General features: G+C 44.6%; 14 protein-coding genes and 4 non-coding genes across 18 annotated transcripts; 9 read left to right on the forward strand and 9 right to left on the reverse strand.

Moving 5' to 3' along the window:
* Window positions 1–420: 420 nt before the first annotated feature.
* Pmar_PMAR009793 (mitogen-activated protein kinase 1, putative) lies at window positions 421–2,181 on the forward strand (the record flags this gene model as incomplete). The annotated part of the gene is made up of 14 exons (XM_002779745.1): window positions 421–471; window positions 527–607; window positions 650–721; window positions 775–836; window positions 878–947; window positions 996–1,067; window positions 1,111–1,181; window positions 1,226–1,285; window positions 1,334–1,449; window positions 1,492–1,578; window positions 1,624–1,698; window positions 1,746–1,851; window positions 1,894–2,006; window positions 2,054–2,181. 14 exons carry the CDS (start codon window positions 421–423, stop codon window positions 2,179–2,181), a joined length of 1,164 nt encoding a protein of 387 aa, XP_002779791.1.
* Window positions 2,182–4,909: 2,728 nt separating this feature from the next.
* On the reverse strand, window positions 4,910–6,757 carry Pmar_PMAR009794 (hypothetical protein; the record flags this gene model as incomplete). Its single annotated transcript, XM_002779746.1, has 1 exon — window positions 4,910–6,757. The coding sequence occupies one exon, from the start codon at window positions 6,755–6,757 to the stop codon at window positions 4,910–4,912; it is 1,848 nt and encodes a 615-aa protein (XP_002779792.1).
* A 389-nt stretch (window positions 6,758–7,146) lies between these two features.
* Window positions 7,147–7,356, reverse strand: Pmar_PMAR009795 (hypothetical protein; the record flags this gene model as incomplete). The annotated part of the gene is made up of 1 exon (XM_002779747.1): window positions 7,147–7,356. The coding sequence occupies one exon, from the start codon at window positions 7,354–7,356 to the stop codon at window positions 7,147–7,149; it is 210 nt and encodes a 69-aa protein (XP_002779793.1).
* Window positions 7,357–7,573: 217 nt separating this feature from the next.
* Pmar_PMAR009796 (hypothetical protein) lies at window positions 7,574–8,479 on the reverse strand (the record flags this gene model as incomplete). The annotated part of the gene is made up of 4 exons (XM_002779748.1): window positions 7,574–7,618; window positions 7,684–7,951; window positions 8,000–8,103; window positions 8,372–8,479. 4 exons carry the CDS (start codon window positions 8,477–8,479, stop codon window positions 7,574–7,576), a joined length of 525 nt encoding a protein of 174 aa, XP_002779794.1.
* A 100-nt stretch (window positions 8,480–8,579) lies between these two features.
* Pmar_PMAR009797 (preprocathepsin c precursor, putative) lies at window positions 8,580–9,794 on the reverse strand. The gene is made up of 2 exons (XM_002779749.1): window positions 9,248–9,794; window positions 8,580–9,200 (listed from the first exon to the last, which is right to left on the reverse strand). The coding sequence occupies exons 1-2, from the start codon at window positions 9,775–9,777 to the stop codon at window positions 8,753–8,755; spliced, it is 978 nt and encodes a 325-aa protein (XP_002779795.1). The 5' UTR covers window positions 9,778–9,794; the 3' UTR covers window positions 8,580–8,752.
* Window positions 9,795–10,881: 1,087 nt separating this feature from the next.
* Pmar_PMAR009798 (hypothetical protein) lies at window positions 10,882–11,815 on the reverse strand. Its single transcript, XM_002779750.1, has one exon. It carries the CDS (start codon window positions 11,798–11,800, stop codon window positions 11,051–11,053), a length of 750 nt encoding a protein of 249 aa, XP_002779796.1. The 5' UTR covers window positions 11,801–11,815; the 3' UTR covers window positions 10,882–11,050.
* Window positions 11,816–12,437: 622 nt separating this feature from the next.
* Pmar_PMAR009800 (bifunctional purine biosynthesis protein, putative) lies at window positions 12,438–15,889 on the reverse strand (the record flags this gene model as incomplete). The annotated part of the gene is made up of 18 exons (XM_002779751.1): window positions 12,438–12,486; window positions 12,529–12,624; window positions 12,670–12,761; window positions 12,807–12,971; window positions 13,020–13,125; window positions 13,170–13,259; window positions 13,307–13,418; window positions 13,912–14,022; window positions 14,082–14,210; window positions 14,275–14,345; window positions 14,393–14,478; window positions 14,754–14,829; window positions 15,018–15,077; window positions 15,129–15,223; window positions 15,267–15,351; window positions 15,396–15,493; window positions 15,569–15,691; window positions 15,743–15,889. 18 exons carry the CDS (start codon window positions 15,887–15,889, stop codon window positions 12,438–12,440), a joined length of 1,791 nt encoding a protein of 596 aa, XP_002779797.1.
* On the forward strand, window positions 14,925–14,997 carry Pmar_PMAR009799. The gene has a single exon. It is a non-coding gene; the product is annotated as a tRNA-Met (tRNA).
* Window positions 15,890–16,367: 478 nt separating the features above from the next.
* Window positions 16,368–17,895, reverse strand: Pmar_PMAR009801 (hypothetical protein; the record flags this gene model as incomplete). Its single annotated transcript, XM_002779752.1, has 3 exons — window positions 16,368–17,186; window positions 17,234–17,414; window positions 17,771–17,895. Coding segments are annotated over 3 exons (537 nt in total), but the record flags the coding sequence as incomplete, so codon positions are not given.
* Window positions 17,896–25,759: 7,864 nt separating this feature from the next.
* On the forward strand, window positions 25,760–28,471 carry Pmar_PMAR009802 (UDP-N-acetyl-D-galactosamine:polypeptide N-acetylgalactosaminyltransferase T2, putative; the record flags this gene model as incomplete). The annotated part of the gene is made up of 9 exons (XM_002779753.1): window positions 25,760–26,177; window positions 26,224–26,391; window positions 26,442–26,584; window positions 26,879–27,013; window positions 27,219–27,356; window positions 27,584–27,685; window positions 27,742–27,899; window positions 27,944–28,080; window positions 28,123–28,471. 9 exons carry the CDS (start codon window positions 25,760–25,762, stop codon window positions 28,236–28,238), a joined length of 1,515 nt encoding a protein of 504 aa, XP_002779799.1. The 3' UTR covers window positions 28,239–28,471.
* Window positions 28,472–29,250: 779 nt separating this feature from the next.
* Window positions 29,251–34,241, forward strand: Pmar_PMAR009803 (acylamino-acid-releasing enzyme, putative; the record flags this gene model as incomplete). The annotated part of the gene is made up of 17 exons (XM_002779754.1): window positions 29,251–29,300; window positions 29,357–29,548; window positions 29,839–29,952; window positions 29,992–30,134; window positions 30,390–30,494; window positions 30,824–30,899; window positions 30,946–30,999; window positions 31,422–31,548; window positions 31,590–31,696; window positions 32,261–32,395; window positions 32,449–32,712; window positions 32,762–32,865; window positions 33,019–33,124; window positions 33,326–33,426; window positions 33,473–33,613; window positions 33,960–34,147; window positions 34,198–34,241. 17 exons carry the CDS (start codon window positions 29,251–29,253, stop codon window positions 34,228–34,230), a joined length of 2,040 nt encoding a protein of 679 aa, XP_002779800.1. The 3' UTR covers window positions 34,231–34,241.
* Window positions 34,242–34,934: 693 nt separating this feature from the next.
* Pmar_PMAR009804 (hypothetical protein) lies at window positions 34,935–36,823 on the reverse strand (the record flags this gene model as incomplete). Its single annotated transcript, XM_002779755.1, has 2 exons — window positions 34,935–35,035; window positions 35,101–36,823. The coding sequence occupies 2 exons, from the start codon at window positions 36,821–36,823 to the stop codon at window positions 34,935–34,937; spliced, it is 1,824 nt and encodes a 607-aa protein (XP_002779801.1).
* Window positions 36,824–38,339: 1,516 nt separating this feature from the next.
* Window positions 38,340–39,452, forward strand: Pmar_PMAR009805 (vacuolar H-ATpase subunit D, putative; the record flags this gene model as incomplete). The annotated part of the gene is made up of 7 exons (XM_002779756.1): window positions 38,340–38,489; window positions 38,539–38,654; window positions 38,706–38,787; window positions 38,841–38,924; window positions 38,974–39,038; window positions 39,092–39,270; window positions 39,361–39,452. The coding sequence occupies 7 exons, from the start codon at window positions 38,340–38,342 to the stop codon at window positions 39,450–39,452; spliced, it is 768 nt and encodes a 255-aa protein (XP_002779802.1).
* Window positions 39,453–40,652: 1,200 nt separating this feature from the next.
* On the forward strand, window positions 40,653–43,243 carry Pmar_PMAR009806 (conserved hypothetical protein; the record flags this gene model as incomplete). The annotated part of the gene is made up of 9 exons (XM_002779757.1): window positions 40,653–40,849; window positions 40,940–41,123; window positions 41,340–41,460; window positions 41,551–41,703; window positions 41,953–42,153; window positions 42,487–42,632; window positions 42,677–42,801; window positions 42,854–43,015; window positions 43,069–43,243. The coding sequence occupies 9 exons, from the start codon at window positions 40,653–40,655 to the stop codon at window positions 43,241–43,243; spliced, it is 1,464 nt and encodes a 487-aa protein (XP_002779803.1).
* Window positions 43,244–43,742: 499 nt separating this feature from the next.
* On the reverse strand, window positions 43,743–46,475 carry Pmar_PMAR009807 (hypothetical protein; the record flags this gene model as incomplete). The annotated part of the gene is made up of 3 exons (XM_002779758.1): window positions 43,743–45,119; window positions 45,290–46,288; window positions 46,338–46,475. 3 exons carry the CDS (start codon window positions 46,473–46,475, stop codon window positions 43,743–43,745), a joined length of 2,514 nt encoding a protein of 837 aa, XP_002779804.1.
* Window positions 46,476–47,591: 1,116 nt separating this feature from the next.
* On the forward strand, window positions 47,592–47,661 carry Pmar_PMAR009808. The gene has a single exon. It is a non-coding gene; the product is annotated as a tRNA-Asn (tRNA).
* A 4,300-nt stretch (window positions 47,662–51,961) lies between these two features.
* On the forward strand, window positions 51,962–52,031 carry Pmar_PMAR009809. Its single transcript has one exon. It is a non-coding gene; the product is annotated as a tRNA-Asp (tRNA).
* A 2,019-nt stretch (window positions 52,032–54,050) lies between these two features.
* On the forward strand, window positions 54,051–54,122 carry Pmar_PMAR009810. Its single transcript has one exon. It is a non-coding gene; the product is annotated as a tRNA-Asp (tRNA).
* Window positions 54,123–68,751: the final 14,629 nt, after the last annotated feature.

Consider the following 68,751-nt stretch of genomic DNA (forward strand, 5'->3'; position numbering starts at 1 on the left):
CAGCTTAGTCCCCAAAACTCCCCCAGGGTGGAGAGGGTGGGTTTAAAAGAAACAGTGAATTCATCACCTCCATCGTGAAACTATCAACATAACTTCATATCAAAGTGAACACAAGGGTCCTTCAATGACACAAATCATATTCAAAGTAGCGGCTGTGTTGGGAATACGAATTGTACTTTCGTGCAATAAAGTGCACTACACTACATGACTTTCTCATATAAGGCAAGAGTAAGACGCATCAGAGGTTTGTAGCCCTTTCGAACCTCGGCAGTTTGTGATAGAAAAGTCGAATACCATATTCGATCTATCCTGGCCCCGGGTTCAAATCCACCCCACGACATTTCTCCCGCATTTTTTCTCGCTCGCCACAGATCTCTCCAGAATTGATATTTGAGCAGTGCTGGTGCCTCACTATGTTCTATGCATAAATACAAACTTGTTGCTAAGAAAGGTGAAGGCACGTTCAGCGAGGTAGCCTCAGAGGCCCACTGCCGAATCGAGTCTTTGTTGTTGTTGCCGTGATAAGGTACTCAAGGCCCAGTCGCTGAGGACTAATCGTCACTATGCTATTAAGTGCATGAAGAACACCTTCCAATCTATTGAGCAAGTGAGAGCTCCAAAAGCCTGGTGGAATCGACTGACGTTCTAGGTTAACAATCTACGTGAAATCCAAGCCCTTCGCCGCCTTGGTGGCCACCGGCATATAATAAAGTTGCATGAAGTGAATTCTCCTCCTCCTCCTCCACAGAGTACGAGATGAGTATTTATCTCGAGGTACTCTACGATGAACCCTCTGGTCGCCTTGCCTTAGTTATGGAGCTCATGGACATGAACCTGTGAGGCCTTGCAAGGGACCGTTGCTGTGACGGCGCTACAGATACGAGGCTATTAAGAACCGACGTCATCATTTTCCTGAAGTCAAAGTACGTGAGTGGATGTACCAGCTGGTAAGCTGAACTTGGTCGCTTGCTGAAGTGGTTGTTGTGTCACATTAGATGCTCGCGGTGGACCATATGCACAGAAACGGCATTTTTCACCGAGATATCAAACCTGAGAACCTCCTTATAGTGAGCTTATTTTCGAATTCCTTGGATGCATTAAAACGATCAGGTTGACGATATGTTGAAGTTAGCCGATCTTGGTAGTTGTCGAGGTATATATTCTCGGCAACCCTACACTGAGTAGGAGTACTCCCTTAATCCCTATAATGTATGTTTTTCATCAGTTACATCAGCACCCGTTGGTACCGGCCACCCGAGTGCCTATTGACCGACGGTTACTACACGTAGGGGAGAAGAGCTCTTCACTGGAGCAAGATTGTCGGATTTTTTAGATTCAAAATGGACATTTGGGGCGTTGGTTGTGTATTTTTTGAAGTTATGGCGCTTTTCCCGCTCTTCCCCGGTCGAGACGAGACCGATCAAATTACCAGAATTCACGCTATTCTGGGTAGGTCTGGGTGCATCACATCATCGCACGTCTTGGGTCCAGGCACTCCCCCAGCGAAGTTGTTGGAAAGATTCAAAAGGCACGGACCGGAATTTTTGAACTTCAGTTTTCCTGAGCAAAATGGCACTGGTATTAGGCGGATTTCTGATGAGAGTTTCTCAGTGTTGTCATCAGGAATAGCGAGGCTGTTGCCGCATGGGTCGTCAGAGCTCCTGGTCATCCTACAGGAGCTCTTATCGTACAATCCTGGTCGGTGGTCGATATTTGTTCTTCCAATAGAGTCACGGTTTTCGTAGATGATCGTATTACTGCTCATCAAGCCCTCAGCAGGCCATACTTTGCCAAGAATAGAAAGGAGGTTAGTGAACGTGCTTCCCCTCAATGGGGATATTTATCGAACTCGTAGGACCCCAACTGCCCCGATGGGCCAGCTGTACCCTCTAGGGTCACGAGTGGTCAATGGGTTGCTGGTACGAGGACGCACCCCGGCAACATTCTCTCTGATATTCAAGATGTGCCGACGCTTATTATGCCCACTCCAGCAGCCACTGTTTTGGGTGAAATTAGTCGAATTTTTGTTGACTTTTGGGAGATTTAGTGACAGATATGGAAGACTCCCATACGGATCCTGAGATGACCACTCGGGACCACAGGAGAGAGGAGGAGGACGAGGAGATGGAGAAGAAGTGGGTCGAGCTTTTGAAGTGGCTTCTGGGTGACATGCAGTGTTGATAGGAGCTTCGCTACTACTGATTCCTATCTAGAGACGACTGGTGGGGCACATAAGTAGGGTCAGCTCTCGAGAGTTTTTTTCGAGTTCACCGTTACAGGTCATATGAGAGTGCTTCGCTGGTCCACGACCCGGGTCGGTTTGTCGCGGATGTGGTTATGCTGAATCCTCGAGAGTCTCTGCATGCGATAGCGGAATCTCCCAATGGGGCTTTGCCCCCATTGCCGTTGGCGAGGATGAGGCATGGCGCTGAGCCGGGTGGGGCATCCTTAGTAGGAGTTTGTATTGACGTGTACAATTTCAGGTTGGCCAGGGGTCACGAGCATATCACAGGCGTACAGCACCCATCACAGCTCGTCAATGTTGGAATCAGGACGATCGACTAACTCTCATGGGCAGAAGGGGATGAATCCACTGGGAGCAACAAGTGGATCGGCAGTATTCAAAAGCACCAATAAAAGGGGTGGTAGAGGGGGAGCGAGGAATGGGAGCTTGCAAGGTAGGTTTGCCCCAGTTAGAGAGTAGCCAATATTTGTTACACCTCCGCCAGTATTTGTTTCTTCGCTTCCAGCAACCCGACGTAGTAATAATTCAAAATCGTCGATGGTAACATCTCGCGGAGGGAAAACTGTCTTCCGAAGACAGCCTCATAATCTGGCCTCATTGGCCGGGGGAGCGTCTGGCAGCAGCGTAGGAGGCTCAGGATCAAGTAGTGTGTCAGTAGACACTCGGGTAGTGAAGTTACTCGTTGCAGGCAGTACACGGAATCTGGTCGAAGTTGGTGAGAGTACACATGCTCGTCCAGATGTGTATAACACGTAAGAAGAGCGTCTCTAGAAAATCGTTCGATGCATTAACGGTATCCCTAGGTACATGAGCCGTACCTCGATGAGCTTCGCGGGAGGAGGAGGTGGCGGGGGTAGGCTGCTGAATAGGCAGCATAGCCATAGGAGATGAATCAGTTGAGCATGCTCGTTATAATGACATGAATATGTTGATCTGGTTGTTGGAAGTACATGTCTTGAGTTCCAGTTTACGGGTGTGCAGTGTACTCGATTGATAATCTGAAACTTGTTCGTGCAGAGCCAGCTCATGGTCGCTGCTTCAATGTTAACAGAATACTTTCTAGTGCCCTCAGGCAGAAGGGGTGCTTTATGCGTCCCAAATCATGCGCAACTTGATGGGGGATGAACTAGTGAGGCTTTACCTCAGGCTGAACGCTTGAGGATTATCGGGGATGTTTCGACTATCATAGATTTCATATTATAACAACGGGAAAGATGAAAGAAATATAACCTCAGTGGAAGGGAGCAATCTTTTTCCGGGGTATCACGTCGCCTTTGAATACCCGAAATATGCTGGGAACTATAGATTTTCATCCTCTTGTTATGTTGGCTCTCATGCAGATATTCGGGCTACTTTGGATAAGGAGTGCTTCGACGTATTTTCCACTTGCTTTCCCATATGTCATCCTCTGTACACGTCTGGGTGACAATGTACGAGTCCGAAAGGTAGATTTTATGAAATTGCGTTGCGAGGATATACTACGACTGCCGGAAACTCAATTGAGATAAGTCGTAGCTGCAAGCGCTTATTCTTCTCATTACCTTCAACTTAGACATCTCGTTGAGAATACTTAAACACAAATACTGTCGAAAAACGAGTATACATCAGCATGCATCAACGAATAATGTAAAACTTCCCTCCTGTTGCCAAATGATGACACAAAATGACAACATCCTCAGCTGCTGAAGTCCGCGATCTCGACACCGCGACATATGATAGCTCAACAGCTCTGTTCTGGTCATCGGTTAGTGACGCACTATTAAGATTTTGGCCAGATACGAGCGCCTGGAGTGGTATTTGGCAACAGCTGTTTTCGTCAGAGGAACTACTACTTGACCTTTGCGAATGACGTCTTCCCCTTCGTAAACTAATATCAGCTCTTTCACGGCCTTACCTTCGAACGACTCTGAGATGATTCCATCGGGGATAACAACAAATGTCAAGCCGCAGTTTCTCACTGAGATCCATTCTAGCTCCCGAATGTATTGTAGATCTCGTGCCCGGAGAGTCAGTGCTTAGAGCGTACTGCATCTTGTCGTCGTGGAAAAGAACACCACTGAAACGTAAAATGAGAACCTTCCAGGTCGCCTGCTCATGGAGCAGTGGAAGCTTTACCACTGAGCTGAGATGGATGTTGACAAACCAGAGAGAACGCACGATTCGCTACTGCCGTTCCGCGACTTACGTTGCGGCTAAAACTTCTCCGATTTGAGTGGACTCTGGCAACCCCATAAGGAGTGTCGTCATCTCGTTGAGATGGCCGGAGTAGCCTGTCTCGAGAAATCGATCGATGTCGAGCGGCTGGTAAGCGAACGCCGCACTCACCAATCGACGTGTTCTCTCCAATCACTGTCTGGCGTTCCCAAGTCGCGCTAGTGAGTTCCTACATAGAAATCACGAACATGAATCTTTATTCATGTTAACGCACTATGCATATTCTCGTGTGATGATCGGATACGATCGTGTTGACCTTGTGTGCAACTTCAACACTGCTCGGGCAAAGGATGGGATTAGCTATCGATGTACGACTCGTCTGAGTGGACGACCACTGATCGAACTCGACTGACTTGTTCACCATGGCACATGCAACACGCAATGAGGGTGCTGCGTACTTCTTCGACAACTTCACATCTGGCGGACCTACAATAGGGATACCCTAGAGACCTAGGAGGAACACCATGCAGTCGCACCTAGTAGAGTGGCAATCTCATACAGGAACAGTGAGGATGGGCTGTCCGATCCAGCTATACGCTCAATGTTGATCCAGATTCGATCGGTCTCCTCGCGGTGTACATCAAAACCATCCTGGCAGTCTTGGCCGATGATGATGTCCACTGCCTCATGCGCCTCATTCGCCGAGAGTACAACAACGTCCTTGATACCATAGCCACTTCTCCCCAGCTCTTCAATCACTTTCGTTACAGAAAGAGTATGCGGGATGATACCGAGCCATAGGTGTTCGAGTAGGCCGATATATCGTTCGAGTCCAACTGGACTAGTAGTGGCAAAAGCCAGAGGCTGTAGAGAGCAGCCTGGCATGATCGTGGTGATGATCTTGTTCGCGCCGTCTGCGTCTCCGGTGAACAATACATCTCCACGTACCAATGCTCGGTTACGCCATCTCGTCGTAATGAACTCCTTGATCGTCTCATGGCAACCCACCTTCCCTCGGAAGACACATGCGCACACAAAAGTCTTCGAAAAGCGTCTGTCGCCATTGAGCTTGTTAGCGCCGTAGGAGACGGACAGCGACTCCACAAGAGCTTCCTTCTGAGCCGTACTGAGCTTTACAGTAGCGCGCACCTCCAATCCAATGAGCTCAATGGTCGAGGCTGCCGGAGGTATTTCGTTCTCTCGTGCGATGATTGCTGGAGCATCAAAAAAGGTACACAGGTCCTCGACTGGTGTTGCCACATCTTCCGCATTGTCACCGAAAACCGCCATGACTATATTCTCAATCTCCACTGTTTTCCTCACAGCCGCTGAACTGAACGTATGGGCGGTAGACTCCTGGGCTTCGTACACCACAAACTTGGCGCTATCGAGTACGTCAACCTCTCTACTTGGAGTCGGCCAACCTTGCTGACGATCACGCTGAAATGATGCAGTCTTCACAGCCTCTACCAGCCATTGTGCTGATAGGTCAGGTTTCCGCTCACATGTACATTCAACGAGCACTCTGCTTCTCTCGGTACAGCGAATGCGGTGTACACTACCCAGTCGTCTTATGAGTACGCCAACTATAGTCCCGAAAATTTCCTGTTTCAGCACAGGAAGGGATATGTCAATGCAATAATCGGCCAGTTTGCTATAGTGTAGGAGAGAGCGTGCGAGCTCAGGAGGGAATGCGAAATCAAGGTTCGTTTTGAGACTTAACGTGCTGATCGACGGGAGTACTATGGCAGAGCCAAATTTCGCATTGACGCTGTCGGGATCAGTCCGCTTGGCCAGAGTAGGATCACCCGGACCCAGAATGCGACGCAGAGTTTCTCCACAGTTCGGTCCTCGCAAGCAAACCAGCAGCTTGGGATGGTCGTCGATCAGTTGCCGCCCTACGAATGGCAGGTGTGCGCTCACAGGAGCGCCCTTCAAAGCGGCAGTACGCAGACCGATCACTGTTATACCATTGGCACTTGCCATTTCAATCAAGTGCCTCAGAGCTTCCACGCATGAGATCGGTAGAGCAATCGTCACACTCTGCTCGAACCTCTCCGATGTGGGAGAGGACGGAGCGCAGGAGGCGGCGGCATGCGGAGGCGTGGCCAGGTCGCGAAGTGCATCAGACGTATTCACTATCTTGACACGTGAGTAGGAGCCCAACTCTCGTGCTACTGCAGTCCACTGTCGGCCTTCGATCGCCACAATGATCTTGTCCCCTTGCCATTCCAAAGCAGCAAGAGCCTCTGGATGGCCCATGACGTGACATGCTACCCCCACGATATCAGCAATGAGCTCCGAACCACAGTCTATTTCAAAGCACTCCAGTTGCGACTCGGGACAGGTCTTAAGCATTGACGTCACGATTGGACTCGACGGCTGCTCGCTTCGGTCGAGGTCGGAGTTTCCGCTGTGGGTAGGACTCGAGGTAGCGGAGCTGCATGGCGACCTCTGCCGGCGAGTCTCTTTGAGAGGGTCCGCTTTAGTTTTCAAATTGTTTGTGGCAGCGAAAGTGGTCAGGGACCGTCTGATAGCAGTCTCTACCACTCTACGTAGGAACGACAGCCTACCGATGCTTTCTATCGACTATGTTCTGATGCATATTGTATTTCTCTTGCAGTGCGTGGGCCAATCTGTCTACTTCTAGGCGTTTTGTTGATACCTCGCGACTCGGCTCGGGCATGAATCCACTCGTTCCTGGTCTGACACATGGAGATTCTTAGAGAGCGTGAGAACACCGCGAATTACCTATTCACTTCAGCCCGCTTGGACTCTGCGAAAGCAATGTATCGGGCGCGTTCTTGATCCGTCATTTTCTCAATCATGCGCAGGCAGTTGCCATATTTGAAAGGGTTCTCTTCCTCCACATGTTCTTCCTTGCGCTGTTTGACCTCTCTACCCTTCGCGGTCCCCTCCAGCATTCGTTCCCAACCAACGAAATCTTCGTCTCTCATGGTTGGCCTTCCCGGAGGCCGCGGTAGCTTCTGACTCTCTCGCCAACAGCGAGTCACCACATCATTGTCCACCCCTGCTTTCATACTTTTCCTCATCATGTGTGCGCTAGCGATCTCAACATCTTGTTCGCCGATAGGTGGTGTTCTTCTCCTGTGGTTCGACTCGTCATCACGCTCTCTATCCTCCCAGTTCGGTGCATTGGATGCCCCGACCTGATCAATCAGTTTCGGGTTCTGCAGGGACCTCGGATGCCGCGAGGAACTAGCCATAGTTCCACCATTTTTCACCACTGCATCGCTAACGGACCTCGATGCACTATTGCTTACTTTTGGCGACCGTTTCAGCGGCTCCACTGTACCGAAAGCGCGGTCTCTACTGAAGACTTCAGCGACCTCATCGCCACTTTCTTCAGAGTTAGGCTCGTCTGCCACCGTACTCGGTAGTTTGGCCTTAACGTGAGCATAAATAGCAGCAAACTCGTCACCCAAAGTGCGATCAAAAATAGAGTAGTTTGAAGGGGCTTCAAACTCGAACTTTTTGACCGTCGATTTGACGACTTTCAACTCTCTATACTCGTTGGAAGCTTCTGTTGCACTGAGAGCTCGACGTTACACGAGCGCGCACAGACCTTTCTCAGACTACGTCGTTATGAGGCGCCACTGTCGTTCAAGCGCTTCGGCAGAGAATAACTCCCCGACATCACCAACAGACAGGCCCGGGTCCTCATGGCAGAGCTGTTGCCGCACCTGTACGTGGAGGGTTTGCGAAAGCAATGTGAAAAAATATGCACATGCCCAACCACATGCGTTGGTGGCAATATAAAAATTTTCATATTGTCACCAACACATGTGTAATTTCATTGAAAATCCTAAAAAAAATTTCGGGAAATCCTTACCAAACTCTGAACACTTCTATCCTAATTCGTATATAGAATTCTATAGCTAGCGAGGAAACTCCTGAGCTCAACTGTGAACCACGAGAGGGACCATACCCAAAAAGAAAAGAGGTGCTTACTTCCTCAAATTCGCTTGCCACCTTATCGAAATCTTGATCATTGCGTTCCACACTAGCCAGAAGCTGCGCACGTAAGCCTTCAGGGAACGAACAAGGTTGGGTATACATAATTTCAGCAACTCTAAGGTGATTCATTTCGCCTTGATAGAAAGATTAACACAACTTCGGATCAACTTCACTAGATTGTGAGAAACCCTGAAATTCGAAGCTCGCAGTAATATTCGAGTTAAGAAAGGAAGTGCAATGGAACATGTGCAAGCTATGATCTAATCTAATGCGAATCGAGCTATGTTAATAGATGCTTACATGGTCAAGAAACAAACAACGATCTAGAAAAGAGTGAATACGATGAGAAAAAGTCTTCCCTATGTGAACAACTTCTCATACAGTGATCATCTCGCATTCGGGAACCTTAGGTTTCAATGCCGACCGGAATACTCTATCCCAGTCCTTGGGGCCGTAGTCTGCAACTCTCGGTTGAGCCTCAATAGTAGCCCATGCACACTCCGTTTCAATAGATAGAGCATTGACACCACTCTTGACATAGAAATAGCCCTTGTCACCCCAGAAGCTCCCCCACGAGTTCTTCACTACCCAGTATTCGCCCTTCTCGGGATCGACGGCCCAGCCAACAATTACAACGTCATGATCCGTCTCCAACTGCTCGTCCTTAACATTGACAATGTTTGTCCTTGGCGTACCGTCTCCCTCGACCAGACTTGCAGTGATGGCGCAAGAGATAGGGCCTCGAGTAAAGATCTCCGCTTTCATTTGGTGAACTGTGGGGTTCTCCATCTTACCATATTCGTCAACATAGTACTTACCGTACCTGCAATGATCGATTTAGACCGGCCATAGAAAACACTAGGCACTTACCTTTGCACTGGATAGCATGGCGCTCCCACACTAGGAGGATCACAGTTAATGCACTTGTGAATATCAGTACACTCCTGCTCCTCAGCAATATACCCTTGACACGAGTCATCAGGAATACCATATAGCGAGGCATACACAAAGACACCATAATCAGAACCACCATCACAGCTTCCAGCGACTTCACCACCACAGTTCAACACCACTTGACGTGCTAGCATCACCTCTGGCCATTGACCTTTACGAGCAATCTTCAGTCTGTCATTCAGGACACCAACGCCAGCATGTAACCAGCACGAACCGCAATATCTCGGAGCATGCTGATTGAGAACAGGAGTGATGAAGTTGGTCCCGTCAACGTTTCTCCAATCGAAATGCTCAGGTAGAGACTCCTCGGTCCTGTATGTATATGGCAACGGATGGATCACACGCTCAGGCATGTCATCGGCGGGCATGTCATTACGAGAGCAGTTGCAGTCACCACTGACCAACACAATCGCCGATAAGGAGAGGATCGCCGCTTTGAGAAACATAAGGAAGTTATATAGCTACCCAACGAGAGATCAACTGTAGCTGAGAATGCTGCAAATTCCACCTCGACAAGTTGAACCATCCTAACATTGAAGTACGTTTAAGCTCTAGCTTACCGTTGCTACATCCTTTTCGGGACAGATGTCACAAAATGAACGAGAGTGTTGATAAGATCAGACAAGAACTACTTGGGCATTCTGTATCAGTCAAGACATATTTCGGGAGCGCGTTGGTTGAACATGATTCCAGGAGAACACTTCAAAAGTGCTATTCAGCAGCACTCTCAGGAGCCTGTTTTGTGTTGTTTCTTGAACCCCCCTGCTCTTTTCGTGAGGATGCTGAGCCGCGCTAGTTCTCGCTAGATGGTCAAATCCTCTGTTGGGAATTCATCGTAATAATAAGTGTTAACTAGTTAACACAAGTTGAATACCGATACGGAGGGCGCGTCACACAGTGCGTCTCCGTCACACACGCGCATATTATCCGCGGTGCGTCCTCCACCCTTATCCAGGGTGCGTCGTGAAACGACCCGTGCGGCCGAACGTCGCCGCAGCTTTACAGAACCAGACGGCGTATGCCGTGTATGATTTCTCTCAACCCAGCCCGCCACTCCCGGGAGCAAACATCGGTTGGTCGACCGTGCGCGGCGTCGCATCGCCGGCACGCGCCCGCCGGAGAGCAACGTGCCCGGCGCCAGCAGAGGCGCTCGTCGGACTAACTCGATGCTTCGAGCCTCGAAGTTCGAGGGCTGGAAGCCACAGACATCTTCTGTCTTCCAGCCCACCAGACCCACGCGCCCAGGAGTGGGATATTTAATACATCCCAGGATTACCCAGTATGGGGCAAGTTTCACGTGTGTCATAACAGAAGAAAGGTCGGTCACTCTATTTCCTGAATTCGAGTTCGCGAGTAGATCACATTTCATCGTCGTCGATCACACGATACCACAAACATCCGTGAATCCGACCCGCAGGTCAACAGGGATTCGACAACCACAGTCCTTGCTCAGACGGGCTGAAATCAATTCCAATGATTCACTCGAAGGTTTGATTCACAACACATCACAATCTTGTCAACTATCAGCTGGTGAGAATAAATGTTCAAATGTTGCTCGACTACATTTTCGACTCCCCTTAGGAAACAAGCGAACCCGATGATGCATTCGACAAAAAAATGCAACCTCGAATGTGAAGTAGTCGGTTTGCTCTTGAAAAGGACCCTTCAATGTGCTGTGTGTAGCAACATATATAGAGACAGGGATGAGTGGGCACATTATTACGGAATCTGAATATCTTCGTCAACAAATGGTATGGTAAAATTATGGCGTCCATATTTTTCCCAATAAATTGATACATCTAAGCCGCCATACAGATGCCAATTCAATACCGAACCACTTAGTGTAGACATGGCCAAGGAGAAGTTCAGACGACTATTCGCCTGCTCGTCTCCACCGGTGGCCACGACAGAACCATTGAACTCAACATCGAAGTCCTGACCCAGGCTGGCGTAACCGAAAGGCGTCGAAAACGGCATGCTCATGAACTTCCTTCCCTGTGTGAAAATATCAACGTCACCATATATCTCAAAGTTGGAGACAAACTTCTTAGTGCTGTTATCATACGTTGTGTTGCCGCCTCTCGTTCCGATGGTCACTGCACCAACGAAGTCCTTAGGTCGCCAGTCAGGAAAGAAGTCGTGCTTCACCACAGTGGCGCGTCCACCAGTATTCACACTGAGGTGTTTAGCAGTGCCAACGTCCTCAATCGCAAGGTTGAGCCCGAACTTCACACTATTGTTGACGAAGACATCGAAGAAATTCATATTAAAATCAACCAACCACTCCCTGCCCAAATCGAGAGAGCCGGTGATGCAGTAAGTGAGGTTGCCGACCCTCTTAGTAGGTCCACACCCTGGCGGGAGCGTGAAGTTCGATGGACGCATCTGACGAACTTGGAGATTCCGATTCGGAGTTGCCCGAGTCACCGCTATGATCAAGATTAAGGATGTTATTCGTTCAAAGACCATTTCTGTGATACAACTGAGCATTGTTTGGAACAAATCCCAACGCCTCAAGAGCTGCGGGAATTCGGAGTACTCGGGGCTGCACCTAGGGAGTTAATTCCGCCAATATACGCATATTATTATTCTCTCTTCCTGCACTCGAGAAAGGGCTTTGAGATATCTTTCAGATCGCAATTTTTCCGATGCTCAACTCCACACAATGTAAGAGGCTCACATCGACTTAAGAGGCTACACTCCGAAGTAAATTCACTTTTTCACGTAAGTTGTGCAATTCTCTCAGATAATTTTCGCTCGCCCATAAATCTCGGCGCGCACAAGTATTGATGCACGTATAATACTTGCAGTGCGTGAATCTCGAGATATGGTAATGTCATTTGCAATTTCCGTATGACCTGTAATGACAGGTTTTCCTACTCGTATAACGCTTTTGATATGGCTGAAGTAATCGTTGAAAAGCTGAGAATTGTCCGAACATTAGTTACTCGAGTCAACTTTTATTATCATCATAGCGTTGTTCTTCCATAACAATCACACATTGACATACGTGCCGCATCGCGAACGCGAGAAGATAGTCTTCAGGAAAACCATTGAAAAAGTCGTGTTAGCCTTGCAACAATCATGACGCCGCTCGCCCCACACACTAGTGATGGAACAACCTCAGGCTAGAGAAGGCCATTGTCATCGAATATCTGACATACACTTTACATAAGTTGCTCCACTTGATTCCCTACTGATCGCAAGCCTCGATGACCTCTGCATCAGCAACTGAGCCACCTGGTTGGACTACACTCGTTACCCCATAGCGACTGCATACATCGATAGAATCCCTGACACACAGCTGCCAGGCAGAGCGCCGTAGAGAGTTCGCCTACCGGAATGGGAAAAATGCATCGCTGGATACAGCAACACCCGTGAGAGTCTTCATAAAGGCGGCTTTCTCTTCATCACTCAGAGGCTCCGGTACCTAATGCTCACAGTCTAGTTCAGTCCAGACGTCACAGCACATCACATCAGCAGGATCAAAGTTGTCGGCCTTCCAGTTGGTGTACTCGAGTTCACTCATATCCCCCTCGATATACCTCACACGGGCATTCACACGGGCCTGCTTCTTCACACTGCTTTTGAATTTCATACCCAAAACTTTGGGGTGTTGGCGGTGCCACCAATTTTGGACCTATCAATGCTAGTCAACGTGCCGTGGATAGGGTGGAGTCACGCCCACCTTCCTAGCAGCCAGTTTCACACAGTCAACGCGGCTCTGCTGGCCCGCGCCAATTCCGATCATCATACCATCTTTGCAAAAACCAACACTATTACTTTGCGTATACCTACCGGAAGGCCAATTCGAGCAGCGTAGTAACTCACAGTCTACTTCACAGCGATAGAGCACACGATGAGATCGATGATCTGCTGCTGTGTAAAGGACGTAGACGCCTTAGTGACTATGTTCTGTAAGTACGACCTAATCATCTCGAACAGCCAACAGCAGTTTCGAGAAATGACGCTTACGAATCAAAGATGATATCATTCCTCTTCTGCAGGAGACCGAGGCCACCCAGGGAGCGAACTTCAATTTCGGGACATACAAAGTTGGTATCCCCATGGAGAATTACGAATTTACCTGAGTGAGTAAAAACGAAGGATGACGGCAATCTCCCTCCGGAAATTAAAGTCGACTCTATAACAGCCCCTCCTATCCTGTTTTCCAATGACTGCGAACACCATATGGAAGAAATAAGTCTGTCAGGTTCACGATGAGTTCTAGGATGAACAATGACACGGTGAGCAATAGTTTCCTCAGGATCATGCTGGCTAAGGTCACTGGGATCCGACGGATCAATAGGCGGCTCGTTTGGATAGATGATAGACTCACTCTCAGAGATATAGGGAGAGCTTGATAAGGTAGAAGGGGTGATACGCCACAAATTGTGGTACTCCTTCTCTACTGTCACAACTGATCTAAGCTAAAATGCCCATGAACAAAAGCGCATCCGACCAGCGGATGAAATCAGCGGTACAAACATGACGAAGCATCGTTAAAAATATGGTGCCGGAAATGAGAGGAAACACTTCGATGCGACCAGCTCCAGAGGACCTATAGCGAATGCGCTTACCTCCCTTCTTGGCCTTGAGAATCTCATACGCCTCAGGCTCGTATCCTGGCGCGATGATGCCATCCGATACGTCGGACTTCAGCAGGCTGGCCAAGGACACATCAACGGTTCCTACGACAAAGCCATCGTGCAACGAGCCCAGGCCGCTCAGACGTTCCCTATTCGTTTACTGGAGACCGCGACAAAGTCGCCGAAGCTACACATAGGATCCCCGTTTCGCGAACGGATATACGCCAGAGCCACCGGAGTCAAGTTACCACGTGCTGATGGAGCCACCTCGTATACGAAAGCCTCATTGCCTAAGTGGGAACAGACGGTTTCTCTCTACACTCGAGGGCATTATCATCGATCCCTGGGCCCTACCTTGCAACTCGGCGCTTGCCACCGCGGCACCAGCGGGACTCACGTGCTTGAAGCTAGCCGCGGATGGGAGTCTAACATGAGGAAGGAAATGAGTAGAAAAAGGTGGTATGAAACATACCCTGTGGCTGTATCCATTTCTCTGACCAGCATCCAAGAGTTAATCGCGTCCAGGAGGTTTATATACCCTGGAGTTCCATTCAGAACCTGCAACGAAGGGGAACTACTAGCTGATCCTGAGACAAGATGAAAACCTTAAAAGGCATCGCTCCGCCATTGCCGACCACACTGCACATAGCCGCTGGCTGCTGATGAGGATTGCATCCGTATTTCAAAGGTGATACCACATCGAACGCCTGAGTACAGCATGGGTTGCGACAGTACATCGAACCACACTTAGTAGGGGTGGCTGAGTGCTCCCCCTAGTAGGGCAACCATACAATAGACGCACTCTGTAGACGTGAGCTATCACGCCAACTTACTTGCGTTACGGACCCTGCGAGAGGTTCCGTCGAATCCGCTAGCGAAGACATATAGGCAGCTATCTTACTGTCGTATCTGAGGCATGACGAACAAACGTGATATCCTCTGACGAGGGCACAATGAGTAAGCGTCCAATCGGTGAGGCAGAGTATGAACTATCATATCATAACAGCAGCTTGGCGCAGTGGATAGCGTGTTGGGCTCATAACCCAAAGGTCCCTTGATCGAAACAAGGAGCTGCTATTTTTCCAACATTTTCTCACCTGGCTGTCAGCGCGAAAGCTTTGCATGCCATACGTCTGCGAAATTCCGGAGTGGTCGACCTGACTCATACAAACCTGGCACTCACAATAGAACTCGACCACAAGCACTACCCTTTGTTCATTGCTAGCTCCCTAGCTAACTCGTCGTAATCAGCCGTGCTGGTGAGGATACAAACACCATGGGAGTTCTTCGCAGCGGCTCGAATCTGCGCATGGGAACTCCGGCGCCGTTCTCCTTCCAAATCTCACCATGCATGGGCCTCCGATGTCAATATTTTCGATGCATGCAGAGAAGTCCGATGACATGGACGCTACTGCCTCCTCGAACGGATACCTAGGCGAACAATGAGTAGGCCAACAGAGAGCTCGCGCACGTACAAATTGACAACAACAAGATCTATTTTTTCAATTCCAAGTTCGACTAGCTGCCTCTCGTGAGATTCATTACCGCGCACCGCCAGCAACGCCCCATGCACCTGGAAGCATACACCCACTCTACTACTGATGCAAGATGATCACTGCACGCAAACACACACGGGACAATGCCTCACTTTAGGGTGTAAGGTCTTAACACGACCATCGAGAATCTCCGGACTCCCAGTGTACTCGCTGACGTCCATCACCGAGCAGCCCAAATCCTTCATCTTCTTGGCAGTCCCGCCCGTTGATAATATCTGATATACAACCATCACCGAACGAATTCTTTGGTCGGCTTGAAAGTTCACCTTAACACCGTAGCTCGCCAGGCACTTTCCCAAGCTGTCGAGACCAGTCTTATCATAGACCGACACCAGGGCGGTCCTCACCGCTATCGGACTAGCCTTGCCAGCGCCACTCACAGCACCCAAAATCCCGTTATTAGCACTAGTCATTATGGAGTTTCACCCTAGTGATATGAAAAACACTAGTGGAGAATATATTTCACGGCCACTGCAGCATAGCGCGAATATCGCGCTTTTTTCACAAAGAATTTCGCCACTTCACGTAAAACGGGTGAAACTCCAGTATAAGAGTGTCAAACCTCTGTGACAAGATGAACTATCTGCTATGCGATCGAACCACCGCAGTGATGCACTCAGTCGCCTCGAACGCTGTGGCCGCAACAGAGTACGCATCGTCCCAAAACGGCTGACAATCTGTATGTGATTCATCGCCAAAATCAGAAACAGACCTCGGCGGTAAGCGCGACCAAAATATGTTCCTAAACGACGGAAAAAGAATACAAAACATGCGATAAGGAAAGCTACCATTTCCTCATTAAAGCTATTACAACTCGACACAGATACTCCACTTCCTCCACTCCAAATTACAACTATCATCACCACAGAAATCTACCCTCGCCCCAGTGACACCGCCGCATGCGGAATCGATATCACAGTTATGCTCTATCACGGTCCACACAACCTTGATAGAAACAGGCGTTCGCCTGACTAACAAAAACGGCGGAGCGATGCATCATAGGATGACAGCAACAAAGACCCGGAGTCGTAGCAATAGTGAAGGAGTCCTCGAAAAAATATATTCTACTTCGCGGCGAGTTCTCCTATTACCAGAAAAACATCATCTCGTTGACACATATGTGAGCGTTATTAGAAAAAATCGTGAAAAGTATATACCCGCTAAAACATACTACGGACAACAACGTGGGGCCAAAAAACATCTAAAAATAAGATTTCCAAAAAAAACGAAATAATTCGATATAACATGTATTCCCCTCGGGACATTAATCAACGTAGTTTCACGACAAGTATACCTCGACTCGCCTTATCAACCTCAGGCCGACAGATCAGCTCTTCTCTTTGATCTTGACAGAACTCGAAATGAGGAAAAAGGCGTCGTTCGTTGGTAGTATAGAAAAAGCCCCGAGAAAGTCGCAAAGTAATATCTTCGATAGTTGTCGCTGCAGTTGTCACCACCATCTTCACAATGGAAAATTACTACCCAGGTGGTGACACAGGTGCGTTGGTGGTGACACGTGGTGGTTTCGGCGACAGCATTTTCTGTCCAGATGTTGTGCGTGGAGGAGACCTAGGAGGTTTCCCGCTGTTACTCCCAACAGTATCTATACGCGACGGCGAAGGGCGCTTGTGGAGATCTAATGATCTTCGCAAGCTATTGATACAGTTCATCGTTGCTCTTGTTGGTTGCTGCCCTCGAATACGTTGAAGTCTGATGACAACCACATACTGTCGCTCACTCGACAACACCGAGCATACTTATAATATGCAATAATGCATCTCTTGACAGCTTCAACCTCCTCCACGGTAGCTCTATACATACAAACCGGCGGTGGGGTCTCCACCGCCACGACCGGATGAGAACGACGCGATACAGCTGGTGTAGCTCCACAAGATGGGCTGACTGACAAGTCACTGGGTGATGGCGATTCACGAGCACCTCGAAACGGATTAGAGCAAGTTGAATGCCGGTTGAAATGAAAACAGACAATAATTTTTTTGTTGAGAATTTGATTCGTGACGTTTTTTAACAACATTGTAGTGTTAGCAGATGTTATATACAAAATTTCAGCTTGCGACGAAAAGTGATGTCGGCGACACGAAACGAGCTCTTTAGACTGCGCCTAGTTCTATACATACACAATAAGTCCTACGAAATATCATAGCTCCAAAAGTTAACGATATACTAGATATAAAAGGATGATAAAACTGATAGAATTACCGTTAAATCAGCACACGAGCTGAATATGCTATTTCCGGGGAAATTACGGTATGTGCCAAAACCACTTCCCTTACTAGAATCTCGGCAGGAGCAGCAACATGTCTTCTCCTTCCCACCATGTTCATCATCACAACCGTCCGATGTAATAACAAGGGCGAGCGAGTCGACAATCGACTCCATAACGCAGAACAAACCAACTACCATACGGCGATGAACGGCTCATCACAAAGTACTTCAACGCGAACAACAGAGCGAACATTGAGTTCATATTGTTACTGTTTGATATTACTGTTAGAGTAGCATTGCAATCAATTGAATTTCTCTCAAATCGCGGCTTCACATTGGCGTGTGTAGTCATCTCTCGCCTCCACTCACCTCCCTAACCCCCTGTATGTCTAGTAGAACTTTACAGTGGTCTACAACCCAACCGTGGACGCCGCGACAGCACCAAACAATAACAAGATACCCGATATCATCACCATCAATGCGATTGAGTTATCAAAAGTACCTACAAGAACCAATACTATTCTAATTGTCATAAAAGGCTCACCGATGAGAGGCAGCACGCCAGGAATCAGCTGCACTGGAAGCCGTCGATAGCACTGTCCTCCTACTGCAAGGCACAGACCCGTACCTGGACTCTAATGCAAAGTTTGATATCACAGATTTCAGTGTGATCTCATATAGCTCGCTCAGTTAAGAAAATATCGCAAGATAAGGGCTAGTTGGGAACAACAACGGTAAAAACATGAAAAAAACAACAACAGCAACGACTACTTATAGTGAGTTGTCGAAGTCTATATGGAGTGATAATATATAAATCTAAACAGACTAGAATATTATATAAGGATAGCATGCGATAACTGACTCAGTTCTCGCACTTGCCTTATCGTCACTCACTTGCCAGCAAATGACTCAAGTTTTTGTTGCTCCCGAGTTCAACAAGGCCAGGTATATTCATACACCACAAAAGGTCTACTATATCGTCTGCTTTTATCATGCTATACCATACCGATGGAATGTTCACTATCACATACAGTAGTATCTATGATTGCTGAATTATCACCGACCGATCAAATTTTCCTACCACTTCTTTGGCAAATCCTTGGACCACGACAGAGACTAACCGTAGTACCATAAGATACCACACAAGGCTGAGGCTGAGCGAATAAGGCCAATCAAATTGAATACATCAACACAACAACCCTCTCCCGTCCGTGCATATTTTGGTACTACACTGACAAACTCCAACATAAATGTAATACAAAATCGCCGTGTTAATCATCTCGAGGAGTATCCTCTATCACACGCCGTAGTTCATGACTTCATCGAATAGTTCAAAGTCCTGTTTCAAGCTCGCCCGACCGTTTTGATACTCGATACTTTCTACAGCATTTCCAGGTCAATTTGATATTCTACCCGCGTTTTTAATAATTTAACCACTTCTTTTGAAAAATACCTTTCTTTTTAATCTTTTACCGACTGATTTTAACTTATTACCCAAAATTTTAACATAATAGCTACAGAAGTAGCAACATGAGCAATTAGGTTTGATTACTCTCCTATGGTTGTGTTGAACATCACTGATCTCGACAACTCTCCCGAACACACGACTAACGAATGCGTATTAGCCAATGAGCATAGTAACCACCACTCCTCATCCCCTACAGTCAGTCGATGGGTTAAGACTCTCTATTCAGATGGTGTCCTCGTCCATTCCACGTCACCCGCCTCAGTGAGTATCACTCACGCGGAAACGATTCGAATGACTCAAACTTCGATAAGACAACCGCTGCCACAAGGTCGACCAACCTTCCCCTCGAGAAGTCCTCCTGAGCAAGGACTGAGCATACAGGAGCAGTGACGAGCCGAATCAACAACGTGATGCTACTCAAATTAAAATCAGTTCATGACTGTCATAGTGTATGTCGGTCGAATCAGTTCAGAAGATTCGACGAATATTTCCTTTCTCGATTGATATCAACTGCTCAGGTGCATGGTCTGGCCCTGTATACTGTAGTTGAACTGAAATGCACTTCTTGCCGAGGATTGCCTACATACACTTCGAGTTTTCTTCCGATCGCCCCAACATCGCCTCTCACTAGAGGAAACCTACGGTAGAAACTTCGCAGATTGAAGTGGACGTACAGTTGCATGCTTCACTCGATGATACAACACTGACTCCTGAAAGACAGAAGTAGATAGTTTGAAGCAAATCCCCGTTGCTTCAAGTAACGGCGGAGAATCTGGCGGCCAGATTCTCCCCTGCGAACCTTGATGCTGTAGTGGATAGCCGACCCGTATTCCATCTTGCACGTTACCATTCCCAGTGTGAGAGTATATAATGCACGAAGATATGCTGGGAGATATGTGACGGTTTCGTGAAGATGAGGAAGAAGGCCATAATATTGAGGGTTGTCCGTGAAAACAGTGAATCCTGAAAATGGTGAACCGGAAAAAATTACCCTCGAACCCTCAAAACAGTGAAGGAACGAGCGCGCGCCCGTGGCGCGCCAACAAAATTCAACTGAAGGTCCTCTTACGACTTTTGTGTTGTATCGAGCGATTGGTCTAGCGGTTAGGCGGTAGTGCTAGATATCGAATGTCCAAGGTTCAAATCTGAAGTTCATCAAGGTAATTTTACAACTGACTGTAATCCAACACCAACCAAAGGTTTGTAATCAATTAACATGGCGAGCGACATATACATGCTCTGATACATAATTGGTGTTGGATTACACTCAGTTAGACTGAGATAGTTTTTGCTGAGACGCGATTGAGGTACGCTCGGGCCAGTAAGCCTGCCTAACTTAGCTCGTGCGCTTCCTTAGCAGTTACTCCGGGTCATCCTGGATGACTCATCCAGGAGTTCAGTATAGAAGTTGTATTCGTTCATGTTCAACAGGAACAGACATTAGGACTTGCTGTCTGAGGCAGCCTGCCTACTACCAGAATTGTTCAACAACAAGGTTCCCACACTTCTTCTACAGTCGCTACTATGGACTCAAACGCTTTGCTTATGGGAATCGCGTATTTCAGCTAGTTGCTAACGGATTGAAAACTCAATCCCTCGCAATGAAACAGTGGAACGGAAGACAAAATAGTTGATCAAAACAAGACTAGAGACGACACGGATTTCCGAATCCCTACAGCGTCCGTCGCGGATGCTCGCGGGAAAGGCGATATCCTGTCATTTATAATGCAATCGTACGCATGCTCTCGCATCTGAGACTCATCGTAAGTGATATCGCTAAAATGAGGGGTTTGTAGGAGGATGTCTACAAAACGGGCCAAGACATGAAGCGTGCACAGGTTAGACAGTGGGTTCTGCTGCTGAAGGCCGAGGAAGCTATTACTAAGCCCTCCGTGTTCCTCGTACTTTTAAAAAGTCTCTTCAAGACACGCAACGAAGAACTAGGCGTGAAAAAGATATAATATCTGCATCAGCCCTCAGCAGCGCTGCGACGGGCCACCGCAGCTGCTCACGACCAGGCCGTGAGCAAGTTGACTACTCAAACATGAAGCAACCGGACAGTGTGTGATCATTGAAAGTTGAATCGGTTCGGGAAGGAGTGGTAGAAAAATTACTTATATTTGGAATACCGGTGCGGGCGAGTTTGTTGTTCACTATTGTCAGGCTTTCACCCGCTTTAGTGGGAGAAAAACTCCCTATAACGGATTCACTCGCCCTTCACCCTCTTCAGGATTCACTGTTTTCAGGAGGGACCATATTGAGGATGGTTCGTGATGATATGATTGGCCCCTTGCTTTATTCATCATCCTACATACCTGTTGCATTCTCCTCAGTGATTCTTTCTTCCTCTGATTCACCTGCCCACTCGGGTTCTGGATCAAGTCCGTCACCATTCATTCACCTCCCATCGACGAACTTGCGTTCACCAGTGACTCGGAGCACGAGGACTACTGTTCAGTCAAAGAGATGTCTACAATGCTATTCTCGAGGACAATCCCGACACGCAGTTATCGGAGTGACGAGTAACGCGGTAATGCATAATAACTATTAACGTATTAACGATGGCCTCAGTAGTTACATTCGTGTTACTTCCAAGCGTTGAGAAAAAAACGGCCAAACACCGCACGAAACACCTGAAACCGTAATGGGGATTTTTCAGTTCAGAGTACTACACGGAGATATTCTGATGAAAATGTCATAAATTAGATTTGATCCACAGTCCTCCTCATAAAAGTCGGTCGCTCTACCACTCTCCCAATCATTCTCACAAATTACGATAACGTAGTGCGGCCCTGTTACTGTTAACTATTTTCGTGGCGCGTGACTGTTGTTCCTTGGAGACGCCGCGCACTTGCTTCTTACAAAATTCGCAATTGTTCCTTGAGAGGTACGGCGGGTGGAAGTTCTATGATAAGTATACGAAAACTCCCTAGGAAAGTTGCAGGCCGCCTTTCTTAGGAAAATCACCTCAGAACAAACATTTTAATTCGTACCTATTCGTGGTATGTGACGCCAAGTCTCCACAGATTTGAATATGAATACTCACGAATGTGGACTCAGTAAGGCCCACCCTTTGCTACTCGGTGATTTCTGGTTGTCTGCATCTCGACGAGTTATTCTCTCGTGTGAGTTGACCGATTTTTGGTAAGAACCTGCGATCGGGTCTGTGTTATGCAAGTAGTGGCGGAATACACATCCGAAACGGAGCATCCGAAATCCCCAGAAACTGGGATACCACAGCGATGGCGAGTTTGCAATTCTGGGAAGAGAGAACGACTCGGCGGTGAATGGAAGGCCGCGCCTGTCGAACTCATTATATTTCTATCACTTCACGGAATTGTATTTCGGTTCGCTCGATTTTGAAATTAAGGAATTCGGTTACCATCTTTCCCACAAATCACAATATACTTCATTAGTTCTCTATGTCTTCCTCCCCGAGACTCCTATCGTCTCCTCCGGTTGAAGCCTCATCGGGCAGCCGACCGGCCAAGAAGGGTAAAGGAAAGGGCAAAGGAAATGCGATGAAAGGCGCCCAACAGGGCCGATCGGGACCGTCCGTGGAAACTTGCTGGGTGTGCTTGAAAAATGAAGGCAAATATAAGTAATAATGGTGACACTATTTTGAACTTGTCAAGAGGCACCGATGTAGATTAGTTTGTTGCCAACGCCGGTATTGTAGTATTAAGTGCTATAAAGAGCACACCAGCAAGCCTTGTACGGGCGGCATGCGTCGGGATGAAGATATACCCCAACGGAGAAAGCGGAAACCAGTAGTAGAAGCAGTTGCCAAGCATTGTGGCTCACAAGTTGTGTTCAGTTGTATGATTTCCAAGATGCTGAGTTGTCACTTTACAGTAGCTGCACCAAAGAAGACCTAGAGGTATCAATGGCATGTGGTCTTGCGCTGTATTAAACTACTCGCGATGTTTGTATACAATTTATCGATGGTTTCCGCTAATAGTAATTATTATTATTATCATTATTATTTCTAAAATTTTTCAGAGTTTCACCACCCTGGTGATATGAAAAACACTAGTGGAAAACATATCCCACGACTACTGCACAGCGCGAGAATTGGAGTATTACGCCACTTCACGTGTGGAAACGGGTGAAAATTCATACCGTAGCATCATAATATTATATTTGTTCTTGTTATAGCGTAACTTATATACTATATATCATTGGAGTTTCACCCTAGTGACATGAAAAAATTATTTCACGACTACTACAGGAATCCGCGAATATCGCGTTTTTCACCGAGTTTTACGACGCCACTTCGCGTAAAACGAGTGAAACTCTATTGTATAGACTATAGATATAGTTGACAAATGAATACATCTGTGATTATGATATTCGACTGTAGTAGAAGTATGAGAGGGTTGTAGGGTATCAGTGGAGTTTTACGCGAAGTGGCGTCGTAAAACTCGGTGAAAAACGTGATATTCGCGGATTCCTGTAGTAGTCGTGAAATATGTTTTTCACTAGTGTTTTTCATACCACTAGGGTGGTGAAACTCCAGTATTAACGCGCGTATTGTGATAACAAACTCGAGTGAAAATTTTCACCTGGAGTTGTTCTTAGAAACTGCGGCATTCGAAACCTGTGTTGAGCAAACTGTCTCATCCTGTCCTACGGAAAGTGATAAAACGGATAGACTCGGCCGATGACAGGTGAACCCATCTAATATGTTTTGTGATTCACAGCATTCAGTCGTTTTAGAATTGCAGCATTGGAAAAACAACTAAGTTGCGATGCGGATTTCGTGTCGTTCGTGGACGAGTGTTTGGCGGCGGTCGGCTTCAAGTATGTCGAGGAAGACGCGGATGAAGTAGCGACTAAAATTGAGGAAAAACCGCAGAAGTTGATCGAAGAGATTACGTCGGATGAGTCCCGCAGCTCTAGTGATTCCTCATCATCATCAGCAGGAGGGGAGGATAGTGATTCTGACTAAACGTTTCTTGGAGAGCGATATAGAGTTGGTGGTAAAAATTTGCCGACCTAGGTTCGAACCTGGGTGGTATGCCCTAGCGATGTGTGGTTTTGGAGCTCAAGTGGGGGAAAATTTGAGCTATACTAATTTCAATAACTACGAATTTGAATGTTATATATTTCATTTTTTCCCAATTTTTTAGTTGTATATTTTTGTCAACTGTTTGCAGGGTTATTGTTGTTATTGTTGTTGTTGTTTTGTTATTCTTCGGTGATGGACTCTGAAGCGGCTCCTAAGGCGACTGGTTACTGCCTTCCCAGATTCACCCGATTATGTTTTCGTAAATCGGTTAATCTGATTTACCATAATAGGAGTGAAATATTGTTATATATTCAATTAGCATTGGTGATGGTGATGGCGGCCAGTCTGGGGCCGGCGAATCGGCCTTTAGGTGAGTCAACATTAGAAAAGTAGTTGAGTTTCAACACCCTAGTGATATGTAAAACATATTTCACGACTATTGCGTACCGCGAATATCGCGTTTTTTACGGAGTTTTACGCCACTTCACGTAAAATGGGTGGTGAAACTCCATCGTTATTAGTAATATTTTATTATTATTGGAATATAGCGATCATTCGTGATGAATATCATTATATTATTAATATTTGTTTGTTTGCAGTTTCACCCGTTTTATGTGAAGTGGCGTAACACTCTGTAGGAAAATCCGATATTCGCGATATGCAGTAGTTTGCGAAACATGTTTTTCACTAGTGTTTTTTCATATCACTAGGGTGGTGAAACTCCATTACTATATTTTCGATTGTCGTATGTGCTGCTGTTCGTGTGGTTCAGGTCGAATCATAATGGTATTGGTATCGTCATTAGTGTTCGCGGCGACGAGCCCAATGAGCTTAGGCACACAGCGACATAGCAAGAGCGTGCGGCGCAGCAAGGGGATGCATTTTCTGGTACTAACGATCTCATATACCTAACTGGGAATCAGAGCTGATTGTTGTTTTTTTTTCACAGTAGTAGTGAGGAACATGGCTCCTGAGTGAGATATGGACATTTTCCTAAAAATTTATTATATATTATTCCGCCAGCGCTATTTGGTATGAACAGTATTGGAATTATATTGGAGTTTCACCACCCTAGTGATATGAAAAACACTAGTGAGAACAGATTCCACAACTACTGCATATCGCGTTTTTCACCGAGTTTTACGTGTGAAACTCCGATGTATTCAGGCCCCTGTGCTTGTACCACTGGTTATGTTCTTGTTGTTGAAGCCCTTCGGAACACCGCGTTCCTCATCTTCTGGAGTCGTCCTTGTGGATCCAGGTACGGGTCGGCAGGAAATTCAGGACTTACTCCCTGGTAAGTGTCATTGGTGATTGGGAAAAATGTTAAGTGAAATTTGAGGAAATTCCAATTGGTTTTTTTTTGCGAACTTGTACCAAAATTTGTATAATTAGTGAGGAAACTTGTGAACTCAGCTGAGGAAAGCGAACATATATTCCAACATTGCGTGTGGCATTTAGTCTCAAATTGGAGTTTCACTCGTTTCACGCGGGGTGGCATAATACTCGGCGAAAAACGCGATATAGTTGTGAAACATATTTTTTACTGATGCTCTCCGTATCGCGGGTGAAACTTCAATGATGAACTCAGGTACGACGATAGTAATTCCAGCGAGATTCGAAGCTGATTATTTGGTGAAGACTATTTACTATACTTTCCTCTACACTGAACCAGAGTTGTTGGCCGAAATTCTCGTGGTTGATGATAACTCTGAAGATCCCCTAGAGCCTCTAGTAGTGCAGTCTTTTGATAAGGGTGGTGTGTTAGAGGATCTCACACCGGAGCAAAAGGGAAAAATACGTATACTACGGCTACCAGAACGGGAGGGATTAATACGGGCGAAGATTATTGGAGCTGATTCTGCTAGGGGTACATACATACTGTTCTTGGATGGTCATTGCAGAGTGGTGCCGGGCTATATGCAATCTATGATAAACATGATAGCTAACAATGGGTATAAGACTATAGTAACTCCTATTGTTACTGATGTTAATGGTAGAAAAATGTCATCACCAGGAATTGAACCCGGGTGGTGTGGTAGGTACTACGTGGGAGCACAGATCGATGGACGGTGGGTCTAAGATGATGTTTGAATGGAACTTTGAGTTTTATTGGTTTGATGATAACAACGATGAGGTGCCGATAGCAGTGGGTGGTATACAGCTGATGACTAAACGCTGGTGGACTGAGTCTGGAGGATACGACCAAGGTTAGCGCAGTTGAATTTCCGGCGTGTCGAAGTGCTCTTGGTGCTGCTAGGTATGTTGGACTGGGGTGGCGAGAATATAGAGCAGTCGCTGCGTGTATGGATGTGTGGAGGGAAGATATTGGTGGATCGCGAGGCTAAGATTGGGCACATTTTCGAGAGACCGGCACCGAAAAACAAGGTTCGAAGTGGACAGGTGAGCACATGGTCAACTACAGAATTTTGAGGAAAATTTGGGAAAATTTTTATCATTTTCTGGACATTTTTACCCAATTTCTAACGTTTTTATTTTTGTGAAGAAACTCATGAGCTCGGCTGTGGAAAACGAACGTTTATTCCTCCAACACTGATTTGGTTTCAATGGAAAGTGAACTATGTGAATAGTGCTTTTGGATAGTGACATGACTGGAAGCGTTGATTAGTTGAAACATGAGAACTTGAGTGTTACAACATGAATTTTCAAAGTCAATGGGATGATGTTTTCTATCAGGTTCAGCGTAATCACGCTCGAGCCGGTTTCCTATATCTCGATGATAAGCTGGATTGGTTTATGGATCATCATGGCGCTGCTGCATATGAGATGACTCATAACCAGATGGGGCCTCATATAGGCGATAGGCTTGCTGTAAGCCGTGGAAGGGGGAAATATGCACATGTGTCGGTGACAAAATGAAAATTTTGGGAAAATTCTTGTTGGGTTCTGTACACTTCTATCCTAGTTCGTATATAAACTCTTGTGATTAGCAAGGAAACTTCTGAGCTCAGGTGAGGGAAGCGAACGTATATTCCTCCAACACTGTGTGTGTTCGAGTAGGAGGAACAGTTATCAGGTACGGCATAGTTTACAATGCCAATCTTTCGAGGAAGGCTTCATGGAACGTTTCTGGTCGGTTTTCGAGAACCAAGGTCTGCTCCTTGATAAAATGCATGCTATACGTCATATACAGAGTGGCTTGTGCTTAGCATTGGTAAGTAGTGGTAAGTACAATGCGAACCAAACAGTTATGCATTTGGTGATACTCGATTCACATTGTTATCATGTTGATATTACTCAAAGTTGACTTTCTTGGGAGGCGTGGGAAATATTACTTCGCATAAAGGGTTGGTTCCCACTGGAGGGTCTTCAATATTGAATCTACGAATGCTCCTGCTAAATGTTTACGTGTTGATAGAATTCACTGATTTTGTATGTCAGATCAGAACTACTAAGGACTCCAATGTGAAGGACGAGAATGCACAGGTGGAGCTGAGATATATGCCTTGCGAGCCTCACGACACACGGATGATATGGACTAGGGTAGTCCTCCTGTAGAAGGCTAGGAAGAGATTTGTATCTCATCTCATTGTTATCAGACACATGCTGGTACTAGAGTGTATAATAAGAGGTATAATCGGTGTCTTGATCGCGGGAATAAGCCCTTCGGTCGGGCCCAGCTGGTGGTGTATGGCTGCGATGAGCATCAGAGTAACGGCAATCAGCGTTGGTATTGGGACGGGGGCCGCATTTACAGGTGACAAAGATTAGGAGTGAAGTCATATAGTTGTTTTTCATCAGTCCGAATCGTCCGATTTCATCGTTCCGAGCACAGGCTGTGAAAGTTGATGAGAATAGTAAGGAAACTCTGTGTATGCTGGGACCGCAAGCAGATGGAAAGCAGTTAGAGGTGCCTCCCGAACAGGAATCTAAGGGAGGTAGAGTGAAGAGTTGAAGCACTCTACTGATATGTGTTGTAGATGATCTTGTTAAGGAGGCGAACAAGTACCCGCTGGTTTACATAGAGCCGTGCCGGGCCAGGCCAGAAGCTGGTCAGCGGGTTTCAGCGGACCCTTTTGAGTTCGAGAGCATTTGAAGTGCAGTACTTGTTCATTTTTCCGAGGATATGTATTCAGCAAAGAAGGTTTCGGTAGATATGAAGTGAGTGATTGTTCAATTCGGTAGCAGTTGAAGAGTTAGAAGCGTCCCGACGGAGATTTGAACCCGGGTTCATTTTCGTGAGTAACTATATCCTTGCTTGTTTTCAATCTTCTACCGTTACTGACTGAATGCATTTCAAATAGTAGCATCACTATTATGTCCAGTTAGCAATATCTGTTCTTTCCTCCATTTTTGTCGATCAGCTTTAGTTCTAGTTGTTAATGCGTATGACTTTGCTGTAGTGACGTAGTTATGGTTAACATCGCTTTGTGATAAATGTGACATTTCGAGACTATGCTAGCGGCAAGTTTTTCACTTTCATTCTGTGATCAACGACATGTGGGAATCGTGTGCTCACTCAGCAGGTGGAATTCTTTCTAGAGGAGCGTAGTATGTAGGACTGGTGATAAACGCTGAAAAAATGGTAGTTATGGTTAAGAGGTTGGATGATAGTAAAGTCACTTAAAAGGATAGGGGAGAGTTATGGTAGAGTGGGATGACGGCAATTATGAGATGTGGTTGAGACTTGTTGAAAATAGAAATTACTGATGGAATATTCATACCGATACATGAGATGAAATATGTTACAGGAGGAGGAGGAATCGCGGATGACGAGATAAGGTGTTGATAGGCTCATCGACGGTATTTCGTGGGGCTAGCTTATACCGTAATAGAGCTGTAAAATTGCATTCCAAAGCAGGCAGGTGTAATAGGTACACAGAGCTTGCAATTGGAAAACCGAAAGCAGCCGTCAGTGTTTCGGATCTGCATTGACGGGAAGGAGTGAACGCTTGATGTCGAGCGTAGCGTTCGTGGCTCCATGTTGATTGTTGCCGCATTGGCAGCTATTTTTGATCGCATTCAAGGAGGTTGACTATGGTTATGCTGTTGTTGTGTTACTGCGATCGTTTCCCCTGTCGCCGTTGTTATTGCTAGATATTGCATTTATGGTTGTGCCTGTTATTATACCCGAGATTGATCCTAAACCAATCTCAAGGTGAGAGGGATAGGCGTATGCATGGCTGACCCTTGGGAACGTCGTCTTATTTTCAGTCCCGACGAAGTGCCCAGCGAGACTGCATCGTTGAACGCCTCCATTTGCTTTGTTACTGTGGTAGAGGACAGATGTCTGGTCCTACTGCGGTATGCGGCAAGCGATGCCTCTTCGGTCAAGTCCCATGAGGGGGAGAGGCTCAACGATGACAGCAATTACAGGCTGGCTCTCACTACCTCGACCATCTCTATGTAGGGATACTCTACCATTGATTTTGTCTTATACCTAAGTGTTGGTGACCATGAAGAAACTTCGAGAAAATTTTGTGGAAACTTTGAGGAAATTTTGAGGAAATTGTCATTCGTTACTGTGCACTCCTACTCTAAGTCCTATGTAAATTCGAAAAAATGTTATTAATTTTTGTACACTACTACCATAGTTCGTACGTAAACTCATGGTATAAGTGAGGAAACTCGGCAGCTCAGCTGAAGGAAGCGAACTTATACTCCAACATTGCCAAAGTCTGTTATTGGTTCTTCAGAACGTCGTGGGATTTGACTGATGTTGCATTAAAAGTTATCGATTTGACTGGTTCACACTATAGTGGTCCTGGAATACGATCTAAGAAATCCTCGAACAGTACAGCACGCTCGAAGTAATAGTTACTTTCCTAGCCGTTCGAATCAGTGTGTAGTGTCAGAGCTGGCGGCGGCGGTGGCGGATCTCGCCTTCTTTCGCGACACTTTGGGTTTTCTCTATCTGGAGTACAACAGGCCATCCCGAGTAACGAGCCCGACTGTGTTCTGTTCAAGATGTGGAAAGGGGGACTTTGGCGAGGTGAGTATTGATGAAGAGGGTGGTCATTACTGCTGTGCAAGCAGCACGCTGCAGTTGACCATCTGGTCCACTAGGAGGGGGAGGTCCGCATCCTACCTTCTGATGATAATGGTATACAGAGAATTGTCCGGGGAGACTCACTTTGAATTTTCCACGTATGGCTAGGAACACATTCTCCGATCAGTTTTCCCATGTGAATGTTGTCACTTAGGAGCACTTCCCTTATGGGGGGTCCTCACTTGTCGTTATGCTCAGGCGTGCTCAGTACCCCAGTGTCAGCAGTGGAGCCAATTCTGGTCGTTTCACAAGTACTTTCATGGCCGGACACTATCAAGAGCATCGATGCTACTTTCGTCCCCGGTGAGCGGTTCGAGAGAAGGAATTCGGTATTGAAAAAAGCGCAAAAAACCCCGCATTGGAAACAGCCATTGGAGAGATATGTTGAGTCAGGCTTCGGAGTTTGTTGTTGCCAATGATGAAATTACTACTTCCCAATTCCAAATTGAGCAAATGAAAAAACAAATTGAAAGAATGGAAATGGATTTTTGCAAAAATTTTTATACGGAATTTTACTTTTACCATTTCGTGAAAAACTTCTATTGTGTGATGAGAGGATGTAGTAGGATGAACGTAATAATTTTATCGTGAAGATTGGATTGAAGTAGAGGTGGACTTTCCTGGTTCCTCAGGGCTAGGCCCAGTGGCGGTCGCTATCGCATACGGCACTACTGAGGGGGATGATGATGATGACGATTTGGAGGGAATGTGAGTTTGCCGATTTGCTTCTCCTGAAGTAGTCGTGCTCTCTTAGTGTGTTCGAGCCTGGGGTGCACGAGAAGAAAAGGCCAGGTTGTGCATTGCTAAGGTAAGACTCGTTTAATGGAGTTTCACTACCCTAGTGATATGAAAAAAAACACTAGTGAAAAAAATCATATTTCACAAACCACTGCATATCACCGCGAATATCAGGTTTTCCACGAGAGTATTACGCCATTTATGAAACTTCAAGGTATGGGAAGTGTGGAAATTATGATCTACAGTACGTGACATCTAAAAGGCGCAATTGTTGTCAGGCAGGTTTTCATTAACTAGATGGGGTTTTGAGCTAATTTCACCTTCACCAAAAATCTGATATTAAAATGTATGTATATAATCTTCAACATTGACCGTGTGGGAAGGTGTAGTGACTGAGTATAGAACTAGTCTTGTTGAGCGACGCCGGGCAGGCGAATGGTTTATGAATCTTTCGAAAATGTTGAGATTCGTTTTATCGTTTTTTTTTCCGAGATACGGCCCTCGAACTGGATGGAGCGAAGCTCTAATTAATGACCCAGAGCTACTGCCCAGACTTGCTAATGGTGTGAAGATTGCTCGCAATGTGAGCTGGGCTGTATGGAGAGTTGATAAGACCGACGTAAGGATGTGTCGCACTGAGTTGTTAGTGTTCTCTTACAGTTGCCGACGGAGGCGTCTCTTGGGGATTTGATGATGGTCGATTTGGAGCCACCGCCCATTGGAGGGAAGGCGAGAGCGCTTACCACTGAGGCGGGGAATCTTGGTAGGTCTGGGGCTCATCTAGCTCGATCGAGGATGATACTCTAATTTATGCAAATTAGGATGCTTAGTTGTTCTGATCCGACATACATCGCCACTGAATTCTATCAACAGTAGCATCTAATACGCACTGTATTTCTAATATGGCAACGCCAAATTCATTACGGAGTTAAAATGTATGTTAATTTCTAATGTATCTGTTTAGTACTAACTTAAATAAGTCTTCATATATTTCAGATCGTTATGAACCTTCACCTTGTGGGAACTACATTGCGTATATGGCGAACTACGTAGAGCCTGCAAGGTCGGCACCAGCAGCTTCGACCCATTTGAATTTATATGTTGGAATTTCCACTGACGATATGAACAAAACACGAGTAAGTGGCAAGTGTGACGAAGCAGGATCTCGTGTGACACGTAGGCTGTGGCGGTGTCACACCCTGGTGACCTTATCGTTGGTTTCGGATGGGTAGAAGGGCTTCCTAGTACCCTATGGTGGACAGTGCAGTGCGGCTTCCATAACAAGACGTAGTGGTCATTATGACTTGATCATCTTACACTGTTTACGGTAGGTATATCAGAGCCGTCAGTGCTGAGTTTAGTGACACTGATGCTCTCCTGGGCTTGTCTGTGCCCTGCACTACTAGAACGATGGGCTATCAGCCAGATGGAGGAGTTTACGTTTACGGGAGCGATACGTTGAAAGAGTGAGGCTACCGTGATTAGTCCGGCGCGTGGTATGGAAATGTGATCGTTTCAGTGCACTATCTCTAGTTGCTGTTGACGCCAAGACAGGCAAGCTAGCCGGAAGCATCGCTCTCCCATACGACGTCAGCGCTGATTCGTTGGCAGTGACTGAGCTCGAATGGGATGTTGAGCCTGGGCATCGGTGTTGTGGTATGTTATACTACCTACAGCAGAGGGATGATGCTGTGTCCCGCCCGGGTTGCCCGTTGGTGGTCAGCCTACATGGTGGTCCCTGCTCGAGGATCTCCCCTATTAATAAAGTTGGAATATATGCCAGGTGCGACAATCGTGAATCGTTGCACAATCCGACTGTGTGCATTTGGTAGATATCGAGACCTCCTGACGGGAGGGTATCGAGTTTTTGTACCGGCTTTCAGTGGCACACTGGGCTTTGGTGATTCTTGGAGTAAAGCGACTATCGGCACACAGGGTGAGAGAAATCGTCAGCTGCTTGTGGACGGATCTGATAACTGTGGCGAATATGCATGGGAAACTGATTTCAATTGCTCTTAGTCAAGTGGGAAATTCGAAATAAAGTTGCTCCCGGGAACATCGTAGGTTTGTGGATGATCCCTGAGTCCAGGTAGTCGCGATGTAGAGGAAGTTGTGACTGGCATACAGCATGTGCAGAGAGAAATGAGAGGGACGTCAGCCGGTCGTGTTAGCCTTGTTGGTGGCAGTTATGGCGGGTGAGTTGTTGTCAAGTTGCTCAGCTTCGAATTGTGAGGCTTGGGGCTCTCTTCTCAACAGATAATAAATCGATCTCGATCGTGTAGAGAATTCTGATAATAGTTTTGGGAAAAATCAGAAGTGTCAAGTGGACACTATTGCTACATGTATCCCTTTGTCGCTGACCTGAATTCACTCAGCAACAATTTGTGTTTCAGTAGATACCTAGCCTTGCGATGCGTCATACTCCATCCGGAAATGTTTCAATGTGTGGTGGCGAGATACCCGTGGGTTTCCACCAGATGGAACGGAGCGGAGACGGGTGAGTCTAGTGTGTATTCCTCCCAACTTGTATAAGCATATCTCAGGTGACTTTACTTATGAAGATGAGTTTTGGGCAAACAAGTCTGAAAGTACAGCGTGGCCGGTACCGCCGCAGCTGCAACAAGCTGATATACTCGGGCCCCAGGTTCTGCAGTTGCTCAAAGTTCCACTACTGCTCATGCACGGTAATCCTATAGCATTGACTTGATGGTGAAGCGAATCACTCCAACGGAGTGTTTTTGATGATTGGTGATAGTGATTGGCTATTCAGTGGAGTTTCACCCGTTTTACGTGAAGTGGCGTAATACTCTGTGGAAACTCCGATATTTGCGGTATGCAGTAATTTTCACTAGTGTTTTTCACATCACGGGTGAAACTCTAATATATTCATAGCTCATCATTAAATTCAAGCCTTGTTGAGGTTTCAGCATCAAACACTGCTCAGTTAGTGTGAAATGCTAAATTTTCAAATTTGCCTAAGAAAAAAATACGCTCCTTATGTGATAGTAATAGTGCTCCATAATTTTTCAGGGTCGAAGGACAACATATGTCCTGTATCGAACAGCAAGGTTCTCTTCAATGTACTTGACAATCAACGAGGGAGCTCGGACGGCATGGCCGCCGATCTTCGTTTTGTCGTGTTCCCTGGCGAAGGCCACGGCTTTAGAGGTAGCGCTGCGGCAGAGGCAAATATGAGGCAGCTCAAATGGCTCCATAAGGTAAGTGTATATAACGCCAAGTCGTTATGATGCATCTAAAGCCATTTCAGTTCATGCCGGTGACGGAGAATGTATCGGTTTAATTTTCGGATGTGTGAGGTTGATAGTGATTGGAGTTTCTCTAAATGCTCTGGGTTTGAGTTCTTCGGAGTGGTTGAACCCAGTTATAGCAGAGTCATAGCAGTAGTCTACTCACTGGAACTCAGTGATTAACAGCGGATGTACCGAGTACACCTATGCAGTGATTGAATTCGCCACTGATTTCGAAAGGCGAGTGACCACCTATTTGTAAAGCTTCCTGTCGGCATCGTTATCTGGACGGAACGTACTGCTGCCCATGAGGGTACCGCCATTTTTCACTGTGATAGATTCGGGTATACACCGAATCAGTGGTAATATCAAATATACCAGTTGGAGGGACGGATCGCCTTTCATAAAAGGAGGGAACGGGGGTGTGAGAGATACGCTCCCATGAGCGTTCATACGTCTGTTATCAGTGCATTCGACCACCACGTTGTCTATTCTGTGATACCACATTTCTTCAACTTTTCACACTCAAGTCCGCCTGAATCTCACGAAGCACGATCGATTATTGTACAGCAGCACGAGATATAAGCTGTGTTGAATGTTCAAAAAATATGATAATATCCAAATCTATAGTGGCAATGGTTGAACGATGAATCTGGGCGACCTATGGATGCCATCGTCTCGAGGGATAGGCTCATATATATGAGCATAGGGCAGAATCGTCAAGACGGTCTCGTGGCACAGGGAATTGCTACTGCTGTTACTGGCCAGCAAACCAGTGCCGTTGGTCCCACTCAAATGGGGATGGATTCCTAGACTGGCATGCGACCTCGAACTCATCCTTATCGAGGGGCCCAGTGCCTGCGAAAAGAAGTGAGAAGTATGGCACGATGGTCCAGAGCGTACATGTTCGAATAATCTTCCACTCATTAGTTCTTCCGCGTGCGCCAAAGGCGTCAACTCTCTCTTCAAATGGTTAATAGCCGCATCGGTCATATTCCGACTCCGACTCAGCTTCAACACTGATAAAGAGCCCATAGACTCCATGTCCTCGAGGAAAGCATCACTCCATAGATCGTTCACACCAATCAGCTCTAACCGCTCCAAACGCACGAGCTTTCCCGAGTTCAGAATTGCCCCACACTCGTCCGACAGGTGCCAAATGGAGTCCCGAATCGCGAGAACTCGCAGGTTCTCGGCAGTAGCATCCACTAGTGCGGCCAAACCCGACGTCGCCAGGGAAGCGACAGCCGTCAGTGTTATATCAGTCAAGTGAGCGAAGTGAAGACTGTCACTGAGGGAATATATCGGCGGTAAAATTACGCCTTGGAACATCCATCTCTGTGTTGGATTCTGGAACTCTTCCAAATGAAGTGAAATCAAATTCGGCGATAATTTCGGCAAAAGTTGTGCAAATACATTTCCTCGAATATTCGGCGCTGCTCTGAGTCCAGTCATGTGCATAACAATAGGTCGTAGGGCCTCCTCCGGCATAGAAAAGGTATTCATCAGCTGATTGTCGTCGATGAAGTCACACTCGAAGGCGTCCAATAAAGGGAGCTTTGCCACCACAGCAATCAAGTCTGTGAATGTCGATCGCCTCAGGCGTGTTTCGTCTTCTGCCATGATTGCCAACGCCCGCAAAGACTTAGCGGCTGATAGCATTTCCTCAACTACAATGCAAATGTCTTCAGTCAAATCAACAAAACCAAGACGGGGATTGTCCGTCCAAGTGAGTCGGAGGTTGACCAACTGCTTAATGACCTCTTCAAGAGGACGGAGACACTCCATGTCGAGGGGGCCACAAAGATCGAGATCTCGCAAGGGCATGTAGTCCGACGAACACACACTATCCAGAATCTCACAGAACAGTTGGTAGGAAGCACCGTCCCGTGTACGCATGCACAGCCTCGTGAGACGATTAAAGTGCATGCACATAGGCAACGACTGTCGCAGCCTCGGCGTGCCGTTGAATCTCAATTTAAGGACCATTTGCGGCAGCGTCGATGCAGCCCTGTACAAGATCCTGATCAGGCCTTGCTGACGTCGTTCCAAATCTGGACAAGAGAATTCCAATCCGGTGCTCGACCAGAGTAGAGGGTCCGTCGAGGCCTGCCAGAAGCCCTTGCATACAACCGACAGATGGGAAGAATCCCTAGTCTCAAGGTAAGAGAAGATATAAACCGGAAGTGGCTGCACCAGGAGAGTCCGCCCGTCACGACTGCGAACAGGAGGGCCGACTGGACTGTTGTTGTCAAGTCCGACCGACATATCAGGTGGTAGAGATTTACATGGTTGAAACAGATTAAGAAATTGCCGCAATGCAATCGACATAGGATCAGGCTCTACTGATCTGAGTATTTGGTTGAGCCAGTCTGTCAACGCGTGGGCACGCTCGTTGAGAACCCGATCTGGTGCCAACGAGGCGAATATGATCTTCTTGGGGAAGGCTATTCTAGGCACTTGCACTGGATGAGATAGGGCAAGGACGTCGCGCAAGTCGAGGAACTCCGAATAACGACGTGTTATTCGCCATTTGAAGGGCGCTGTGGCGAGGGAGATCTCTAGAGTGTAACGAGTTACAAAATTGGAAGTGTGAAATGATACGAATGACGCTGCATATTCGGGCGTGTTGGAATCGAAATCCATTGAGAGTTCAAAGACTACAAAAACACACTGCGAGAGTATGCAAAAAACAATCCTGATGCGTGCCGTTTTTCTTGAGTGGAAACTAAATTATAGTCGAACGTAGATTGCCGATGATGGTGATGCGTGCCGTGATCTCATACCCTTCCAACACCGAGACGAGTATATGAGAAACTCCCATCCAGTGTTGGAGGAATATGTAGATGTTTCCTTTCCTCAGCTGAGCTCAGGAGTTCCATCACTAGTTATAGAAGTTCACATACGAAGTGTACAGAAACCAACAATAATCTCTCAAAATTTCCTCACAATTTTCATAGCCCGGGGGGTCGTGCAGCATATTTTTCCCCCACAAAATTCTCACCGTAAAAAGATAAAGAAGAACATCACGTTTCGGCAAAATAGAGTTGATGAAAATTCCCTTAGTAGCATTACCCTTGGCCGAAGACACTGCACTACTTTGACGTACTCCATCACCATCATCACCATCATAGTATTGATTCATAAACCATTGACGGTTTCTGAAAGGGCCTATTCAAGTTCCTACTAAAAGGACCTTTGAATAGGAAAGTGAATAAGCTTCGATTCATACCACACCAAATTGAACTACTCGAAATCGGTTCAGTTTGAAATCGATAAACTTCCAGAGTTACAGTCGTTATTGCTCTACTTGATAACCTTCTTGAATGTTTTGATTTCAACAGCCTCACACGAGCGAATCTTCCTACCCGACCGCCTCCCTAGATATTCGCCTCGAAGTGTTACGGTTCAAATATCTACGGAAACACTATAATGTTATAACAGCTGTCATCAGTTCGGAACAGTATTGAGATCACCAGGATGCAGGTTGACATTAGCATAGGCGTGCTCGATCTCTTCAGCCGTCTTGAACGCCTTCAATTGAAGTCGGTATGCTTTCAAAAAACCGAGGTATTTTATGAAAATTTTGGGGAAAAATAAAAAAAAGTATTTTTCCAAAAAAGGTGGGTAAATTAATGAAAATTCGGTTAAAATACTAAATTGCCCTAGCAATGCGGTAGCCATTGTACGAACAGCAGCCGATAGAAGAGCATTCACGATTGTGGGGAATTCAACGTTTTCATCACTTCCTCATATTGCTCCGACCGGGGATCGAACCGGGGTGCATCGATAGGCTCTGGCTAAGACTGAGCTGAGCTCTTGTAATCTTGCATTATCTCCACGCTTCTTGCTGCGCTTTCTGCGCTGAGGCTTCTTCTATCTGAAACTACCCTCGCTGTGCGTGAGCGTGATGAGCTTTAGGTGAGAGCCTTTGCAAGCTCTCTTAGTATCTACAGAGTTCATTCCGGAGACTCGCTTGACCTCGTGCCTTGTCGTGGTGTTGATGGGAAAGTGTAGTTGCGTTTTAGCGATCTTAACTCTTCGAGCTCTGTGATGTAATCTCTTGCAGATTTGACGGGAAGTCAGCTGTGTAGTTCCCGGGTAGAATTTTGACTTGTTCTTTGTTCAGAAGTTTTTTCCGGTTTAACCAGTTCTCCCAGAGATGTCCCAGCAAATGCCCCCAGCCAACCGTATGACCTTGCAGACCTTCAAGGCCAAGGGTGTCGGCGCGAAGAAGGGCCATAGTCTTCTCAAGAAGAAGCGTGATGCCCTTAAGAGCAGATTCTCACAGATGCTCAAGGAAATCGTCGATGTCGGTTTGACAATTGTATAAGTGCTTTTTCATCATTCCTTCTTGTCAGACTAAGAAAGCTGTTGGCGAGAACATGGCTGATTGCTCCTTCTCTATTGCTAAGGCTAGATGGGCCGGCGACAGTGATTTCGTCCAGACTGTTATCCAGCGAGTCAAGAAACCTAGGTAAGCTTGGTGATGTAACTATTCAGTCTGCTGATCTCGTTTTTCTCTTAGTGTCACTCTGAAGGTTTCAGCTGAGAATGTTGCCGGTGTCTTCCTTCCCAAGTTCGATCTTCAGAGGGATACGACGTTGGACGTAAGTCGTTCATTCGATTTCATGTCATTGGTATCATTTCTTTTTGACTTCAGGGCCCCATGATGAGCCTTGGTGCTGGACAGGGTGGCCAAGTGATTCAAACCTGCAGACTGCAACATGCCAAGGTCCTTGAGCTCGTAAGTGCTTCCTGTGTATACTTGTGAAATGTGACGACTTCTCCCTCAGCTCGTCAGGATGGCCTCCTTGCAGACATCTTTCATCACTCTAGATGAGGAAATCAAGATGACTTCGTAGGCTAGTGTTGGTATTTCATGTGGCTGTTGTTGATGTTTCCTGTCCATAGACGTCGTGTGAACGCTCTCGAATATGTGGTGATTCCTCGTATGGAGACAATTATTCACTTCATCGAGCAAGCTATGGACGAGCAAGAGCGTGAGGAGTTCTTCAGAGTGAAGAAGATTGTCGAGAAGAAGAAGGAGAAGCAGGCTAAGGAGGCCGCCGACCGTGCCGCCGAGGGCGGAGGTACGTGTGTGGGAACAAGGCTATCACAATGGAATTTTAGTCTCCAAAATGACGATGTAATTCTTCCCTCAAATGTTGTGTGTTTTTCAGAAGCCGGTGTTCTTGCTATGGCCGTGGGCAACGAGGACCAGGTCGGCACCGCCTTCGATGACGTGAAGAAGGATGCGGAACTGGTGTTCTAAGAGCATCGGTGTAGCTGTCTAATATCTTCGTTGGCTCAGTGGCTTGTTCCCCATAGTGGTCGGAATTTCTTCATAGTCTGTCGCATTTCTTGTGACTATTTATCCCCTTCAACCAGACTGTTCAACTGATTGTGTGTGGCTGATGCCATCGCACGTGACTGTTATAGCGTGTTCCTCCCTGCGAAGATCATCACTGTGTTCTCATCGAGTTGTTAATTCTTTGGGCGTATGGGTCGGTAATGTGGAAGGCTTAATTGATGTAGTAGTTACCGTTTTGGTGGTTAGTCGGCTTCGAGAGAAAGTTCAAGGGGTCGCAGATATTAGCAGTTTCTAAAACTTCATCTCTTCCGCTGCTACTGCACGTCACCTAATACGGGTGATACTTCCCATCATGGGGAAGTCCCCAAGGTGATCGGCTGTCAGTGGGAGAACCATGAATTCCGATTCAGCTTTATGATCCTGGTGAGTCTGACTGTCATTGAAGCTAGTGGTGTTCGAAAGGATGCTCCGGGTCAAGATGGCCACATGTTCGAGGCGAACCATTTCGCCCGAGCCGCACGCGCCATTGATGACTGTGCGTCTGCGTAGTGCTATTTTCGCACGCAGACCCGAGTTCTGGTATAGATCCTCTACACATTCTTATGTTGTGTTGAACAATGACGCGCATTACAATGAAATCTCGCTGCCTGGTCTCGGGTGTATGAGGGGGAACTCTCATTCAGGCTCCTATCAATCTCGTATGGGCATTTACTGGGTTGGTCTTGAAATGTTGTAGAGCCGCCGTCGAGGAGGTTGTAGAGAAAAACTACTTTCTTCGATATGTTTAGGTTAATGCGTGGAGTGATATGGAGGTGACTTGGTTGAAAATAGTCGGCCAAACTAGAGAGAAATATTTGACAAATCCGTTGAATTGACTAGAGTGAGAAACGCAAAAGTTTTCTTACCCATTATACATAGATGAACTCTTTTATTTTCAAGGGCAGCCAAATATCCTCATATGTCAAGTCTCTGACTATCAAACATAAATTTCGAATTGGTTGTAAACCTTCGCACAAGAGCTTTATTTTCGGGTTTAGCATGTAGTATATGTTCATTTCTTGATAGGGACTTGATCCTGGATAACGTTTGCGAATTATGTGAGAGTCGGCAAGTCTAACTTGGTAAAAAATCATCATTCGCAGTTCGCTAGCTTTGTTAGGAATGTTGATCCACGTGGCCTCCACCAGTGGTACTTTCTCCTCACCAGTAGCTGTCCAGCGACGGTGTCTATCGTGGTTGGGCAAACAGAAGAGCAAGGCTCGGAATTTGGCATTACATCAACACAATCAATGGATGACTGAGCTGCAGGCGGCTAATGAGGCTGACAAACAGATATGGATGGTGGACAAACAGCTAAGGTCGCGACACGTGGGGGAGTATATCGTGTTTATGGATTCTCATTCGAACTCCAGTTATGTTCCCTGTGGTGGATTTGATCGCGAGTTCAGGTCACCGAGGCAACGAATAGAAACCAAGTTTCGATACTCCTCCCCGCATAAGCAGAAGTCTCAACAGCAGGGAGAAGTCCCAACGGGGGTATGGGCGGACGAGGATGATGAAAATCTGACGAGCCTAGAGGAGCTCATCAAACCTACGTATCGGGGACCTGTTTGCAACGTCCCTGTCGAACCGGTAATCTGATCAGTTCAGTGTTGGCATGCATATGCTCAACTGCATGTCTAGATTTTGAGCAAATTTCTGCGAAATTTGTCCTATACGAATTCACATACCAGTGTACAGAAAGCAAAAGAACTTTCATGGTGTCACCAAAACTCGTCGCTCACTAAGTGCATGATCTCTCACATTGATTCGGTCGGTTGATATGAACCAGTGAGTGGCAATTTTCAGTTCGGGAGCATCACGGTTCAGCACGGTAGCATCTTCGAATGGCAAGGAGATTGTCTGATTTTGCCGATGTCACCGAATATCATGCCTTATAGAGGCTTGCCACTCGAGGCCTTAGAAAGAGGTAGCAGGGCGATCACTCACTTTATTTTTTTTTCGGAGTGTTGGGTGAATTCGGAGTGGCGACCCGACTTGATTCATCGCATGTTGTCAGGTGGTCGCGATCTCATCAAAGATGTTTTTGGATTTGTCCGATCGGACGAGTCCCTTCGGGAGCAAATAGAGCCTCCTGATCTCGGCCCGACGGTGAAGGCCAACTTCAATTCAGGTCTACCGGTCGGAACAGTTATACCGGCGCCGGCTCACGGTACTCTGCGATAGAAATCTGTCGGTTTGACTTCGACTTTTCACCAACGATGTTAGCGTGTATGTAACCGATATCATTGATAATTATTTTTTAATAAATATGAAAATATAAAATTACTCGATAGTGTACTATACTTCATAGTAATATATACGGCTTTGTACTCGCGATGTAATAATAGGTATCGAATTGAATTCGCCATCGTGTGGTATGTGGCGATTTCGTCCAATGCTGTTATATGGCACCGCTCAGGTATCAACAACGTAGCGGCAGTATTCTTCGTAGTTATGCCATATTTTTGGCAAGGGTCAAGTACAGATGCTGAGAGACGGTTTAGATATGCGATCCGATCAGCCTTGGAATATGTGTCGTCTCACGCCGAGATCAGATCAGTTGCCATCCCTCATTTGGGCCGGGGGATCTTTGGGTTTGCCGATCATAAAGGCTCGATGGGTAATACGTATACCATTCGTATTTACTCTAATAAGGTAGCTTTGGAATTGTGGATAATATTGGAGCTTCACTCTAGTGATATGAGAAACAATAGTGAAAAGCTAATATCACGACTACTGCATATCACCGCCGTTTTTCTCACCGAGTTTTACGCCACTCCACGTAAAACGGGTGAAACTCCACCGTATTATTAGCTCGACTTGCTAGAATCATCTCATTAGCATATTGTTCGCGGCCTGGCCTTACATGTCCTAGGGCGGCCACATATAGCAATCGGTACACTGCAAAAGATCGAGCTCTCGTATACTGGCGATGCTGATGATGTTAGTATAGGTCCAACGATGATTATGGCAGAGGAGGCCTTCGATGCTATACTATGCCGAGATCGTACTAGTAATATCAACTACTCACTGCAGAATGTGACACTCATCGATATCGACAACGACGTGGTGGAGATGATGCGAGATAGTTTATTAATGGTAGTATATAGCCGAAATTGTGATAGCCATCTCCCTGCGGTTAGGTCGCCGAACGGACCTTTCCTGATAAGCAAGTGGAGCCTGCTGCACTACATCAGGGAAAGCTGGCCAGGCGGCTCATTATGATGCACGATATGCATGAGCTTAATCTAACTAGAAAACGCGATAAGTGCGTTGTTCGATCGGGGGGCATTTGAAGTTGAGAATTATGTGAGTATCAGATACAAATTTAAGAAGTACTCGGGTGTCATCCGGAACAGGGCGGACCATTGGCGTGCTAATATTATGCCGTGGGTGTGGAGATCACAGAAAGTTAATATACCACCACCTTTGATGGTTCGGAAGAAGACTGGTACGCCTCCAGGCATTGGAGAGGACACGAGGTATGTTGTTACTTGTGAAGAATCGATCACCATGTATTTGTGATTCTGTTTAGTTCACGACTTCAACCTAGAGGGCGACCACACTATTATACGAACGTCAGTCACTGGCTCTTCCCCACTGACACACAGTCGGGCTTTAAGAGCATACGGAGAACAGCTGGTGGACGATGGGTTGGACAGTCTCCTGGCATGCCCAAGACGCAAGACATGGTTAAACCTCGAGCTTAGCTTGTATGTTTTGCATGTTTGTGAATCTGGTTTCTGTGTAACAAGAGGGTGGTTGTGTGCATAGACATAGTCGGCTTTGGAAGCAACTCATCACAATATGCACAAGACTCGGTCAAATTAGCATCAACTATCCTTACACAAAGTATCGAGTAGTAATAGTGTATGTAATGGTAACATATGTAAACTATATTATGTCTATTATACTTGTGACTTGTATTAGTATAATACACATAATATTCTATGTGCCCATTTAATCACGCAGTGAGTATCATGGGAACTCAACAGTACGAACAACAGTCGAAAACCCCTGTAAAAGAATGGGAAATGACCAGACGTACGAGACAGTAAATCAAGAGTTGATGAATTCGATGCTGCAGCGTTAAAACTGAACAGCCACAGCATCACGGTATTTTTATGACGAACTGAGCAATACACTAATTCGCCACAAATAAGAGGAGATATTTCAGGAGAATACATTGGAGCGCTTTAATAATCGACCCTACATGGTCGGCTTGTTCTTCCTCAGGTTAATGGAGGCCCTACTATCTACCTCAGTGTGGTCCGATTCAGAATGATCTGCCGAGTTATCAGCAATCACTTGTCGACCGAAAATGTTACGCTCCAAAGTGCTCCATTTCACGGCGAACGCCGTCAAAGCATAGATTGTGTGATAAATCCTGAATCCACTTTCCCTCTTGAGTTTACGTAGATCACTCTGACCGTCCAAAATATCAACGAGATAATCATTACGCACTTCCACCAGAAGGTCAGTGCACTCTTGTACTTGCACGTTTACATCGTCAACGATGGGTTCAATTTCAGCCTTCTGTCCAGAAGAAAGCACTGCTGATATCGTCTCGGCCGACTTCCCCACGGCCTTCTGAAGACCATTTATCGCTCCTATAAGCGGACGCAGGGCTTTCCTTGCAGATGGATCCGCCAGGAAAGGCGCTGCCGAACCCAAGGAGCTGCTGAGCACCAACGCATCACGCAAGACTTCCGCGATCAGTTCTTGCTCCAACATAACTCTGCGATCAACATCCAAGATTTTTGTGAAGGGACCGAAGACCGCGATTTCAGCCCTAGCGTCGCTCTTGAGAGATTCTCTGTTGGCTAGCGACCGATATATCTTCAAACCGAGATCTTTCACGCCCTCAGCAAGCTCGTCTCCGGCGACTGTACTGTCATCATCAGGTTTAATGGACACCACTAATTTGAACTGGCGCTCAATCTGGCTCACCACATCCTGCAGCACACGCCCGGAAGCCCGGCGTAGCTCATCAGAGGCAAACTGTGGGAAAGCAAGGATGCTCCCGGTCATGGCGATCACTATTCCGCACAGAGTGAAAGCGATACGCCAACAAGCGTTATAAAGCATGAAACTCGTCGAACCAGTGAGGAGTAGCGAACCAAAACCAACCACGGTGAAAGTCAGGGGGAAGACGAAACCAGCGTAGTCGACCCAAGGTACCGCGACACGACCCAGTCTACCAATAAAGCTGAAGATCAGCAGCTCCAGCAGAAACGCGGCCTTGTCTCCAGGATTGGCAGCAATACATATAAGTGAACACACCGCGCCCAGTACGGTACCAATCGCACGTCGCGTCCCCTTGAGCAAAGATGCTCCCGGGGTCGGCAGGAAACACATATAGATGGGCACGACCGACCAGAAAGCATGCATTCTAACATTTTCGCTGTATTTCGCCCAAGCTGACAACGGCAGTACCACACAGAAGAGCGCGATACTGTAACGTATTGGGAACTTCAACCGACGACGCAAGTCAGCCTTGTCCTCGAGGTCAGCGAAGAATGGTTTTTCCCACCATCCAGCAAGAGCGCGCCCAAAACTAATAAATGGACGTACGTAAGAACGAACCTGAATAATCGTTCAATATACCGATCTCGAAACTCAGAAACAGCGATTTCAGAATCGCTTCTTGAACGTATAATACGATGCTAGAATCCATTCTGAATTCCAGAACAAATTCAATTAACATCGAGTGAAACTCTCACAGACAGATGCCACACTAACCCTGCTCGACTCACCTCGTTGCCGCCCTCATAAGCCTTCTGTCCCTCCTTCACGACGACTTCTCTGTACTTCTCCACAAGGTACGCGAAATACACCAGCGAGCCCATAGCATAGTGAAATCGGATGACCTCAGGGGTAGACGGGCCGTTTTCTATACCATTTTTGGCCACAACCATCCCGACGTCTTCCAAGGACCTCAGGAGACTGCCCTCACAGTCGCCAAGCTTCTGCTTGAGCTTGCCGTTATCATCATCAGTATTGCCCTCAGCCGTCCGCGACAACACCAAATCGACTTCAGTTCTTAGCTCCAGAAGGTCACCAGCGATGGGTTTCCACAATAGGTTTACAACAGCTGGTTCAAAGTCGCCCATCTCAGTGAGACTCTCATGAAGGGCGAAAAGCTCTCCCGACATGTGGAAGAGAATAGTAGCGACATCCGGGGGCAGGGGACTTCTAGCAAGATTCACACAGATACCACTGAAGCGTTTCTCAGCAGCATCCAGGAGCTTTCTGTGCGTGCCTCCACTGACGAAGTAATCAGTCAAAATTCCGTTGAACCTAGCGGCCTCGTAAGCAAACCTCATCTTAGCCGGCGGACCAGGGGTAATAAGCAAACCGAAGACCTTGAGAATAGCCAGCAGCACCAGAGGTAGGCAAAATGCATATATGGCCATAACGAAGGCAACTAGAGTCTCCTTGGCTGGTTCTTCAAAGTAAAGTGAAGTAGGAATGTACACGAAAGCCGAGGCAACGTTGGGCATGATATAATCTCCAAGTTTGCATCGTGACGTTGGCGTACCCAATGCGAAGAGAAGGCTGAAGGGATAAGTAACCACTGTGGCCCAAATACGGGAGTATTCAGCATTCAAGCACTGGCAAACGGCCAAGACGACTTGGTACATGATCTCGCCAAAGCCGAATGCAAAGCAGAGGGTGATGACGCCTTTGAGACAGAACATAGATGCGGCTCGCATGTCCATAGTAACTCCTTGAGAAACCACAGCTCCGACCATCTGAACATAAAACATGAAAAATAACGTAGTGAATAACAAGAGTGATTACAAGTCTGGGGACGAGGACTGCATCTTTCATATGGTAAGCATAGCAAGGAATAACGGCGAATCCAACACATGCAGTGGTGAATAACGCACTCGCCAGAGCATACGTTGAAACCGAGGAAGGCTCCTTGGGTGGTGACATGCAGGACTGAATGCTAAGCTGAGTTGAAAAACAACAAATGGCTGAGAGGATCTCGATAGCGTTACGAGCAAAAGCACCGCTACGGCCGCTTCAGAACAATACCACTTTAGAGCAAACCGAAATAGATCTCAGTGGCAACACCGAAACACCATGTAGACTGGAAACGGCCAGAAGATATGCAGCGTTTCATGAAGATATGGACGCCCAGTTTTGGAAGATATGCACATGTTCGACTAAGAAACTCGTTAACGACTTGTTACAGAGGTAGTTTGAGCATGTAGATGTCGATCGAAGGCCTCCTCCGCCTCCTTAAGAGCAGAGAAACGTGGTGATCCAATCGTGTATTGCTTGTATGATGAGGAACGTTTCAATCGAACTCGTTAACGAGAAACGTCGTATTTTCGAATTTGCCTGGGAAAAAATTACGCTCCTTACGGGAGTTGAGAACGGTGAGGAAACCTTGGGTGATTCTTGTAGATTTTCATACACCTCTACCCTGAATCGTGTGTGAAAGAATATAATCCAGTTAGGAAACCTCTGAGTTCAGCTGAGGAAAGCGAACACATTTCCCTCCAACACTAGTAGAAGTCTGAAGTGTCATGAGTACGAACTTGCAATTTGACGAAAACACCACAGACTACCGACACAACTTCGCTGTGGCATTCCGATCGTGACCCGAGTTCGATTCCTGGGGCAGCCTTTTTTCTGCAAGTGACTAGGTGGATCCCGCGCCGGTTTCGCCAAGAAACCCAACCCAACGCCTTAACAAAATTGCGCGCGCTGGGGTGGGGGCCCCGGGCGCGCGCTAAAATCAAACCGGCATTACCTGCGGCTAGAGTATATAGGCAATTTGAAAGCGTCTTTTCGCGACCTAGCCATTCAATTGCGTTGAGGTTTAAATAGCATACGTAGCAGCCCGACACAGGTTGAGCACGCACTAGTCTGCACAAATGTAACACAACAGTTTCGACAAGGAGCCGATTTAAAATGACCGCAAGTTCGAATCCCAGGCCTGACAATTTTAAATCTTTTATTCATGTCACAGAAACCTAGCGGAGCGATGCAGTCCAGCAAGATTCACGCAATTGTGCTGTCTCTGAAAGTCGTCTCCGCCCGATCCGTGCAGCTCAGTTGGTAGAGCGCCCGCCCATTATGCGAGTTTACGCAGGTTCGATTCCCACGGTTGGCGTTTTTCATATATCTTCGTAAAACGTGTGTGTAATGTTGGATTGCTAACTTCAGTGTGATTTTATCTCCTATTATCTGTAAAAAACGAATAACAACGTCGGATGATGTATATTTGTGTTGCAAAATATTAGCTCGATGTTTTGTCAAGAAAAACGTTGCGTCAGAACACCGTGCGATGTTTTGAGAGGCATCCATTTCCACGATTGCTAATTTCTCGTGTGTATCCAAAACGTGTCGAACATTTTCTTGAGATAAGTATGTAACAAAATATATTTAGTAAGTCTCGTTGGTAACCTATTATACCTGATATCACTTTTTCTCTAGCTCACCACGCCTGTACATTACTTGGCGGTTCGGACAGATTTTCTGGCCGAACCGCCCCAGCAGCAGTAATGCCTTTATTTGCTTTTTCTCTTCGTCCGTTTCTTTCATCATATGAGAAGTACTGCTCCATAGGCCTCTAAGATTGAAATGTGCATCACAAGTTAATTGCTATCACGGCAGTGCCGTTTTGGCTTCGAAGAAGCACGCTTGTGGCTCTCATTTTTCACCTAGCGTCCTCATACCTTCTCGCACCGGACCCTTGGTGGATGGCGCCTCTCCGCCCTTATCGACCGCCGCGCATGGGGGAGGGGTCCCCATATGCGCGTTTATTTTTTACCTTTAGGAGCTCCCATCAAAAATGTGTAACTGCGGAGCCGATTTCGCGATCTAGCCTATAAATCCCACAAATTCCTTCACCAATCGACAGATCTCGATCTGCTGGACATCGCTGTGAAGCCGGATTTTCGATTTATAGGCTCAATAAAAAGTTATTAACGTTTTAGTTTTCATCAATTCTATGTGAACCATGTTGCATAAGCAACTTCTTCTTCAACAGTCCTTCTAGTCTGGCAGGTTAAGGGCGTGCGCCATCACTCGAGACACCCAGGTTCGAATCTCGGTGAGATTATATTGCGGAATAAGGTTCAGCACTCGGAGTAGGTCAGCAACTTGGGTGGCACAGCGGTCAGCAGTGTACCAGTGAGAAGGACAATGCCCTCTGGGCTCTGGGTAGGCTGTAAGTCCATGCTCAGTGCTACCAAGCAATACTCAACTTTCGGCTGGCGACTCGTACACTTTTAGTATATATAGCGAGTTTGGTATAGTGGTTAGTGTGACGGATTGTCACTCGAGTGATCCAGGTTCGGATCTGAGTAATCACAATTTTGTATATCATCGCAGTAGGGATAGACCGTATAAATTTGGTTCAGTCTCATGGAAAGTGTCATGCTCTGCCATGCGGTTGACCTATATCCGACCTCTGACAGTTAATACTCGTACTAAGTACTGGTGATAACGTGCAGCACAAGGTCTTCGACTGTGATTTAACTAACCACCACGGTGTACGGTACTAGAGACTGGCGACCCAAGACGAAACACATTTATTTGAACGAGGTATTACTTTAGTGGTTATTCTGTCCGACTCTCATCCTAAAGGTCGCAGGTTCGAACTACGACGGGTCCGTGCGGGGTCCCCACTTCAGTGGGGTGCACGGACCAATCAACCCTGCAGAATCGAACCCCCTCGAAGCAATGTAAAGTAGCGCGCGAGAGCGCATCAGAGAGTGGAGTAGCACTCTAATCTACATCGGAAAACTCAGAGCAGTGCGCACGGCTAACAGTGCGCACTCAAGCCAGTGGTACTGGCTCAACACCAATCTAGTAATAGTGGTAAGCCACCATCACGAGTGTGTCAGGCAGGATGATGCCGGACGACAACGCTAAGTCTGCCACAGCGTGGCAGGTAGACTAGCAACTGGCACCGCAGGTGACAGGATCAACCAGCACACCGCTAGGTGGATCCCGCGCCGGTTTCGCCAAGAAACCCAACCCATCGCCTCAACAAAAATTGCGCGCGCTGGGGTGGGGGCCCCGGGCGCGCGCTAAAATCAAACCGGCTTTACCTGCGGCTAGAGTATATAGGCAAAATGAAGCCGTCTTCTCGCGACCTAGCCGTTCAATTGCGTTGAGTTTTAAATAGCATACGTAGCAGCCCGACACAGGTTGAGCACGCACTAGTCTGCGAGAATGTAACACAACAGTTTCGACAAGGAGCCGATTTAAAATGACCGCAAGTTCGAATCCCAGGCCTGACAATTTTAAATCTTTTATTCATGTCACAAAAACCTAGCGGAGCGATGCAGTCCGGCAAGATTCACGCAATTGTGCTGTCTCTGAAAGTCGTCTTCGCCCGATTCGTGCAGCTCAGTTGGTAGAGCGCCCGCCCATCATGCGAGAGTGCGCAGGTTCGATTCCCACGGTTGGCGTTTTTCATATATCTTCGTAAAACGTGTGTGTAATGTTGGATTGCTAACTTCAGTGTGATTTTATCTCCTATTATCTGTAAACAACGAATAACAACGTCGGATGATGTATATTTGTGTTGCAAAATATTAGCTCGATGTTTTGTCAAGAAAAACGTTGCGTCAGAACACCGTGCGATGTTTTGAGAGGCATCCATTTCCACGATTGCTAATTTCTCGTGTGTATCCAAAACGTGTCGAACATTTTCTTGAGATAAGTATGTAACAAAATATATTTAGTAAGTCTCGTTGGTAACCTATTATACCTGATATCACTTTTTCTCTAGCTCACCACGCCTGTACACTTACTTGGCGGTGCGGACGGATTTTCTGGCCGCCCCAGCAGCAGTAATGCCTTTATTTGCTTTTTCTCTTCGTCCGTTTCTTTCATCATATGAGAAGTACTGCTCCATAGGCCTCTAAGATTGAAATGTGCATCACAAGTTAATTGCTATCACGGCAGTGCCGTTTTGGCTTCGAAGAAGCACGCTTGGTGGATCCCGCGCCGGTTTCGCCAAGAAACCCAACCTATCGCCTCAACAAAAATTGCGCGCGCTGGGGTGGGGGCCCCGGGCGCGCGCTAAAATCAAACCGGCTTTACCTGCGGCTAGAGTATATAGGCAAAATGAAGCCGTCTTCTCGCGACCTAGCCGTTCAATTGCGTTGAGGTTTAAATAGCATACGTAGCAGCCCGACTCAGGTTGAGCACGCACTAGTCTGCACAAATGTAACACAACAGTTTCGACAAGGAGCCGATTTAAAATGACCGCAAGTTCGAATCCCAGGCCTGACAGTTTTAAATCTTTTATACATGTCACAAAAACCTAGCGGAGCGATGCAGTCCAGCAAGATTCACGCAGTTGTGCTGTCTCTGAAAGTCGTCTCCGCCCGATCCGTGCAGCTCAGTTGGTAGAGCGCCCGCCCATTATGCGAGACTACGCAGGTTCGATTCCCACGGTTGGCGTTTTTCATATATCTTCGTAAAACGTGTACGTAATGTTGGATTGCTAACTTCAGTGTGATTTTATCCCTTATTATCTGTATACAACGAATAACAACGTCGGGTGATGTATATTTGTGTTGGACAATATTAGCTCGATATCTTTTCGAGAAAGAAGATGTTGAGTCAGATGATTGTGCGATGTTGTAGAAGTATCCGTCTCCACGATTACTCACTTGTCGTATGTATCAGGAACGTTTCTAATATTTCCTTTAGATATAAGTATGTAACACAATATAATGAGTAATTCTCGTTGGTAACCTATTATATCTGAATATCACTTTTTCTCTAGCTAACCAAGCCTGTACACTCACTTGGCGGTTCGGACAGATTCTCTGGCCGAACCGCCCCAGCAGCAGTAATGCCTTTATTTGCTTTTCCTCTTCGTCCGTTTCTTTCATCATATGAGAAGTACTGCTCCATAGGCCTCTAAGATTGAAATGTGCATCACAAGTTAGTTGCTATCACGGCGGTGCCGTTTTGGCTTCGAAGAAGCACGCTTGTGGCTCTCATTTTTCACCTAGCGTCCTCATATCTTCTCGCACCGGACCCTTGGTGGATCCCGCGCCGGTTTCGCCAAGAAACCCAACCCATCGCCTCAACAAAAATTGCGCGCGCTGGGGTGGGGGCCCCGGGCGCGCGCTAAAATCAAACCGGCTTTACCTGCGGCTAGAGTATATAGGCAAAATGAAGCCGTCTTCTCGCGACCTAGCCGTTCAATTTCGTTGAGGTTTAAATAGCATACGTAGCAGCCCGACACAGGTTGAGCACGCACTAGTCTGCACAAATGTAACACAACAGTTTCGACAAGGAGCCGATTTAAAATGACCGCAAGTTCGAATCCCAGGCCTGACAATTTTAAATCTTTTATTCATGTCACAAAAACCTAGCGGAGCGATGCAGTCCGGCAAGATTCACGCAATTGTGCTGTCTCTGAAAGTCGTCTTCGCCCGATCCGTGCAGCTCAGTTGGTAGAGCGCCCGCCCATCATGCGGGATTGCGCAGGTTCGATTCCCACGGTTGGCGTTTTTCATATAACCTCGTAAAACGTGTGTGTAATGTTGGATTGCTAACTTCAGTGTGATTTTATCTCCTATTATCTGTAAACAACGAATAACAACGTCGGATGATGTATATTTGTGTTGGACAATATTAGCTCGATATTTTGTCAAGAAAAACGTTGCGTTGTCAGAACGCCGTGCGATGTTTTGAGAGGCATCCATTTCCACGATTGCTAATTTCTCGTGTGTATCCAAAACGTGTCGAACATTTCCTTTAGATATAAGTATGTAACACAATATAATGAGTAAGTCTCGTTGGTAACCTATTATATCTGAATATCACTTTTTCTCTAGCTAACCAAGCCTGTACATTACTTGGCGGTTCGGACAGATTTTCTGGCCGAACCGCCCCAGCAGCAGTAATGCCTTTATTTGCTTTTTCTCTTCGTCCGTTTCTTTCATCATATGAGAAGTACTGCTCCATAGGCCTCTAAGATTGAAATGTGCATCACAAGTTAATTGCTATCACGGCAGTGCCGTTTTGGCTTCGAAGAAGCACGCTTGTGGCTCTCATTTTTCACCTAGCGTCCTCATACCTTCTCGCACCGGACCCTTGGTGCAACCACCCACTTCGGGAGACAAGAGTCTTCCGCGAGCCGAGTGTGGGGAGGGTACCACCTTTGGGCGAGCGCTAAAATCAACTTCCGGGCATCCCTGGCCGGAACCTATCGTGCTTCGGTTTGCCCATTGCTTACGCGATTTTCGCTGTCTACCGTCAGATTTCGTTCAAACTTCCCAAATACTCTCCAACACTCACAGAAAGAGGAAATCTACTCAAAAGACTTTTCTGTACGCATTGAGGCCTCTGAAATAACTTAAAAACATCGTTTTTTAGCCGTCTCTCGCCTTGCTCTCTTAGCTCGTTCCTGTCTCGTTTTGAGCAACTCACGTCTCCTGTGGAAATCCGGATCGCCCGGGCCGAGTGGAAATTGCTCGCTTACTCGTGCAAGAGCGCGCGCCCACTCACAACAGACAGTGTCACAAGAGACGGTTTAACGCAAATGCAGTCTCCTCGTGTAAGATACTGCGATTGGTGATTTTGTGATTCTTCTCTTTATATCTTTTACAGTGCGCCTCTTCCGATAAGCGCGCTGTAATTGGCAGTCTGCAAATCTCAAGTAGCTCTTGCAATAAGTGTGGATTCAGAATACGACGTTTTTGTCTACAAATAATGCCTCAAAGCCTTCTCGAAGGAGACATGCGCTATATCTGACATATGATTTCTCAGAGTGATCTCGTGGGAGTGTCTGGCGAAGTATCCTCACCATATCATTGTGCGGTTCAAGAGGATCCGCGAGGAGCCTAGACGAACCGCTTCTCCGAAAGCCTATTGCCTTATACACTTTTGTCAGTGGCGTTAGCGGGTGTACCGCATCTACGATGCGTCAACGTCTTGAACTGACGCAGTCAATGCTTCTGCTTCATGGTAGTGAGGAGATGCCTGACTTTAGCACTTCCTCTCATGTACATAAGTACATGTTTTGCACTATCTACCGACTGCGCGGCTGGTATTCATTGTTCGGCGAGTCCGTTTGACAGAAATCGGAGACAAAAACGCCTGTAAAGGTAACCCCCCAGTCTCTTGGTGGATCCCGCGCCGGTTTCGCCAAGAAACCCAACCCATCGCCTTAACAAAATTGCGCGCGCTGGGGTGGGGGCCCCGGGCGCGCGCTAAAATCAAACCGGCTTTACCTGCGGCTAGAGTATATAGGCAATTTGAAAGCCTCTTTTCGCGACCTAGCCATTCAATTGCGTTGAGGTTTAAATAGCATACGTAGCAGCTCGACACAGGTTGAGCACGCACTAGTCTGCACAAATGTAACACAACAGTTTCGACAAGGAGCCGATTTAAAATGACCGCAAGTTCGAATCCCAGGCCTGACAATTTTAAATCTTTTATTCATGTCACAAACATCTAGCGGAGCGATGCAGTTCGGCAAGATTCACGCAATTGTGCTGTCTCTGAAAATCGTTTCCGCCCGATTCGTGCAGCTCAGTTGGTAGAGCGCCCGCCCATCATGCGAGAATGCGCAGGTTCGATTCCCACGGACCACGTTTTTCATGCAACTTCTTAAAACGTGTGTGTAATGTTGGATTGCTAACTTCAGTACGATCTTGTCTCCTACCGTTTGTATACAACGATTACCAACGTCGGATGATGTATATTTGTGTTGGACAATATTAGCTCGATATTTCGTCAAGAAAAACGTTGCGTTGTCAGAACACCGTGCGATGTTTCGAGAGGCATCCATTTCCACGATTGCTAATTTCTCGTGTGTATCCAAAACGTGTCGAACATTTTCTTGAGATAAGTATGTAACAAAATATAATTAGTAAGTCTCGTTGGTAACCTATTATACCTGATATCACTTTTTCTCTAGCTCACCAAGCCTGTACACTTACTTGGCGGTTCGGACAGATTTTCTGGCCGAACCGCCCCAGCAGCAGTAATGCCTTTATTTGCTTTTCCTCTTCGTCCGTTTCTTTCATCATATGAGAAGTACTGCTCCATGGGCCTCTAAGATTGAAATGTGCATCACAAGTTAATTGCTATCACGGCAGTGCCGCTTTGGCTTCGAAGAAGCACGCTCGTGGCTCTCATTTTTCACCTAGCGTCCTCATACCTTCTCGCACCGGACCCTTGTTCTTGGTGGACCTCTTTAGGCCAATATAGGCCAATACCTCCAAGCGGCGGGGGAGGGGTCCCCGCGCGTTTTCGTGCAGTTTTCCTGCAATTTGGATAACTATGCGGCAAATGAGCCCGTGGAGCCGATTTTTGCGTTTTACCGTCAGAATTCCTTCAGTATTCCCTTGAAGACAGATGTTGTACTAGCTAAGAAAAATCACTAATAAAATGCCAAATCGACCGCAAGAATAGCGATAGAACAATGCGCGAATGTCGAAATGGCGCGCGCTTTTCAAAAAAATAATCGATTTGATAGCGTACAAACTCACAACGCATGATGGAAATGCGGAAGAAAAAGGTTTTCTAAGCCGTACTGGTCAAACAGCGTTTGCCGTCGATTAGCTGAACTACTTCTAAGTGAAGCGTGATAAGAAATACTATAAGTCAAAGTCAATAATAGTTTGTGACTGATCATGATGTCTATAACATAGTTATGTTTGAGGATTGAGTTGTTTACTTAAAGATGCGTTGTGCAAGCTGTTGTTGGAAGTTTGAATTTGGCTGAATAGAGAAGAAGTGAGAATTACGCAAGTTTAAATTATATATGCAATTAGTTACGTCATATAGACTCCATATTATGAATAAGGTTTGTGTTATTTGTAATTGTGAAGTGAGTCTGAATGTTGATCAAAGATGGAATGTGGTTTAATAACTTTGTCCTTTTATTTGTTCAATGAGCCGTTCCATATTGAATATATTTATCATGTAGTTTGTTGTTATGTTAGAGAATACACATAGTATTTTGAATCTGTCGCAATGATTCCTTCCGTGCATTCCATTGAAGTAGCTAATCCGAGGATATATCAAGAACCAGCGGAGCGTACGGATGCTGCGAGGGAATGGAATGCTTTTCTGTTGCGTCATAGAGACCATATAAGGAGGAATTTAATGATAGGTAATTCTTATTGGGTATAGTGTTTCTTTAGTTTCGTTCGATTCATATTAGTTCAAAATTATTGGACTAATGGTGTTTACATAATTGTACTGCTATGAGTACGATGGTTTATGATTCTTTGAAATGTTGATTATATTTTAAAGATTCTTTTATAACTTAGCAAGTTGATTCTGTATTTTACTATTGAGTGGTCATTACTCATAACTTATTAGTATTAGTAGTTTGTATTTTAGGTGAGAGATACGTCTTGGATGAACATGAGAGTTTAGAGTATTTTCGTGGTACAAATCCCGATGGTCATTGCTTTTTCCATTCTGTCATTGCATCATGTATTCCTGAGAGAACACTAAATGATGACAGAGATTACGGTATAGCAGTGCATCGTTGGGCGGCTGTTCAAATGGGTCGTCTAGTAGAAGAAGGTATTCTAGATTTTTCATTTTTAGCAGACTATTTGGGGGTTCAAGGAGGAAATGTTGCTGATGCTATCGAAATAGCACAAAGAGATTTTGCAAGACCAACAATACAGTTTACTCTGGCACATCTTATTAATAGACCTATTGTCTATGTTAGTAGACAGTCATTGACAGATGATACTATGCTTCCGACTGTTGGTGTGTATGTGCCAGATGATCCATATGGCGCTTCTTGTGAGCCTGTCTTCGTTGGTCATGAGCATTATCAATCTGCATCATCTCTAGATGGGGGTTCCGGTCATTATATTGTTTTGAGGCGTAGAAGTGTAGCACAAACTGCGGCTTCGGATTCACTAGCTAGAAGTGATATAAATGTTGTGTCAAATATAGGTGAGGGTTTGATGGAAAGGAGTACTGTTTCGAAGCCTATTATAGGTAATATACGAAGTGCACTTTCTGTTTCATAGTTATATTTTTTTCTTTTGAACAAAATAACAGTTAATGAATGTGTATAGGAGTGAGATGATGAAGAATAAATTTGATGGAACTGCTGTCATTGTTTTAGTTAATGTCTTAGCTACTGTTGCTAATTGAAAGATGCTTATAGATTTGTTTCAGGCGCTCGTCCAGTACGTGATACTATGAAACCTTCCAAGCTTGGGAGCAGTAAGAAACGTAGTAAAAAGATAGAACGTGAGTGCAATCGTTGCCTAAATTGTGGAGGATTTATGAACGAAGATGGGCAGTGTAAAAAATGTGATTCTCGTAAAAGATGTGGTAAAAAATGTAGAACTGTTCAGCCGGCAACTGTTGAGAATCCTGTATCTGTGCAATGTAGTAAGACACAGTATCCTGATAGTGATAGGAGTGAAAATGTCTCGCATGTGAAGTGTACTCCAAAGTTGTATAGTTTTTGTGCTAAGGACGTGTTTTTCAATGATGTAAATTTTACAGTTATAACTGATAATGATATAATAATGTCGGAAAAAATATCGCATTGTGATAATTGTTTACGATGGTCGACGAAAAAGTATAAACTTTACTTTAAAAAAATGCGCGTATCTGAAATCATTTGTCGGAAATATTTATTGATTGATAGAAAAAACTTAAAATCTAAGGATAAAAAGGAATACTATTTTTGTGATGAGTGTTATTGCTATATATCTGGTATGAGGTATAAGGCTAGTTCATGGGGTGTAGCGTGGCCAAGTTTTATCGCATTCATTCTTGTAAAGATAGGCTTCGTACAAGTCTGGTCATGGATCCCAGTAGATTTGAGAATATCGTGGTTACCCTCTCGTAAGTTTTTTCATGAAGCGTTAAGGAACGTTTCAATATTGACACCCACTCCGTATTTTGAGGATAAAACATATAATCGTGCAAAACTCTTGGATGCGCTAGAGAAAATGGAGGGTGCAAATTTGAGTCGTTGTTTAGATGAAAGTTGTGTAGCTGATGTTAGATGTTTTTGTGGTTCTCAAGAATTTCTCGAAGACTGTAGTCTTTTTTCCTTGCAGTACGGGTTGGTGCATGAGTATTCTAACATGCGTAAATTGGGTGTGTTGCTACGGGGAGATCGTTGTAATCGTGATTATCTCGCAGCGGCTCGTTTCGATTGGCTATATTCTTGGCTTTTTCTTGAAAAATGGAGGATAGGTCCTTGTGTAGTTGTCGATTCGCAGTATGGGTTATGCTTGCTTGTTTGTAAAGAGCATAGAAACGGTAGTTTATTCAGGCATGTTCATTTGGCATACAATCCCATACAGAAAAATAAGCCCCTTTTAATACCAGATAGGTTGGGTGGACTAGTATTAGCACCACAGATAGTAAAACCCCTTGTTAAAAAATATAATGTAAACACTTATGAGGTGTTACGTATGACTGGATCTTATAACGGTCTCAGCTCTTGTATGTTACAAACTCGACGTAGGTGGGATATTACATCAAATGCATTGGCAGATTCTGAGAGGTTGCAATTTCATTGTCGAAATGATATCCGCAATCGTGTAGAGGAATTTTTCAAGAGTGGAGATATATCGCGTGAAGTATACGAGTCGTTTGTGAATGATGTACCATTATCTATCTGCGAAAAGGAACAAATATCATTTTGTGAGAAGTCTGCAACTGTTTTTGGGATTGACAATCTATTAGATTGTCGTAAGGCTTTATATGAAGGAAAATGTAATAGGAGGTATTGTGTTACTCGAGTAGTAGAAGATGGTGATAATATTAGACGGATAAGATATAATTATCCGTGGCCATTGAGGTTATTAGAGGTTGTTGCAGGGTCTTTCCCGTTATCTTTCAATATAGTTAATAAAATTCGGGCGAATTCTTGTGAAACTTGTTCCGGTTTTTCTCATGTATGGTTGTTGTCCTTATTATTATCTACGGTTTCACATTTGTGGGGATTAGTGGTAGATCGTGCGATTTCTGATGAAAATGAGAATTGGGAGGGCCATTTACTAAGGTTCATTACAGTGAAAGTTTTGAAATTGAAAATTACTCCTTTTGGAAAGGACAATCCTTACAAAAGTGTTCTAGGAATTGATCAGTTAGAGGCTAAAATACGAAGTTCATTTAATGTTGGCAGTAGTGCTGAATGTAATGTAATATCATATTTAGGGTCTTTCCCAGATGTTTCTCAAAGATCTATAAGTAGTTTAGATGTACCTCAATTAGAAAGTTTATATGATGTAAATATATCAAGCAAAATATTGCTTATTAATCGCACTGATGCTAGTAGGATAAGTAAATGTGAAATAGCAAATGTGTTACGAATTGGGAGTAAATTGTATAGTTTACGGTACATAGGGTTTTCTCAACGAAGTAGTAAATTTTCTAATGATGGTTTTCATGCCGAAAGTTGTACTATACCCCTGTGTGCGGTTGACAGAATTATTTACTACTCTTCTAATAGTGCTTTGTCGAAAATAGTCGAGGAAATCCCTGTTAGCATTAAGCAACATTGGACTGTATTATGCTATGAACTTGTCCAGAAACAGACTCTTGAGGAGTATAGAATTGGTTATATGCAGTCACTTGATAGTACAGCAATATTTTATTGTGTTAAGCACAGACTGCCTCTCGTTAGGGACATTCGGGAAAGTACCTGTTCTTGTTGTATATTATTAGCGGAAGGAAATAAATGCGATCGAAAGAGTCATGTTAGATGTATATCAAGTTCGTGCCATATATGTTTATGCAAAGTGCATTATTTATATTATCAAGATATCACTCAAGAAGTGCCCAATATAATATCACGTATTCCTGTTACTCCTCATTCAATTTCTTCGTCTGGTAGGAATTTTGATGGAACATGCGAGTCAGATTCCGATGTATGTACCGTGTCGGATGAGTCTATAATTGAAACGTCTTCTTTTTCTAGTGAGTCAGTTTTAGTCAACGATCGTGATAGTGATTCGGGTTGTAGTGAGTCTTCTATATATCAACTGAGTGATGTTGATCCTCTGGATTTAGTTGAACTGGATCGTATTGAAAACACTGATACATTTGTGAATGAAATTGGTATTGTAGATCCTGAGGCAGTAAAGTACTCTATACCTCGCCATGCTGTTTTTAATATCGATTCGCAGATTCTTAAGAGAAATACGACTAGGATAAGTGGGAGTCTCGCGCAAAGGCGGTTTCTCTATTCATTCGTGTGTACAGATCGTGGCCGATCTTTGTCGTTAATTAATTTCGAAGCTGATGTCTTTCCATCTATATTTTATATTCAAGGCATAGACGGTCTTTTTCCGGGTTCTATTCCGCAATTTCTCTACGATAGTGAGATGAGTAATCGATATTTCGGATTCGATGGGATAGACACGATGTTAAGAACTAGAATAAAAGATGGCGCATCCTTGACGGGATGTGATCCGAGATATATTGGACACGCATTCGATGCGATAGTTAATTTAGAGTTACGTGGGTCTGATACTCGTTTAGTACAAAGTCGTGGGTTTGAACATTTAATTGGGTCGTATGGAAATAAAGTGAGTGAGAGTCGTATGAGCTTCGACAGTGTGGATTCGAGACGTAGAATTTGTGAGGTGGCGTCATTTACTAAAAAGTCTCCCGAGTTTTTTTACACACATACGGTAAGTATGAGACATCATCCTGGTGTTCGTTTAATATTTAAAGAGGCTGAACTATTAGGATATATTGATAGTGATAATGATTTATCGAGAATGAGGGATACTTCAATTGCTGTTCAACTCACTAGATCTGCTGAGAGAGCGGTCAGATATATTTGGGAGTATATTTTGAGAAGTCCAGAAAAACCGTTGGGCGAAGTAGAATCTTTGTGGTATAGATCCGAATGGCAATCGGATGGTAATCATGCTGGGAATTTACCACATACACATGGTTTGATTAAATTAAAAGAGGGGACTCAAAATCTTAATGATTGTTTAGAGCGGATAATATGTTCGAGTTCACGTTTGTTTAATAATAAGGAGTACTTGATGGAGATAGGGTTAATAGAATCGGAGTCCGACTACGAAGAGTTACGTGACCGGGCTAGTCGGGTTCAAAAACATGATTGTCGTGCAGCTAATTATCGATGTCACAGAATAGTTGGTGAGAATGAGTCGTCTCGTTGTAGGACACCACATTATCCACCATCGGAGGAATATCGTTTCGTTGATTATACTCCTGAACACAGTGAATCTGCTTTAGAGTTGCTTATAAAGATAGGTCTGGCTCGTAGAAACTTGGAGGGTGATATTATTTGGAATGATCAGTTGATAGGGGGAAAATATTTTTATCCTGCTGATAAGTACGAGCATTTCATACCGACTAATAATCATCTATGGGCGTTACATCGAAGTCAATGTAATCTTTTGTATTGCGATCAATATAGAAGAAGTAGATATATTGCGAAGTATATAGCTGCTTCAGAATCTAAAGCTGCAGTTTTTCTCAAAGTAGATAAATCGGATAATGTGATTGGGCCTCGAGGGGAAGGATTGCAATCGGTGCGTGCAGAAATTGGTCCTCGTGAAGGGTCTAAATATAGAAATGCTGGTTCATATAAGAAAGGTCGTGAAACGGTAGGTCGTTTGAGTCCTTTTACAGAGATAGTTTATCACGTTCTGAAGCTGAAAACCTTATGTACTAATGTAGAATTCATTAAACTTCCAAGTGTTCCGTTTGAAAGCAGAGGTGGTATTTATTTAGGAAAATCCCCAATTGTAGTTTCGCAGCAATCATCTGATTTATCACATGGAAATCAACCTGAATGTATCAGATTGAGGTTTAATAAGGGGTTGCCATCGTGGAGACTGTTTACCGTGTCCCAAAGTATACTTTATAACGATCGTGCTACTTCTTCTGTGAGTGTAGATAAGTATACAGTTTTTTCTTTGAGACCTCCTGAATTAATGATAATTTCGTCACCAAATGATTATTTCCGATGGTTTGTACGTTCGCCTACCAAAGTTTCACAGTCAAAGAATTTTGATAATTCACTTAGTAACCCGTTGGAGTTTATGATTCAAGTGAATTTATCAGAGTCATATTTTGTAGATATGTTAGACCATGTCGTGTTCATTCGTCGAAATTGTATCAAAGCATGTGTGGAATTTTTGGAGAATATTACGATGGATATCATGCATTCAATCCAGGAATTTATCATCGCTCGTCAACTTTTACATGATATATTTTTACCTTTGAGTAGTATTATTGCTGGTGTTTCATCGTCGGCTTCATCGGAATTTTATCATAGATATGTTAAGGAAATAAGTGAACCAGTTTTGGTTAACAGTAATATATCGCCAATTAATCAATGTAAATTTCTTATTCATTTAGCATTAACATTAGGGCATTTCGAAACAGAATTAGACTTATTCAAAGGTCCCTCAATATTAGATGTGTTCGTGCGGTCTAAAATCATAGATAATGATTTCTCTACTGATTTTGATGAAGAGCACATTTTTAGTGTATTACGAAAATATGTATTGACAGAACTTCTATATTATCCAGGTGGTGGAACCTTTACATTTGATTCGTATCTGGTTGCAGCTTACACATCCCTCCGAAATAGTTTGTTAGATGAGTCGTACGCATCTGATCTTCCTGGTGTTCTTTTGAGTGATATTTCGCAAAATGCTTCAACTGAATTGCGTAAATTTATAGATGATACTAAATCATCTACCATACAAGCATGCTTGGCTGAGATCCATTTGATATCTCCCACTGAGAGGGAATTTAGTGAAGCCACTCGTTTTAATCCTTTACAGTGGATACCTGTTGCTGATGAGTTTGGTGTATTAACTCAAACATCTGCAGTTGAACAAACTCTTGCACTTAACGATCTAATAACTTATATCGATTCTTATGCTAATGTCACATCTGGTTTTAGTCGCTTTCCCGTGATCATCGGGAGTCCTGGAGTAGGAAAAACATCTCTACTAGTGAAGTTAGCTTTATATTGCATTGGACGTGGTTTATTAACCGTCTTTACCAGTCTTACAGCGGAAACATCATTACGTTTTGGTGGAATTCATTGCCATGCACTCCTACCGATTCCGATTTCAAATCAATCGCGTTTTATAGATGTGGATCGAATGACTGAAAAGTGCATTTTTTCGTTGAGTCGTAATCCGAATAAAACAGCATATTTAAAATGTATTAATGTTATATGTATAGAGGAATTGGGCCTTGTGAGTGCAGAAATTATCTCATTATTAGACAGAGTATTACGGGTTATCAGAGGATCTACTTTACCTTTTGGGGGGGGTTGTGGTACTTGCTACTATGGATCCTTTCCAACTTCCTCCTGTGGAAGGGAGGCCTTTGTTGGTTTCACCTTTATTTCTCACTATGTTTCGAATGGTAAAATTATCTTCTTATGTACGGTCAGCTACGGATCCGCGATTACAACGTATAAATGAAATTGGACGATTGCCTAATCTAGTAGAAAATCCATCGTTGATTGATGAATATTGTTCTATCGTAAGGGAGGGATGTAGGTTTGAATCTGATATTCACAATGTTCCACGTACCGTTTTGAGAGTAGTAGGAAAGAGAGTTGCGGAACAGGAAGCCATATTGACTCGGGAGAATGAGATGTTGAGAATTTTACCAGCGGATGAGGTTTATATATCTTTTTCAGTCGATAAGGAAACTATTTCGGAAGGTCTTAATTGGAAGAATGCGACAAATGAAACAATATATGGATTGAATAGAAAATGTCTTTCTCCTAGTAGATTAGTTTTGTATAGGTATTGTATAATGCGTTTGACAGAAAATGATACTTCGAATAGAACATATTCTCAGGGTCAGTTGTGTGTGATCGAGTCTGTTCCATCGTGTGATCGTGGAAGTGTAGGAATACTTTTATCACCGCCTGGAAATCGTTCTCTCCCGGATGATAATGACTATAAAGCTGCGGGATGGCTACCTATATCTCTATCGTTTCCTAGCACGTCTAGAGACGTATATATTAGAAAAGGTTTATTAGGTCGCCGATTACAGTATCCACTAAACCGTTTGTGGCTATAACGGTGCATCGATCGATGGGATGTACACTTCCTTCTGTTTGTGCTAAATTAAGTTTAATTGACTCAAAAGATCATTTGTGGTTACGCTCGCAGTTATACACTCTCTTTTCTAGAGTAGAAAGGCTGGAAAATATCATACTCATTGGGAATATTACTTCCATTCTCGCAGTCATAAGGCATTTACTTGTTAAACCACAACAGTTTGATCAATATGTACATGAAGTTTTGAAAAGCTTTGAATCGATCCAGCCACCAACGTATTTTTCGTCGTTAAACCAGAATGTATCAAATGTGAATTTAATAACTAGTTGGCCTTTTCATACGTCTACTTTACCCCTACCAGATACATCTAATATAGGTGGGTGTGTATATTTGTTGTGCAGTATGCGTAATAGTAATATATGTTATATTGGTCAAACTACGTCTATTGTTCGGCGTATTCAAGAACATAATCGTCGACAAGGATCTAAATCAACGCGAGATCCTTATTTATTGCCGTGGATATGTGTGGCAATCATCACGGGTTTTGATGCACCGGAAGCCCGACTGCATAGGCTTCGGGTTGAAAGGATGTGGAAAAATCAGAGATCTATTTTCGATTCGGTATTTCACATTATCGATTCGGGTCGAAGACTTGTATCATATTATTCGGACAGGGCTTTGGTTTTTCAACAAATAATGGAACCTTGATGTTTGATATATATTTTAATTGCTCTATTGTATTGTATTTGTAATATAATGCTTTATAGGCAGATAATGTTTACAGTGAGATGCATATGGTGTAGTTCATGGTGTAATGTATGTGTGTGTAATTATGTACGTATTGTATCAAGTTGAGTTATCAATATGCAATTTATGTGAACATAATCTTAGTGTGTTCGCTATAGTATGGAAGATATTGAGATATATAGTAAGTGTTATGAGCTTTGTGAACATTGTAAATTTTGTAGATGTTGCGAGTGTTATAAGTTAATCATTACTTCTATTAGCATCAATGACTATCTTCTTAGGATGTTGAGTTACAACATTGGAACGAAAATGTTCTTACCACTAGCTAATGCGTATACGTGATAGTAATTTATTCAACACAGTAACCCATCCATTTGTTGGTTTATTATATTATGCGTAGGTCTAACTATTTGACCTTGTATGTTATGTAGTATATACTGTAGGTATTTCAAATGTGTCACTCGCACTGATACTATGTATGAGGTATTTGTGTTCTGAGTTCTTTCTACATCTATGACTAATTATTGAGCGTGTAGTAATGGTATTAACATACTTTGTTATAAGCTGATTGTGTATCAAGTGGTGAGGTTTTCAGGAAACGAAATACAGACCTTCAATGAAATGGCGACTTGTATGTAGGAAAGTTATATATGTTAAAGAATACGTGTAGCTGTATTTTTAAGGTAGCATGATTTAATAAAATAGTGTTGTATTTTATGTAACCATTTCGAAAAGGTGTGTGAAATATAGGTACTAAGTGAAGTTCGTTATAGTATTTGTGGAGAGGTGGAAGGCAGTTTTGAAGATCGATTATATGGAAAGAGGAGAAGTATTCAATATAGTTAGTTTTAATAAACATGTTGATAGTATCATGGGTAATTGATGGAATGTGGCACGATAAAGTTGCCGTGAATAATACTAGTTGCAGATGTAGTAGTTGTTATTGAGAATTTAATTATCAGACGTTGTTGAGTGTCTTACTATAATTGTATTATAAACAGTAAGGTATCGTAGTAATTATTGAATTGTGTTCGAGTATTGATAAATATTGCAAAAACTAATCTTTTGTAGATGAGCCACACTGCGAGTAATACGCAGGGTTACTCGCAGGGTGGCTCCATAGAACAGTTTTGACTTTAGTTTAATTAAGTCGGCTAAATATATATTATAACACGTCGAGTTATACAAATCGTGGTTGAATGACTGAATTGTGAATAACATGATGCATATAATAAAAAATGTGTTAACTATGTTACATAGTATATCAGCAACTGCAGAATATGAATCGTGAAGGATGAACGTATATTGCATAGTTTAAATACAATATATGTTTGGAGAGCAATATTGCTGTGAATAAATTTCAATGAGAATTGCAGCTTCTAATATGAAAGTGTGATTGTCTAATGTATTTGATAAAAGATAGAAAATGAATAAGAAAACGAATATGCAGAGAGTATTTGATGATATCATCTTTTCTATATTAGTGTATGAGAAGTATAAGATGTGTGTAATAAGTCTTGTGATCAGGTATGTAGTAATTGTTAGACGAATGTAATGAATTATAAATGAAATATTAATTGTTAGTGATATTCTTGAATATGTCTTTATCAGTCACTCATGTGCAAGAGTACAGGTCCATAACTCTAGAAGATGTTGTTAGAGGTCGGTCTTGCGATGGCTGTAGGTTACCACTGAGGTTACTAAGTGTTAAGAAGTCAGAAAAAAATAATAGAACGTCGGTGTACACATTTCGTCGCGGATCTAGCCATGCAGCATTGACTACACCCGATTATGATCGTATGTTTCTGTGTGGTGACGCGAGTGGGAGCGGATGTTGTGTTATTTTCACTCGTTCCAGTGATCTAACCAAAGTCCTGATACCTGAGGGCAGTAGTGTGTCCGTGGGACAGTTGATAGTCGCAGTTGAACCACGGTTTGTGAATCAATATTTGGATGAGAAGCAAGTTACTCCCGTACTACGTACGGTTTTACCATTGTTTTCTCTGGATGATGTTGATGAGCTTCCTGTCATTCCAATAGAATTACAAGCTTCATCTTTCGTTCACTTTTATTTAAAAAATGTGAAGCTTGATATTAGCAGTGTTCGTTTGATGTCCTCTTGTGGTGGATCCTTCTGCAATAGGCTTTATGCTCCAAACTCGTGTGGGTGTATTGTTAAACCTTCCAGACCTTCTTTCGTATTAGAGGGAGACATAGATATCCAACAAGTTGATATTGGTGATGATGGTGATAATGATACCGGTTATGAATGTTTGAATGGTACTACAATCAATGGTCTTCGTTTTACGAAGATATTCATTGACGAAAATGTATTGTCTATGGCTAGTTGGAAGTCTTTGGATCTTCAGCTAATCAAAGAAGCCTGTCGATCCGTTCTCTTACAAATATCTGGATGGAATTTATCTGGTTGGACAAAAGCTGGATCAGAAACAGACGATCATCTGATAAATGAAGCTAGAAGCTTCCATATAGTTGATGCAGAACCCATTTATATTGATCAAGTACAGGCTGCATCAGCTAAATATACTGCACCAGTATCTGTGCCCATAGAAGGAACCGTAAAAGGTAAAAATTAAAATATAAATTATGTATATTATGGTAAAATTACGAGAAATGGCGAATAGCGTGTACAGTTTGAACTGGTTTATGAGCACGAGTTTGTTTCATGTGTGAAAACGTGTTTAGAAAATTATCTGCCTATCCCCGTTATGTCTTCTGTAGTATTTGATTCTTTAAATAATATCATGACTCATACTGTATGAGTAGGAGTAGAAATCCATTTTTCTGAGGTAATTGATGTAAGGTTTTACAATATTTTATCTTTGTTTTCAACCCACTCATCGGATATAGTTCAAAATGTGCTGAATTTTGGGTTAGGTTTGATTGTTTTTTTTGTACAGGCCGTCCTTCAGCTGCTCGCTCAACAGTTACTGAGGAAAGCGATGATTCTGGTGATGGACAACATGGTTCAGGAGTGGCTTCTCATCATAGATCAGGTAAATTTGACTGTGGAACAATAATAAAAATTACACTAGTAGTACTATCACTACGTAGGTCATAGTAGATAAATAACTAACTTTCGGTGACATCTTTCGTGGAAAGAGAAGTTGATGGTTGTAGATTTGAATTACAATACGTGACTATTTTCATATAATGAATTTATCTTTCTAGTGTAAGGTATGCTTATGGGAGTATTATTATGGTTATAGTAATAAGTCCACTATATTGAGGTATTCATTTTCTATATCATAATTATGATTATGTGCTACATAAAACTAGTGTTGTAATATCTGAGATTATGTTCGTCAAAATTATAATGAGAGCACAGTATCTTTTAAAAAAGCGAAATTTTTATTCATTCTTAGAAATATGTCTATGCCTATCGCATGATGTAACATGTTCGTTATAAATGTTACTTTTTCGACGTGCTATTATTGGTAGTGCTCGTCTTGAGTATAAAATGTATAGAATCTAACATTGATTTGAATAACCATATCAACGCATGGCAAAGTTAGTTGATTAATTCTTCACTATAGTTGGACGTCTTTCTTCTACATTCGCCCCCTGTGTGGGGTATTTTCAATTGTAAATGCAGGTGGAAAGAAGACAAGAAAATCGTAGATTCGAGTGTGAGAAAAGCTGGAGATAACATATACATAATCTTTTACAGTGGAGTCCTATCGTGGGATACCTTTGAGTATTAAATAAGTAAGATTAATGTGGTTTCTTCATTTATTGATGGATGTTTTGGTAGATATCGTATGAATGTCAAGTATTGAGTAGTTATTGTCACCTGATATGAATACCTAAAATAGATTAATACTAACTTGTTAATCCCTTGTAGCAGGAAGCAGAATTGCGTTATCTCAAGTAACATGTCAAGATGAAGATATTATTTAAGTGTCTTAAGGAAAGTCCTTCCCTCATTGCGGTTTGATTTTGTAATGTATAGATTGTATTTTTGCGTGCCCAAGTTTATTTACTCATGTAATTAGTGAGTATATTGATGGTACTCTTCTGGAATATCTAGAAAGATGTTTATTCAGTCTTAGACTAAGATTTTAAATTTTTCTTACGCCTTCTTGCTTGACGTACCGCCGACTAGGTGACTATGCAAGTTCGAAGACAAATTAGAGTATAAGGCGCGTTTTCGTTGTAACATTAATTTCGGTCGAGCTACGAGATAAGTAGAAGGTAACGAATGCCCGCGACCCGGACCCAGGGATTGATAACACAAGTAAAATGAGCTTATGCGAAGCTTAACTTATAGAAGCTATCCCATGAAGGAGGGTAGAACAGCTAGGCTAGACGCTAGCTACTATTGTCTCCACTATGATAGTGGCACTATCGCATAATAATTGTGTCGGCGGAGCGAAGTGGAGGGATGAGTATCATCACACCGAACGGATAGATCGAGTACAGATGCA

This window comes from Perkinsus marinus, assembly GCF_000006405.1.
Source record: "Perkinsus marinus ATCC 50983 genomic scaffold scf_1104296945300, whole genome shotgun sequence".
NCBI lineage: Eukaryota > Perkinsozoa > Perkinsida > Perkinsidae > Perkinsus > Perkinsus marinus.

Coding starts and splice junctions, on each gene's coding strand:
- Pmar_PMAR009797 (XM_002779749.1), bottom strand. CDS start 9,777: ATGTTTCTCAAAGCGGCGATCCTCTCCTTATCGGCGATTGTGTTGGTC. Junction 9,201..9,247: donor CCATGCTATCCAGTGCAAAG/GTAAGTGCCTAG, acceptor CGATCATTGCAG/GTACGGTAAGTACTATGTTG.
- Pmar_PMAR009798 (XM_002779750.1), bottom strand. CDS start 11,800: ATGGTCTTTGAACGAATAACATCCTTAATCTTGATCATAGCGGTGACT.